Raw genomic sequence first — 70,782 nt, 5'->3', positions numbered from 1 at the left:
GGCCCATTGTGACATCCTGGGGATCCCTCCTTGTCCCCAGGGCCCATTGTGACGTCCCAGGACCCCCTATTGTCCCCACGACCTATTGTGACATTCAGGGGAGCCCCTTTGTCACTGGGGCCCATTGTGACACCATGGAGACCCCCGCTTGTCCTCAGGGTCCATTGTGACATCCTGGGCACCCCCCATTTTCCCCAGGACCCATTGTGACATCCTGGCCATCCCCTTCCTCCCAGGGCCCGTTGTGGCACCATGGGGACACCCCCTTTGTCCCCAGGGCTCATTGTGACATCCCAGGACCCCCCTTTGTCCCCAGGGCCCATTGTAGCACCATGGGGACCCCCTTTGACCCCAGGGCCCATTGTGGCACTATGGCAACCCCTTTTGTTCCCATGGCCCATTGTGACATTCTTGGACCCCACTTTGTCCCCAGGGCCTATTGTGACACCATGGGGACCCCTCCTTGTCACTGGGGACCCATTGTGACACCATGGGGACCCCCCCTTGTCCTCATGACTCATTCTGACATCCTGGACGCCCCCCATTGTCCCCAGGGCCCATTGTGACATCCACTGCACCCCCCTGTCCCCAGGGCCCATTGTGACATTCAGGGGACCCCTGTTTGTCCCCAGGGCCCATTGTGACATCCTGGGGAACCCCCCTTCTCCCCAGGGCCCATTGTGACGTCCCAGGACCCCCCGTTGTCCCCAGGACCCATTGTGACATTCAGGGGACCCCCTTTGTCACTGGGGCCCATTGTGAAATCCCAGGACCCCACATTGTCCCCGGGGCCCATTGTGACATCCTGGGGACCCCCCCTTTGTCCCCAGTGCCCATTGTGACATCCTGCGGAACCCCCTTTGTCCCCAGGGCCCATTTTGACATTCAGGGGACCCACCATTGTCCTCAGGGCCCATTGTGCGGTCCCAGGACCCCCCATTGTCCCCAGGGCCCATTGTGACATCCTCGGCACCCCCTTGTCCCCAGGGTCCATTGTGACACTATGGGGACCCCCCCTTGTGCCCAGGGCCCATTGTGACACTGTGGGTACCACCCTTGTCTGCAGGGCTCATTGTGACATCCCAGGACCCCCCATTGTCCCCAGGGCCCATTGTGACATTCAGGGGACCCCCCTTGTCCCCAGGGCCCATTCTGATACCGTGGGGACCCCCTTTGTCCCCAGGGCCCATTGTGACATCCTGGGGACCCTCCTTGTCCCCAGAGCCCATTGTGACATCCAGGGGACCCCCTTTGTCCCCAGGGCCCATTGTGGCACCATAGGGACCCCCTTTGTCACTGGGGCCCATTGTGAGATTCCAGGACCCCCGCTTTGTCCCCAGGGCCCATTGTGACATCCTGGGGACCCCCTTTGTCCCAAGACTTCATTGTGACATCCTGGGGACCCCCCTTGTCCTCAGGGTCCATTGTGACAGCCCAGGACCTTACATTGTCCCCAGGGCCCATTGTGATATCTGGGGGACCCCCTTGTTCCCAAGGCCCATTGTGACACCCTGGGGACTCCCATTGTCCCCAGGGCCCATTGTGACATCCCAGGACCCCCCATTGTCCCCAGGGCCCATTGTGACATCCTCTGCACCCCCTTGTCCCCAGGGCCCATTGTGACATTCAGGGGACCCCTCTTTTTCCCCAGGGCCCATTGTGACATCCTGGGGACCCCCCCTTGTCCCCAGGGCCCATTGTGACGTCCCAGGACCCCCCATTTTCCCCAGGACCCATTGTGACACTATGGGGACCCCCCGTTGTGCCCAGGGCCCATTGTGACACCGTGGGTACCACCCTTGTCCGCAGGGCTCATTGAGACATCCCAGGACCCCCCATTGTCCCCAGGGCCCATTGTGACATTCAGGGGACCCCCCTTTGTCCCCAGGGCCCATTCTGATACCGTGGGGACCCCCTTTGTCCCCAGGGCCCATTGTGACATGCTGGGGACGCTCTTTGTCCCCAGGGCCCATTGTGACATCCTGGGGACCCCCCCTTGTCCCCAGGGCCCATTGTGACGTCGCAGGACCCCCCATTGTCCCCAGGGCCCATTGTGATATGCTGGGGAGCCCTCTTTGTCCCCAGGGCCCATTGTGAAATTCAGGGGACCCCAACTTGTCCCCAGGGCCCATTGTGACATCCTGGGGACCCCATTGTCACCAGAGCCCATTGTGATATCCTGGCGACCGCCCTTTGTCCCCAGGGCCCATTGTGACATCCTGGGTCCCCCTTTGTCCCTGTCGAGGGTTAGGATTGCGGGGTGACAATCAAACCCTGGCAGATGTGTTGTCAACCTCCTCTGCCCCCCACTCCCCCTTTTGCCCCTCCCTCTCCCCCTTCCCACTCAGCACAGGCGATCGGGAGGGGAAGAAGCACAGAGGGGAGAGAGCTGGAAAAGTTCAAGATGTGTTACTGATGCTACTGATGAGAACAGAGAAAATGATACAAATATACAAAACCCATCTTGTAAGTCTGAGCAACTGCAGAGCCAGCACCCAAAGTCCTGGATCAGACTCTGCAGCCAACCGGAGCTGGATTCAGTCTCTCACTGGCCTCCGTTCGCAGGGACGACCAGCAAGGTCCTCTCCTGATGTCGGCCATGAGGAGAAAAGGGAGAAAGGGAAAAGGGGCGAGATCCTCGTGATCTCCCACTTTTATATGAAGTATTCACGTGAACGGAATGTTATTCACTGTTGGTCAGTCTCTCGATCACCAGTTTCTCGTTGCCCCTCTCGCGAGATGTCCATCTGTGCTTATCAATAAGTTTGCATTCCCTTGCTGGGTTTAACCAAAACATGTGTCTGGTTCTCCAGGAAAATGCAGCTGACATGAAGGCTTTGGCTGACAGGCAAATTCACTAAAAGAGAAACTTGTTTTTAACAAAACCAGGACATTCCACCCCTTATCATATGACATTCACTGAATACTTAAACCTTATCAATACAATCTATCAATACAATCTAATTAATCACTACTACTATATATATATACATATGTACATATATACACAGGAGTAATTAATCAGTGGACCATCCTTTGAAAAGTTCATTAAGTTCATTTTGTCACCACAGTCTCCCAGGGCAGGGAAAATGGTCCAAGTGCATCTCATGGCCCCTGTTGGTGGGTTAAGGACACCAACTTCCAAGAAGGTGTCGGGCGCCACTCGAAGAAGCCAGCGCTGGTTTCATCACCATTGTCTTGATCTGAAAGACACTTATTAAACATTGTTAGTGCGGCAATTCACATCGTACAGTTTAGCATTGCAGATTTTCACCTAAAATCAAATCCCCTTGAGGTGCACACCGAACTTCTCCATCCTTAAGCATCACCCACCAGGTGCTGCCAGGTCCCTGGGCAAAAACAATCCCACGAATAGGTTTGCCTGTGCCTGAGGCAGGAGGAACCCAGACTGCCTTTCCTAAGATATTTTCCATGTGTACTACAGGGACTTTATCTCCTTCCACAGTCCATAGAATTTCTGATTGGGCAGGCCCGGCTCGATTGGTTGATCCCCTGGTGTTGACCAACCAAGTGGCTTTTGCTAAATGTGAATCCCAGTTTTTAAAGGCTCCACCACCCAGTGCCTTTAGTGTAGTTTTTAACAAACCATTGTACCTTTCAATTTTCCCAGAGGCTGGTGCATGATATGGAATATGATACACACACTCAATACCATGTTCTTTGGCCCAATTGTCTATAATACTGGTTTTGAAATGAGTACCATAGTCTGATTCAATTCTTTCTGGCGTACCGTGCCTCCAAAGGACTTGCTTCTCAAGGCCCAAGATGGTATTTCGGGCTGTAGCAGGAGGTACGGCAGATGTTTCCAACCATCCAGTGGTTGCTTCCACCATTGTAAGTACATAACGCTTACCTTGACGTGTTTGTGGAAGTGTAATATAATCAATCTGCCAAGCTTCTCCATACTTGTACTTTAACCATCGCCCCCCATACCATACAGGCTTTAACCGTTTTGCTTGTTTGATTTCGGCGCAAGTTTCACATTCATGAATAACGTGTGAAACAGTGTCCATAGTTAAATGCACCCCTCGATCACGAGCCCATTTTCATGTTGCATCTCTACCTTGATGCCCTGAAGCACCATGGGCCCACCGAGCTAGGAAAAGTTCACCTTTATGTTGCCAGCCCAAGTCCACCTCAGCTACTTTAATCTTAGCAGCTTGATCCGCTTGTTGGTTGTTTCGATGTTCCTCGGTGGCTCGACTTTTAGGCACATGAGCATCTACATGACCAACTTCCCCAGGCAGGCTCTCCAGCCGAGCAGCAATGTCTTCCCACAGCGTGGTTCCCAATGGTTTCACCTCTGCGCTGCCAGTTGCTTTTCTTCCATTGCCGTAGCCACCCCCACAAGGCATTTGCTCCCATCCATGAGTCAGTATAGAGACAAAGCATTGGCCACTTCTCTCGTTCGGCAATGTCCAAAGCCAGCTGGATGGCTTTCACTGCTGCAAACTGACTGGATTCACCTTGTCCTTCAGTGGCTTCTGTAACTTGTCGTGTGGGACTCCACACAGCAGCTTTCACCTTCGATGTTTTCCTACAGACGACAGGATCCACCTGTGAACAGTGCACACTGCTTATCAGTCTCTGAAAGCGGATTATATGGTGGTGCTTCTTCAGCACGTTTTACTTCCTCCTCATCTGCAGACATCCCAAAGTCTTTGCTTTCTGGCCAGTCTGTAATCACTTCTAATATCCCTGGACGGTTGGGACTCCCAATCCGAGCTCATTGCGTGATCAGTGCAATCCATTTACTCCATGTAACTTCGGCTGCATGATGTGGAGAGGGAACCGTCCCTTTGCACACCCAGCTCAGCACCGGCAGTCGAGGTGCAGGAGGAGCTGTGCTTCAGTGCCCATCACTTCTGAAGCAGCTCCAACTCCTTCATATGCTGCCAGTATCTCCTTTTCAGTTGCAGTACAGTTGGCCTCATATCCTTTGTATCCTCGACTCCAAAAACCTAAGGGTCGACCTCGGGTTTCTCCTGGTGCTTTCTGCCAGAGGCTCCAGGTAAGTCCATTATCTCCGGCTGCGGTGTAGAGCACATTTTTAACATCTAGTCCAGTTCGGACTGGTCCCAGGGCCACCGCATGAGTTATCTCACGCTTCATTTGTTCAAAGGCTTGGCGTTCAGGGCCCCAGTCAAATTGGTTCTTTTTACGAGTCACTCGATAGAGAGGCTCACAATGTGGCTGTGGTCAGGAATGTGCATTCTCCAAAAACCTACAACGCCCAAGAAAGTCTGTGTCTCCTTTTTATTAGTAGGTGGAGACATTGCTGCAGTTTTGTTGATCACCTCCATTGGGATCTGACGACGGCCATCTTGCCATTTTACTCCTAAAAACTGGATCTCCCGTGCAGGTCCCTTGACCTTGCTCCGTTTTATGGCAAAACCAGCATCCAAAAGAATAGGAATTATTCTCTCACCTTTCTCGAAGACTTCTTTCGCTGTGTCGCCCCATACGATGATGTCATCAATATATTGCAAGTGTTCTGGAGCTTCACCTTGCTCCAGCGTGGTCTGGATCAGCCCATGGCAGATGGTAGCACTGTGTTTCCACCCCTGGGGCAAGCGATTCCATGTGTACTGGATGCCCCTCCAGGTGAAAGCAAACTGCGGCCTGCACTCTGCTGCTGCAGGAATAGAGAAAAATGCATGAGCAATGTCAATTGTAGCATCGCACTTCACTGCCTTTGACTGCAGTTCAAATTGCAGTTCTAGCATGTCAGGCACAGCAGCATTCAGTGTGCTGTAACTTCATTCAGGCCACGATAGCCTACAGTTGGTCTCCACTCGTCACCAGACTAACGCACTGGCCAGATTGGGCTGTTAAAAGGTGAGCGGGTCTTACTGATCACACCCTGGCTTTCCAATTGACAGATCGGCTTCTGTATAGGAATCAAAGAGTCTCGACTGGTGCGATATTGCCGGCGATGCACCGTCGTGGTAGCAATTGGCACCTGCTGATCGTCAACCCTCAGCAGTCCTACAACAGAAGGGTCATCTGAAAGACCCGGCAAATCAGACAGCTGTTCAATTTTCTCAGTGTCCACAGCTGCTGTACCAAATGCCCACCTATACCCTTTTGGGTCCTTAAAATACCCTCTCCTGAGGTGGTCTATGCCAAGGATGCACGGAGCATCTGGACCAGTCACAATGGGATGCTTTTGCCAGTTCTTTCCAGTTAGGCTCATTTCAGCCTCTACAACAGTCAGCTCCTGGGATCCCCCAGTCACTCCAACAATATTGATGGATTGCGTTCCTTTATAGTTAGAAGGAATTATTGTGCACTGAGCACCAGTGTCCACTAAAGCTTTGTACTCCTGGGGTTGTGTTGTACCAGGCCATAGTATTTGTACAGTCCAATAGACTCTGTTATCCCTTTCCTCCACCTGGTTGGAGGCAGGGCACCTCTAATTCCTGTTTTGCACAGTCTCTGGGTGTGAATTAGAGGTTCCTTCAAGAGCATCACAATCTCTTCTGCTCCTTTTGTAAACTGGAGCAGCCACCTTCCTAGGAGTTTTTCCTTTTATCTCACGTACTCGTTCCTGAAGTTCTGAGGTCGGCCTTCCATGCCACTTGTTCATGTTTTCTCCCTGCTCATGTAGGAAGAACCACAGTGAACCTCTTTTTGTGGGCTGTCTCTGCCCTCTCTTTCGAGATTGGAAACGCCTTCTCCTAACAGCTGAAACATAGGTTTGTGCAGGTCGTGAACGGTACGAGTCTGCTCTGAGCTCTTGGATTTCTTGCAACAGCTTTTCAAACCGGTCATCAGATTTTTCACACAGTTTCTCCACAGCGGAGACACAAGCCCGTAGAGAACCAGCAAGGCTGTCCTCAAAGTTCCGGAGCTGCTCAATCACTTCATTAATTTCTTGTGCACCTCTAGCCGACCAGACCATTCCTGCCAATGACTTAGCATATGCAGGTGGTGCACTTTGTACAAATCTGCGCCACATAGATCGTGTACAATTGATTCTGTCTGGGTCTGTCCCCTCTTGGCTGTTTGGTCCTAGATAGATGATCTCTCGCACAGCTCATTCTCTCAGGAACTGGATACCTCTCTCCATAGTATTCCATTTCCCTAACGTGGATATACAATCTTCCTTGTAGGAAATCTGGCTTTCATAGCTGCAGGAGTCGGGTCCAGAGAGTAGCGGCATTAGACTCTCTTGAAATTGCCCTATCAATGGTGGAATCTTTTGACAGAGATCCCAGCTGCCTGGCTTCACCACCTTCCAATTCAATTGTTTCTGCCCCGTTGTCCCAGCATCGCAGCAGCCAGGTTAAAATATTCTCGCCTTCACGACGACCGAAGTCTTTTCGCAGATCTCTCAGCTCACCTGGAGAAAAGGACCGAGTGGTGGTCACTTCATCTCCTCCCTGCCCTGATGATGATGCCCCTTGGGTTGATGTTGGCCCTGTGCCATCACCTGCTGCACGGGTGGTCTTTCTAGTGACTTTCTTACAACCAGCAACTGATGCTGATATGGGTTCACCATCATCTGATTCATTTCCAGAGTCTGAATGACTGTCACAGTGATTGCTGTGGTTACAGCAGCAACAGTGCCCAGTGTGTGAAGGCGGGGGGGCTGCCTTGTCAGCCTTTGAGGCTGGAGAAGTAACGTTATCTGCAGCGCCCTTGGCAGAGGAGCAATGCGGAGGAGCTGGAGCTTCAGCCTGCGAAGCCGCGGTTGGGGGGCAGTGGCTGCAGCAGCAGCTTTGGCTGTTTTGCCTTTTCTCGAGCGGCCAGGAGTGCTTTTTGCTAAAGCTTCCGAAGGCGCACCGCAAATCTCAGGACTAAAAAGAGACGCAAACCTCCTATTGAACCTCATTTCTCTTAACAGTAACACAAACTGACACACATTCAGCAAACCAGATAACACCATCACAGTTCTATCAAAGCTCCAAGGGTATTCAGAGTTCTCTAAAACATTTGCAAACTGTCCCAGCGAAATCACAAAAGTATTGTTAGTCAGCCTTTCTAAAGATTCGCTTGACCAATTAGCAAATATAGAGCCATTCTGCTCTTTAATCTCTCCTGGAGGTTTTTCAAGGTAAAGCAAAAACGAGTAAAAATACATTAGCGGCTGCAGTATAATGAAATAAACCAGTGCCAAACCACACAGGATCATCATCACGACTAAATAATATCCGAATCAAACAGACGCGCGAGTATCACAACTCTATGAGCTAGCACCCTGCCAAGAAAATTGAAAGGTACGTCAGAGCAGTGGAAAAGCCAAAAATCTCCAAATTTACCCCGTTCTCTGGCCCCACGTTGGGCGCCAATTATCTGTCGAGGGTTAGGATTGCGGGGTGACAATCAAACCCTGGCAGATGTGTTGTCAACCTCCTCTGCCCCCCACTTCCCCCTTTGCCCCTCCCTCTCCCCCCTTCCCACTCAGCACAGGCGATCGGGAGGGGAAGAAGCACAGAGGGGAGAGAGTTGGAAAAGTTCAAGATGTTTTACTGATGCTACTGATGAGAACAGAGAAAATGATACAAATATACAAAACCCATCTTGTAAGTCTGAGCAACTGCAGAGCCAGCACCCAAAGTCCTGGATCAGACTCTGCAGCCAACCGGAGCTGGATTCAGTCTCTCACTGGCCTCCGTTCGCAGGGACGACCAGCAAGGTCCTCTCCTGATGTCGGCCATGAGGAAAAAAGGGAGAAAGGGAAAAGGGGCGCGATCCTCGTGATCTCCCACTTTTATATGAAGTATTCACGTGAATGGAATGTTATTCACCGTTGGTCAGTCTCTCGATCACCAGTTTCTCGTTGCCTCTCTCGCGAGATGTCCATCTGTGCTTGTCAATAAGTTTCCATTCCATTGCTGGGTTTGCCAAAACATGTGTCTGGTTCTCCAGGAAAATGCAGCTGACATGAAGGCTTTGGCTGACAGGCAAATTCACTAAAAGAGAAACTTGTTTTTAACAAAACCAGGACACACCCCCACACACTGCACCCCAAATCCTGCACCCCCAAATCCTCCAGCCCCATGTCCCAAACCCCCAAACCCTGCACCCTCAAGTCTTGCACCCTAATTCTGCCTCCCCAAGACCTGCACCCCCAAACCCTGCACCACTAAACCCTGCACCCCCAAACCCTGTACCCCAAATCCTGACCCCCACAAGTTGCACCCTAAAAACCTGCACCCCAAATCCTGTCCTACCCAACCCTTCACACCAAACCCCTTCACCCCAAGATCCTGCTGCCCTAAACCCTGCACCCCAAAATCATCCCTCCCAACCCTGCCCCCCAAACCCTGTCCCCCTAAAGCCTGACCCCTAAACCCTGCTCCCCAAAACCCTGCTACCCCCAATCTTGCACCCCCCAACTCTGCACCCTCAGATCCTGCTGCTCCAAACCCTGCACCCCCAAATCCTCCAGCCCCACGTACTGATCTCCCAAACCCTGCACCCCACAACCCTGCACCCCACAACCCTGCACCCCACAACCCCTTCACCCCCAAATCCTGCACCCCCAGCCCTACCCAATAAACTTTCCACCCCCAAATCCTGCCCTACCAAGCCCTCCACCCCAAACCCCTGCACCCCAAGATCCTGCACCCTAAACCCTGCACCTCCATATCCTCCTTCCCCAAACCCTGCACCCCAAAACACTGCACTCCAAACCACTGCACCCCTAAATCCTGCAACCCCAAATCCTGGCCCCCAAACCCGGCACCCCAAACTCCTGCACGCAAAGATCCTACTGCCCTAAACCCTGAACCCCCAAATCCTGCACCCCTGGAACCTGCAACCCCAGACTCTGCAGCCACAAATCAGGCCCCGCAAAATCCTTGCACCCCCAAATCCTGCACCACCTAATCCTCCAACCCCCTAACACAACCCCCTAACCCCTTCTCCCCAGGGTCCATTGTGACACCCTGGGGATCCCCCTTGTCCCCAGGGCCCATTGTGACACCATGGGGGACCCCCTTCTCACTGAGGACGCATTGTGACACCATGGGGACCTCCCCTTGTCCTCAGGGCCCATTGTGACATCCTGGGGACCCCCTTGTCCCCAGGGCCCATAGTGAAGTCCCAGGACCCCCTTTGTCCCCAGGGCCCATTGTGACATCCTGGGGACCCCCCTTGTCCCCAGAGCCCATTGTGACATCCTGGGGACCGCCTTTTTCCCCAGGACCCATTGTGGCACCATTGGGACCCCCTTTGTCACTGGGGCCCATTGTGACGTCCTGGGGACCCCCTTTGTCCCCAGGGACCATTGTGACGTCCCCGGATCCCCCATTGTCCCCAGAGCCCATTGTGACATCCTGGGGACCCCCATTGTCCACAGGGCCCATTGTGACATTCAGGGGACAGCCTTTGTCCCTAGGGCCCATTGTGACACTGTCGGGACCCCCGTTGTCCCCAGGGCCCATTGTGACATCCCAGGACCCCCCATTGTCTCCAGGGCCCATTGTGACATACTGGGGACTCCCCTTTGTCCCCAGAGCCCATTGTGACACCGTGGGGACCCCCTTTGTCCACAGGGCCCATTGTGGCATCTAAGGACCCCCCAATTGTGCCCAGGGTTCATTGTAACATATCAGGACGTCCTATTGTCCCCAGGGCCCATTGTGACGTCCCAGGACCCCCCGTCATCCCCAGGGCCCATTGTGTCATCCTGGGGAACCCTTTGTCCCCAGAGCCCATTGTGACATCCTGGGGAACCCTTTGTCCCCAGGGTCCATTGTGAAATCCTGGGGACCCCTCTTTGTCCCCACGGCCCAATGTGAGATCCTGGGGACCCCCTTGTCCCCAGGGCCCATTTTGAAACCGTGGGTATCCCCCTTGTCCCCAGGGCCCATTGTGACATCCTGAGGACCCCCTTTGTCCCCAGGGCCTATTGTGACACCGTGGGGACCCCCTTTGTCCCCAGGGCCCATTGTGACACCCTGGGGACCCCCTTTGTCCTCAGGGCCCATTGTGACAACCTGGGGACCCCCTTTATCCCCAGGGCCCATTGTGACATCCCAGGACCCCCTTTGTCCCCAGCCCCATTGTGACATCCAAGGGACCCCCCTTTGTCCCCAGGGCCCATTGTGATATCCAGGGCACCATCTTTGATCCGCAGGGCCCATTGTGACATCCCAGGACCCCACTTTATACTGAAGGCCCATTGTGACATCCTGGGGACCCCCTTTGTCCCCAGGGCCCATTGTGACGTCCCCGGACCCCCCATTGTCCCCAGGGTCCATTGTGACATCCTGGGGACCCCCATTGTCCCCAGGGCCCATTGTGACATTCAGGGGACAGCCTTTGTCCCAAGGGCCCATTGTGACACCGTCGGGACCCCTGTTGTCCCCAGAGCCCATTGTGACATCCTGGAAACCCTCTTTGTGCCCAGGGCACATTGTGACCTCCCAGGACCCCACTTTGTCCCCAGGGCCCATTGTGACATCCTCGGGACGCCCCTGGTCCCCAGAGCCCGTTGTGACATCCTGGGGACTCCCCTCTGTCCCCAGGGCCCATTGTAACACCGTGGGGACCCCCTTTGTCCCCAGGGCCCATTGTGACAACCTGGGGACCCCCTTTGTCCCCAGGGCCCATTGTGACAACCTGGGGACCCCCTTTGTTCCCAGGGCCCGTTGTGACATTCCAGGACCCCCCATTGTCCCCAGAGCCCATTGTGATATCCAGGGCACCATCCTTGATCCGCAGGGCCCATTGTGACGTCCCAGGACCCCCCTTTGTCCCCAGGGCCCATTGTGACAGGGTGGGGACTCCCTTTGTCCCCAGGGGCCATTGTGATGTCCCAGGATCCCCCTTTGTCCCCAGGGCCCATTGTGACATCTCAGGACACCCCAATTGTTTCCAGGGCCCATTGTGACATCCTGGGGACCGCCCAGTTGTCCCCAGGGCCCATTGTGGCATCCTGGGTACCCCTTTTATCCCCGGGGCCCATTGTGACATCCTGGGGACTCCCCTTGTCACTGGGGACCCATTGTGACACCATGGGGACCACCCCTTTCTCCCCAGTGCCCATTGTGACATCCTGGGGACCCCTTTGTCCCCAGAGCCCATTGTGACATCCCAGGACCCCCCTTTGTCACCAGGGCCCATTGTGACGTCCCAGGACCCCTCTTTGTCCCCAGGGCCCATTGTGACATCCCCGGACCCCCCATTGTCCCCAGAGCCCATTGTGACATCCTTGGGACCCCCATTGTCCCCAGGGCCCATTGTGACATTCAGGGGACAGCCTTTTTCCCAAGGGCCCATTGTGACACCATCGGGACACCCGTTGTCCCCAGGGCCAATTGTGACACCATGGGGACCCTCCTCGTCACTGCGGACCCATTGTGACACCATGGGGACCTGCCCTTGTCCTCAGGGCCAACTGTGACATCCTGGGGACCCTCTTGTCCCCAGGGCCCATAGTTGCACCCTGGGGACCCCCTCTTTATTCCCAGTGCCCATTGTGACATCCCAGGACCCCCCTATGTCCCCAGGGCCCATTGTGACACCATGGGGACACCCCTTTGACTCCAGGGCCCATTGTCACATCCCGGGACCTCCCAATTGTCCCCAGGGCCCATTGTGACATCCTGGGGACCCCCCTTGTCACTGGGGACCCATTGTATACACCATGGGGACCCCCATTGTCCCCAGGGCCCATTGTGACATCCTAGGGACCCCCCCTTGTCACTGGTGACCCATTGTGACACCATGGGGACCCCCATTTGTCCCCAGGGCTCATTGTGACATCCCAGGACCCCCCATTGTCCCAAGGACCCATTGTGACATCTCAGGACCCCACTTGTCACTGGGGACCCATTGTGACACCATAGGGACCCCCGTTTGTCCCCAGGGCTCATTGTGACATCCCAGGACCTCCTATTGTCCCCAGGGCCCATTGTGACATCATGGGGACCCCTTTTGTCACTGTGGTCCAATGTGACATCCCAGGACCCCACTTTGTTCCCAAGGCCCATTGTGACATCCTGGGGACCCCCCTTGTCTCCAGGGCCCACCGTGGCACCGTGGGGACCACCCTTGTCACTGGGACCCATTGTAACACTATGGGGATCCCCCCTTGTCCCCAGAGCCCATTGTGACATCCTGGGGACCCCCTTGTTCCCCAGGGCCCACTGTGATGTCCCAGGACCCCCCCTTGTCCCCAGAGCCCATTGTGACATCCTGGGGACGCCCTTTTTCCCCAGGACCCATTGTGGCACCATTGGGACCCCCTTTGTCACTGGGGCCCATTGTGACTTCCCAGGACCTCACTTTGTCCCCAGGGCCCATTGTGACTTCCAGGGGACCCCCTTTGTCACCAGGGCCCATTATGACATTTCTGGACCCCCCACTGTCTCCAGGGCCCATTGTGAACATCCTGGGGACCCCTCTTTGTCCCCAGGGCCCATTGTGACATCCTGGGCTGCCCCGTATGTCACCAGGGCCCATTTTGACACCGTGGGGACCCCCTGTTGTCCTCAGGGCCCATTGTGACATCCCAGGACCCCCAATTGTCCCCAGGGCCCATTGTGACACCATGGGGAACCCTCTTGTCACTGGGGATGCATTGTGACACAATGGGGACCCCACCTTTGTCTCAAGTGCCCATTGTGACATCCTGGGGACCCCCTTTATCCCCAGGACCCCATTTGTCCCCAGTGCCCATTGTGACATCCCAGGGCCCCACTTTGTCCCCAGGGCCCATTGTTACAGGGTGGGACCCCCCTTGTCCCCAGGGCCCATAGTGACATCCCAGGACACCCCATTGTCCCCAGGGCTCATTGTGACATCCTGGGGATCCCCCCTTTGTCTCCAGGGCCCATTGTGACATCCCAGGACCCCCAATTGTCCCCAGGGCCCATTGTGACACCATGGGGAACGCCCTTGTTACTGGGGACGCATTGTGACACAATGGGGACCCCCCCTTTGTCTCAGGTGCCCATTGTGACATCCTGGGGACCCCCCTTGTCCCCAGGGCCTATTGTGACATCCTGGGGACCCCCTTTATGCCCAGGACCCATTGTGATGTCCCAGGACCCCCCATAGTCCCCAGAGCCCATTGTGACATCCTGGGGACTCCCCTTTCCCCCAGGGCCTAATGTGACATCCTGGGGACTCCTCTTTGTCCCCTGGGCCCATTATGACATCCCAGAACCCCCCCTTGTCCCCAGGGCCCATTGTGACATCCTGGTGACTCCCTTTGTCCCCAGGGCCCATTGTGGCACCATGGGGACCCTCTTTGTCACTGGGGCCCATTGTGACATCCCAGGACCCCACTTTGCCTTAGAAGGTCACTGATCGGACTACTGGTGCATCCTGACTCTGCTTTCTCAATAAACATTGAAGAACACCTGGGGTTTGTTTGCTCCAAGGGAAAACTTCCCTGCCACGGTTCCTGGTTCCCGGTCCTGTTTCCCGGTCCGGTTTGGCTTCGCTATCAGAACAGCTGCTGCCTCCACAGCCGCGCTCGAAGTCCCCGTTGTGACACCGGGATGGCGGGAGAAGGGGGGTGGCGGGGGCGGCAGCGGCGGCGATTGGGGGGGGGCAGTCGGGGCTGGGCGGACAAGCGGCGGCTGCTGCGGCTCCTCAGGCAGCGACAGCAGCAGCGATCGGGGGGACGTGGGGGGCGGACAAGCGGCGGCTGCTGCGGCTCCTCAGGCAGCGACAGCAGCAGCGATCGGGGGGACGTGGAGGGGCGGACAAGCGGCGGCTGCTGCGGCTCCTCAGGCAGCGACAGCAGCAGCGATCGGGGGGACGTGGGGGGCGGACAAGCGGCGGCTGCTGCGGCTCCTCAGGCAGCGACAGCAGCAGCGATCGGGGGGACGTGGGGGGCGGACAAGCGGCGGCTGCTGCGGCTCCTCAGGCAGCGACAGCAGCAGCGATCGGGGGGACGTGGGGGGCGGACAAGCGGCGGCTGCTGCGGCTCCTCAGGCAGCGACAGCAGCAGCGATCGGGGGGACGTGGGGGGCGGACAAGCGGCGGCTCCTGCGGCTCCTCAGGCAGCGACAGCAGCAGCGATCGGGGGGACGTGGGGGGCGGACAAGCGGCGGCTGCTGCGGCTCCTCAGGCAGCGACAGCAGCAGCGATCGGGGGGACGTGGGGGGCGGACAAGCGGCGGCTCCTCCGGCCGCGGCCAGGACGTGGCTTCGCCGGCACCGGGGCCCGAGACCGCGCGCTGTGGGGCTGCGGGGCGGGTGTGGGGCCGGGGGTCTCCGGGGGTCCCGCAGCGGCCGCTGTGGGGCGGGATGGGGCGGCTGTGGAATTACCTGTGGGGCACTCATGGGGCTGCTGTAGGGGTCTTAAGAGGCATGTCTGGAGCACTTATGGGGCGACTATGGGGCAGGTGCTGGGCTGCTACAGCGGGACCTGTGGGGCAGCCATAGGGCTGCTATGGGGTTGGTTATGGGTCACAGATGGGAGGGGGCAGCTGGGTGTGGCCCCGCCTTCATGGGGTGGGGTCAGTGCCGAGGGGCGGGTACTGAGAGGGCACGCCCACGGGGAGCCCCTCGGGGGGGCGGAGCCTCTGTGTCACGCCCCATGGGAGGTGGTCTGGGGGCGGGCATTCTCTGGGGCACGCCCCCATGGGAGGAGCCTCTTGGGGTAGGGAGAGGGTGCGGTCAACATGGCACGGCCCCAAGGGGGCGTGGCTTAGCTCGGGAAGAGGTGGAGCCGAGAAGGGGCTGCCCGACCCGGCTCTCCAGGCGGCTCTGAGACGGAGCGGAGCGGGCCGGGCGGGGCCGGGCCGGGCACTCCCCGGGGCCTCGCAGAAACAGCGGCGCAGCGAGTCCGCTCCGGGCTCCAACGGTGCGCGCACGGGGCCGCCGAGAGCGCCCCGTGCACCTCGCAGCGCCCATTTCTGCGCATGCGCATTGGGAAGCCCTCGAGACAACCCTTCCCCCGCGGCCCGCCCCTTCTCTTCCCTCTCCGCAATCTGATTGGCCAGCTAAGCACGTCAATTTCCATTCTCTCCGCCTATCATCACCCGTCCCCGTTTGCCCCGCGCTGCGCTCTGATCCAGTGTCTATTTACACTTAAATACATTTAAACTTCCATTTTAACACTCAGGTATCTTTTCAAATTTACAGATTTTGACATATTTACAATTATATATATTTAGACTGGGATATCGATTTACATTTATTAATAAATTAAAGGTATGTATACGGGTGTGAGTGGATATATATAGATGATATTTATTACCTATTTAGACTATGTAACACGTAGTAATTATACAGAGCTCTGCCTACTCACACTTTTTTCTATTTTAAGTTCCTATCTAGATATTTTTTTCTTTTTCAAGTCCTTCACTTTTTAATCTACAAATAGATAAGATGTTTGTATTCTTAAAACCATCAACAGAAATTTTTTACATTCTAAAATCCTTTATATAACAGAGTAGAAAAGGGGTTTTATTTTAAAATCATTTTATATCTACATGAATACCATTCTGCAATATATAAATACAAACGACAGACTTCTCTCTGTTTGAAATTCTCACGCTCATATTTACAGGGTTTAATAAGTTTTATCCTCCCCCAGGAATTTTCAGGCATTTTTGGACTGTGACCCCCTCTTTTCAGGGGGACTCCCTTTTGAGCCCCACATTGTGGGGGATTTGAGGGATTTTCTTGCAGTCAGTGAACATTGTATGGAACTGAACTGAACTGAACAGGGCTCTGAGGCCTCTGTGTCCTGCAAGAGAGCAGGAGAGCAGGAGCGGAGCAGCCCCCGTGTCTACGTGACTGTACAGCCTTCTTCAGTGTTGGAACCGAGCTGCTTCGCCTTCTGTTTGTCCACGTGCACACACACCATTCCTCACTGGAAAACAGGCAGAAACCTTTCCACACGCACCCAGGTCTGTGCACCCAGGCCTTGTCTATTCCTGTCGGGTTTGCTGGGCTCTGTCAGGCTCCTCTGGCTCTGTCGTGCTGTGACAGCCTCTGTCAGGCCCGGCCAGACTCCACTGTTCGCTGTCAGGCGCTGTCGGGATTTGTCGGCCCCTGTTGAGTTCTATCAGGCTCTGTCAAGCCCTGTTGGGCTCTGTCGCGCTTTGTCAGGCTCTGCCTGGCTTTATCATGTTCCATAAGTGCTCCAAAAACTGGATGCTCTTGCGATGCTTGTATTCACACAATTATCGCATATTCATTACAATTTGGGGGAATTTTTAGCATCAAACGCATCTATAGTAAGAAAAAATGTCATAAACCTAGGGTTAGACTGAGGTTAATAATTTCATGGTCTTTGCTGCCATCTAGCGTCCCTTAAGAGAATGCACAGAACACACATTCGGAGGTGCCTGCAGGTATGTGCCTGTTCTTGGACGAACCTGTGCGCGAAAGCCTTAGTGCCTATAAACGTTGGTCTGTCCACATGCGAGTGCCTTGATGTCAGCTCCATTTATGCTAAAGCTGGAGCATCATCGTTCAGACGTGTGCGTGTGTGCAGTGTGCCAAACATCCACGCACGTGTTTACCCTCAAGCATGTCAGTACATTTCACGTACGTCTTTCTGTCAATAGATGGGACTGGGCACGCTTGTGGAAGTGTGCGTGTGTGTGGCCACGTGTTTGCTTACACATCAGTGTGTAGCTGCGTGTGCGTGCACGCGGTGCTGGGTGCACATACCTGGGTGCCCCACAGGTCCCGCTGTAGCAGCCCAGCACCTGCCCCATAGTCGCCCCATAAGTGCTCCAGACATGCCTCTTAAGACCCCTACAGCAGCCCCATGAGTGCCCCACAGGTAATTCCACAGCCGCCCCATCCCGCCCCACAGCGGCCGCTGCGGGACCCCCGGAGCCCCCCGGCCCCACACCCGCCCCGCAGCCCCACAGCGCGCGGTCTCGGGCCCCGGTGCCGGCGAAGCCACGTCCTGGCCGCGGCCGGAGGAGCCGCCGCTTGTCCGCCCCCCACGTCCCCCCGATCGCTGCTGCTGTCGCTGCCTGAGGAGCCGCAGCAGCCGCCGCTTGTCCGCCCCCCACGTCCCCCCGATCGCTGCTGCTGTCGCTGCCTGAGGAGCCGCAGCAGCCGCCGCTTGTCCGCCCCCCACGTCCCCCCGATCGCTGCTGCTGTCGCTGCCTGAGGAGCCGCAGGAGCCGCCGCTTGTCCGCCCCCCCACGTCCCCCCGATCGCTGCTGCTGTCGCTGCCTGAGGAGCCGCAGGAGCCGCCGCTTGTCCGCCCCCCACGTCCCCCCGATCGCTGCTGCTGTCGCTGCCTGAGGAGCCGCAGGAGCCGCCGCTTGTCCGCCCCCCCACGTCCCCCCGATCGCTGCTGCTGTCGCTGCCTGAGGAGCCGCAGCAGCCGCCGCTTGTCCGCCCAGCCCCGACTGCCCCCCCCAATCGCCGCCGCTGCCGCCCCCGCCACCCCCCTTCTCCCGCCATCCCGGTGTCACAACGGGGACTTTGAGCGCGGCTGTGGAGGCAGCAGCTGTTCTGATAGCGAAGCCAAACCGGACCGGGAAACAGGACCGGGAACCAGGAACCGTGGCAGGGAAGTTTTCCCTTGGAGCAAACAAACCCCAGGTGTTCTTCAATGTTTATTGAGAAAGCAGAGTCAGGATGTACCAGTAGTCCGATCAGTGACCTTCTAAGACAAAGTGGGGTCCTGGGATGTCACAATGGGCCCCAGTGACAAAGAGGGTCCCCATGGTGCCACAATGGGCCCTGGGGACAAATGGGGTCCTGGGACGTCACAATGGGTCCTGGGGATAAAGGGGGTCCCCAGGATGTCACAATGGGCACTTGAGACAAAGGTGGGGTCCCCATTGTGTCACAATGCATCCCCAGTGACAAGAGGGTTCCCCATGGTGTCACAATGGGCCCTGGGGACAATTGGGGGTCCTGGGATGTCACAGTGGTCCCTAGGGACAAAGGGGGTTCCCTTGGATGTCACAATGAGGCTGGGGACAAAGGGGGTCCTGGGATGTCACAATGGGCCCTGGGGACAAGGGGGTCCTCAGGATGTCACATTGGGCCGTGGGGACAAAGAGGGGTCCCCAGGATTTCACAATGGACCCTGGGGACAAAGGGGGGTCCTGGGACGTCACAATGGGCCCTGGGGACAAAGGGTTCCCCAGGATGTCACAATGGGCTCTGGGGACAAAGGAGGTCCCCAGGATGACACAATGGGCCCTGGGGATGACGGGGGGTCCTTAGATGCCACAATGGGCCCTGTGGACAAAGGGGGTCCCCATGGTGTCACAATGGGTCTGGGGACAAAGCGGAGTCCCCAGTATGTCACAATGGGCCCTGGAGACAATGGGGGGTCCTGGGATGTCACAATGGGCCCTGGGGACAACGGGGGTCCCGACGGTGTCACAATGGGCCCTAGGGACAAAGGCTGTCCCCTGAATGTCACAATGGGCCCTGTGGACAATGGGGGTGCCCAGGATGTCACAATGGGCTCTGGGGACAATGGGGGATCCGGGGACGTCACAATGGGCCCTGGGGACAAAGGGGGTCCCCAGGACGTCACAATGGGCCCCAGTGACAAAGGGGGTCCCAATGGTGCCACAATGGGTCCTGGGGAAAAAGGGGGTCCCCAGGATGTCACAATGGGCTCTGGGGACAAGGGGGGGACCCCATAGTGTTACAATGGGTCCCCAGTGACAAGGGGGATCCCCAGGATGTCACAATGGGCCCTGGGGACAAAGGGGGTCCTGGGACTTCACTATGAGCCCTGGGGACAAGGGGGTCCCCACGGTGTCACAATGGGCCCTTAGGACAAGCGGGGTCCCCAAGGTGTCACAATGGGCCCTGGGGACAATGGGGAGTCCTGGGACATCACAACAGGCCTGGGGACAAGGGGGATCTCCACCCTGTCACAATGGGCCCTGGGGACAAAGGGGGGTCCTGGGATGTCACAATTGGCCCTGCGGACAAAGGGGGTCCCCATGGTGCCACAATGGGCCCTGGGGACAAAGGGGAGTCCCCAGGATGTCACAATGGGCCCTGAGGACAAGGGGAGGTCCCCATGGTGTCACAATGGGTCCTCAGTGAGAAGGGGGTCCCCCATGGTGTCACAATGGGCCCTGGGGACAAGGGGGATCCCCAGGGTGTCACAATGGACCCTGGGGAGAAGGGGTTAGGGGGTTGTGTTAGGGGGTTGGAGGATTAGGTGGTGCAGGATTTGGGGGTGCAAGGATTTTGCGGGGCCTGATTTGTGGCTGCAGAGTCTGGGGTTGCAGGTTCCAGGGGTGCAGGATTTGGGGGTTCAGGGTTTAGGGCAGTAGGATATTTGGGTGCAGGAGTTTGGGGTGCCGGGTTTGGGGGCCAGGATTTGGGGTTGCAGGATTTAGGGGTGCAGTGGTTTGGAGTGCAGTGTTTTGGGGTGCAGGGTTTGGGGAAGGAGGATATGGGGGTGCAGGGTATAGGAGAGCAGGATCTTGGGGTGCAGGGGTTTGGGGTGGAGGGCTTGGTAGGGCAGGATTTGGGGGTGGAAATTTTATTGGGTAGGGCTGGGGGTGCAGGATTTGGGGGTGAAGGGGTTGTGGGGTGCAGGGTTGTGGGGTGCAGGGTTTGGGAGATCGGTACGTGGGGCTGGAGGATTTGGGGGTGCAGGGTTTGGAGCAGCAGAATCTGGGGGTGCAGAGTTGGGGGGTGCAAGATTGGGGGTAGCAGGGTTTTGGGGAGCAGGGTTTAGGGGTCAGGCTTTAGGGGGACAGGGTTTGGGGGGCAGGGTTGGGAGGGATGATTTTGGGGTGCAGGGTTTAGGGCAGCAGGATCTTGGGGTGAAGGGGTTTGGTGTGAAGGGTTGGGTAGGACAGGATTTGGGGTGCAGGTTTTTAGGGTGCAACTTGTGGGGGTCAGGATTTGGGGTACAGGGTTTGGGGGTGCAGGGTTTAGTGGTGCAGGGTTTGGGGGTGCAGGTCTTGGGGAGGCAGAATTAGGGTGCAAGACTTGAGGGTGCAGGGTTTGGGGGTTTGGGACATGGGGCTGGAGGATTTGGGGGTGCAGGATTTGGGGTGCAGTGTGTGGGGGTGTGTCCTGGTTTTGTTAAAAACAAGTTTCTCTTTTAGTGAATTTGCCTGTCAGCCAAAGCCTTCATGTCAGCTGCATTTTCCTGGAGAACCAGACACATGTTTTGGTAAACCCAGCAAGGGAATGCAAACTTATTGACAAGCACAGATGGACATCTCGCGAGAGGGGCAACGAGAAACTGGTGATCGAGAGACTGACCAACGGTGAATAACATTCCATTCACGTGAATACTTCATATAAAAGTGGGAGATCATGAGGATCTCGCCCCTTTTCCCTTTCTCCCTTTCTCCCTTTTCTCCTCATGGCCGACATCAGGAGAGGACCTTGCTGGTCGTCCCTGCGAACGGAGGCCAGTGAGAGACTGAATCCAGCTCCGGTTGGCTGCAGAGTCTGATCCAGGACTTTGGGTGCTGGCTCTGCAGTTGCTCAGACTTAGAAGATGGGTTTTGTATATTTGTATTATTTTCTCTGTTCTCATCAGTAGCATCAGTAAAACATCTTGAACTTTTCCAGCTCTCTCCCCTCTGTGCTTCTTCCCCTCCCGATCGCCTGTGCTGAGTGGGAAGGGGGGAGAGGGAGGGGCAGAAGGGGGAGTGGGGGGCAGAGGAGGTTGACAACACATCTGCCAGGGTTTGATTGTCACCCCGCAATCCTAACCCTCGACAGATAATTGGCGCCCAACGTGGGGCCAGAGAACGGGGTAAATTTGGAGATTTTTGGCTTTTCTACTGCTCTGACGTACCTTTCAATTTTCTTGGCACGGTGCCAGCTCATAGAGTTGTGATACTCGCGCGTCTGTTTGATTCGGATATTATTTAGTCGTGATGATGATCCTGTGTGGTTTGGCACTGGTTTATTTCATTATACTGCAGCCGCTAATGTATTTTTACTCGTTTTTGCTTTACCTTGAAAAACCTCCAGGAGAGATTAAAGAGCAGAATGGCTCTATATTTGCTAATTGGTCAAGCGAATCTTTAGAAAGGCTGACTAACAATACTTTTGTGATTTCGCTGGGACAGTTTGCAAATGTGTTAGAGAACTTTGAATACCCTTGGAGCTTTGATAGAACTGTGATGGTGTTATCTGGTTTGCTGAATGTGTGTCAGTTTGTGTTACTGTTAAGAGAAATGAGGTTCAATAGGAGGTTTGCGTCTCTTCTTAGTCCTGAGATTTGCGGTGCGCCTTCGGAAGCTTTAGCAAAAAGCACTCCTGGCCGCTCGAGAAAAGGCAAAACAGCCAAAGCTGCTGCTGCAGCCACGGCCCCCCAACCGCGGCTTCGCAGGCTGAAGCTCCAGCTCCTCCGCATTGCTCCTCTGCCAAGGGCGCTGCAGATAACGTTACTTCTCCAGCCTCAAAGGCTGACAAGGCAGCCCCCCCGCCTTCACACACTGGGCACTGTTGCTGCTGTAACCACAGCAATCACTGTGACAGTCATTCAGACTCTGGAAATGAATCAGATGATGGTGAACCCATATCAGCATCAGTTGCTGGTTGTAAGAAAGTCACTAGAAAGACCACCCGTGCAGCAGGTGATGGCACAGGGCCAACATCAACCCAAGGGGCATCATCATCAGGACAGGGTGGAGATGAAGTGACCACCACTCGGTCCTTTTCTCCAGGTGAGCTGAGAGACCTGCGAAAAGACTTCAGTCGTCGTGAAGGCAAGAATATTTTAACCTGGCTGCTGCGATGCTGGGACAATGGGGCAGACACAATTGAATTAGAAGGTGGTGAAGCCAGGCAGCTGGGATCTCTGTCAAAAGATTCCACCATTGATAGGGCAATTTCAAGAGAGTCTAATGCCGCTACTCTCTGGACCCGACTCCTGCAGCTATGAAAGTCAGATTTCCCTACAAGGAAGATTGTATATCCACGTTAGGGAAATGGAATACAATGGAGAGAGGTATCCAGTTCCTGAGAGAATGAGCTGTGCGAGAGATCATCTACCTAGGACCAAACAGCCAAGAGGGGACAGACCCAGACAGAATCAATTGTACACGATCTATGTGGCGCAGATTTGTACAAAGTGCACCACCTGCATATGCTAAGTCATTGGCAGGAATGGTCTGGTCGGCTAGAGGTGCACAAGAAATTAATGAAGTGATTGAGCAGCTCCGGAACTTTGAGGACAGCCTTGCTGGTTCTCTACGGGCTTGTGTCTCCGCTGTGGAGAAACTGTGTGAAAAATCTGATGACCGGTTTGAAAAGCTGTTGCAAGAAATCCAAGAGCTCAGAGCAGACTCGTACCGTTCACGACCTGCACAAACCTATGTTTCAGCTGTTAGGAGAAGGCGTTTCCAATCTCGAGAGAGGGCAGAGGCAGCCCACAAAAAGAGGTTCACTGTGGTTCTTCCTACATGAGCAGGGAGAAAACATGAACAAGTGGCATGGAAGGCCGACCTCAGAACTTCAGGAACGAGTACGTGAGATAAAAGGAAAAACTCCTAGGAAGGTGGCTGCTCCAGTTTACAAAAGGAGCAGAAGAGATTGTGATGCTCTTGAAGGAACCTCTAATTCACACCCAGAGACTGTGCAAAACAGGAATTAGAGGTGCCCTGCCTCCAACCAGGTGGAGGAAAGGGATAACAGAGTCTATTGGACTGTACAAATACAATGGCCTGGTACAACACAACCCCAGGAGTACAAAGCTTTAGTGGACACTGGTGCTCAGTGCACAATAATTCCTTCTAATTATAAAGGAACGCAATCCATCAATATTGTTGGAGTGACTGGGGGATCCCAGGAACTGACTGTTGTAGAGGCTGAAATGAGCCTAACTGGAAAGAACTGGCAAAAGCATCCCATTGTGACTGGTCCAGATGCTCCGTGCATCCTTGGCATAGACTACCTCAGGAGAGGGTATTTTAAGGACCCAAAAGGGTATAGGTGGGCATTTGGTATAGCAGCTGTGGACACTGAGAAAATTGAACAGCTGTCTGATTTGCCTGGTCTTTCAGATGACCCTTCTGTTGTAGGACTGCTGATGGTTGACGATCAGCAGGTGCCAATTGCTACCACGACGGTGCATCGCCGGCAATATCGCACCAATCGAGACTCTTTGATTCCTATACAGAAGCCGATCCGTCAATTGGAAAGCCAGGGTGTGATCAGTAAGACTCGCTCACCTTTTAACAGCCCAATCTGGCCAGTGCGTTAGTCTGGTGACGAGTGGAGACCAACTGTAGGCTATCGTGGCCTGAATGAAGTTACAGCACACTGAATGCTGCTGTGCCTGACATGCTAGAACTGCAATTTGAACTGGAGTCAAAGGCAGTGAAGTGCGATGCTACAATTGACATTGCTCATGCATTTTTCTCTATTCCTGTAGCAGCAGAGTGCAGGCCGCAGTTTGCTTTCACCTGGAGGGGCATCCAGTATACATGGAATCGCTTGCCCCAGGGGTGGAAACACAGTGCTACCATCTGCCATGGGCTGATCCAGACCACGCTGGAGCAAGGTGAAGCTCCAGAACACTTGCAATATATTGATGACATCATCGTATGGGGCGACACAGCGAAAGAAGTCTTCGAGAAAGGTGAGAGAATAATTCCTATTCTTTTGGATGCTGGTTTTGCCATAAAACGAAGCAAGGTCAAGGGACCTGCACGAGAGATCCAGTTTTTAGGAATAAAATGGCAAGATGGCCGTCGTCAGATCCCAATGGAGGTGATCAACAAAACTGCAGCAATGTCTCCACCTACTAATAAAAAGGAGACACAGACTTTCTTGGGCGTTGTAGGTTTTTGGAGAATGCACATTCCTGACTACAGCCACATTGTGAGCCTCTCTATCGAGTGACTCGTAAAAAGAACCAATTTGAGTGGGGCCCTGAACAACGCCAAGCCTTTGAACAAATGAAGCGTGAGATAACTCATGCGGTGGCCCTGGGACCAGTCCGAACTGGACCAGATGTTAAAAATGTGCTCTACACCGCAGCCGGAGATAATGGACTTACCTGGAGCCTCTGGCAGAAAGCACCAGGAGAAACCCGAGGTCGACCCTTAGGTTTTTGGAGTCGAGGATACAAAGGATCTGAGACCAACTGTACTGCAACTGAAAAGGAGATACTGGCAGCATATGAAGGAGTTCGAGCTGCTTCAGAAGTGATCGGCACTGAAGTACAGCTCCTCCTGCACCTCGACTGCCGGTGCTGAGCTGGGTGTTCAAAGGGACGGTTCCCTCTCCACATCATGCAACCGAAGTTACGTGGAGTAAATGGATTGCACTGATCATGCAACGAGCTCGAATTGGGAGTCCCAACCGTCCAGGGATATTACAAGTTATTACAGACTGGCCAGAAAGCAAAGACTTTGGGATGTCTCCAGATGAGGAGGAAGTAAAACGTGCTGAAGAAGCACCACCATATAATCCGCTTTCAGAGACTGATAAGCAGTGTGCACTGTTCACAGGTGGATCCTGTCGTCTGTAGGAAAACATCGAAGGTGAAAGCTGCTGTGTGGAGTCCCACACGACAAGTTACAGAAGCCACTGAAGGACAAGGTGAATCCAGTCAGTTTGCAGCAGTGAAAGCCATCCAGCTGGCTTTGGACATTGCCGAACGAGAGAAGTGGCCAATGCTTTGTCTCTATACTGACTCATGGATGGGAGCAAATGCCTTGTGGGGGTGGCTACGGCAATGGAAGAAAAGCAACTGGCAGCGCAGAGGTGAAACCATTGGGAACCACGCTGTGGCAAGACATTGCTGCTCGGCTGGAGAGCCTGCCTGGGGAAGTTGGTCATGTAGATGCTCATGTGCCTAAAAGTCGAGCCACCGAGGAACATCGAAACAACCAACAAGCGGATCAAGCTGCTAAGATTAAAGTAGCTGAGGTGGACTTGGGCTGGCAACATAAAGGTGAACTTTTCCTAGCTCGGTGGGCCCATGGTGCTTCAGGGCATCAAGGCAGAGATGCAACATGAAAATGGGCCCGTGATCGAGGGGTGCATTTAACTATGGACACTGTTTCACACGTTATTCATGAATGTGAAACTTGCGCCGAAATCAAACAAGCAAAACGGTTAAAACCTGTATGGTATGGGGGGCGATGGTTAAAGTGTAAGTATGGAGAAGCTTGGCAAATTGATTATATTACACTTCCACAAACACGTCAAGGTAAGCGTTATGTACTTACAATGGTGGAAGCAACCACTGGATGGTTGGAAACATCTGCCGTACCTCCTGCTACAGCCCGAAATACCATCTTGGGCCTTGAGAAGCAAGTCCTTTGGTGGCCGGGTACGCCAGAAAGAATTGAATCAGACTATGGTACTCATTTCAAAACCAGTGTTATAGACAATTGGGCCAAAGAACATGGTATTGAGTGGGTATATCATATTCCATATCATGCACCAGCCTCTGGGAAAATTGAAAGGTACAATGGTCCAGTCCAGAGCTTCTTTCACACTCAATTTCAGGAAGAAAATTGTGTTCCCGTAGGGACAAACAGGATATCAGGAGATCTCAAAAACTCAAGAATATTTAATGTGAAGGAATAATCAAGAATGAATCCAAAAGGTAAGGAAGGATTTCAAGAAAAATTGGACCACTATTTCAATAAACATTATGAAGCCCAGGAGCCAGACTCCCCCACTCCTGAAGCCACGTGATGAACAAAACAACACCTGAGCTCAGTCGCTGCTCCTGCCCCAGCATCCAGACCTGGCAGGACATTTCCTAATATCCCACAACCTGAGCACCTTTCAAGCAGGTTACAGTTAAAATTAAAGCTTCCCATGGAAATGCTGCTTTTCTCTCTCTGCCTTTCAAAGCACAGATTAACTAGAAGTCAGGAGTTAACACGACCCACATCTAACATCAAAAGCTGCTGATGTTTAGCTGAGCATAAGTGACAGGTCTGATTCTTTCTTGGCACAAAAGAGTTATTAACTTTTTCAAGGCCCTGTTTTTGCATTTCCCACTACGTCATTACTTCAGTTCTTGTGTGATGGACCAGACCACAAGGCACCAAACTTTCAGTACGTACTTAGGAGAACAGGTGTTAAGAAGGACAGCAACAAGTTACAAACCGGGGTTCTACAAGAGTTTATGGTGTTCCAAACCTCTCGATTCGGCTGCTGAGAACCTTCTCAAATTTTACTAATCAGCCTTAAACTCTGAAAGGCTCTTTGAGCAGTAATATCTACTGCTTCAAAGTATGAGATTTCAGGGGAAAAAAAAGTCTCTCCGTTGTTGGAAGAAAATATTTCTAAATCTGAACAACTTCCCCTTGGTACAGAACTGGCTCTGGTGGAAATTCAGTTTTAGCAATTAAGTCAAAGCTGGGTTTGATTCAATTATCACCTTTTTAAATGCCACCCTTCATGCACATACTGAGCATCTGACCATCAAGAAGCTAAGAGGACATGCCAGTACAGGCCAACAAGCTAAGCTGGATCTAACTTCAGGGCCAGTAACCCACTAACTATCCACCACCTGCTTCAGTACAATCAAATAATTTGCCTGTGTGGTGGAACAGTGCCATTAATCCCCACATTTACACGTGTGGAACTGAGGCTCCCAAAGATGAGCGCAGCTCCATCGCACTCACCATCAGTCATTTAAGTGCTGAAGTCGGAAGCCCAAAGCTCCCTTCAGCTGGTCCCTTCTACAGCCAGAGGGCGTTTCAACCCACCCCAAACCTGCACATCCATCTGGAACTACTCATCCCTCCCCGCTGACCACAAGAGGCTGGAAAGTAACTAAGCTTCTCAAAGCCATGGGCAATGGTTCTGGAATCCATCCAAAACTAACAAGGAATTAAGGAATGGCCTAAGGTCACCCACTTTACTCAGGGCACACATGTGCTGTGTCATTTTTAGGTAGGAGACTGCATTCTGCCCACCAGAGCTAGAGGAACACAGCTCCGCAGCCTCTTGTAGCATCGGGACAAGCTTCAAGTCCCACAGGACAGCAACTGCACTTACTTGGAAGATATTGGAGAAGTCTCTCAAGTTGAAAATGTAGTGGAACTTGATGGCTGTTGGAAGGAATGTAGCGGCTACTTTCTGGTGCAGTCCCAGGGCAAGGGCAATCAGCTGCTGAGCTGATTTTTGCACAGCCCCCGAGAAATTTCCACTTGTCAGGTGCTGCGTTAAAATGGTGCTATAGATCCTGGACAAGGCATCCTGCCCAGGGATGGACAGCGCGAAGACACAGAAGTGACGCTGAGGGAGAGAAAGGAAGGCATGGAAAGGTCAGAGAGGTAGAAAAACACCTTTCAAGCAAAATGCCCTTGGGGATTTGCTGTGATAATCTCATCTAGGCTCCCTTTCCCATGAAATGCTGGACCAGATGATCTTTTGAGGTCCCTTCCAACCTGGGTTGTTCTATGATTCTCTGATTTGCAGTCCACCTGAACAAGGTTATTTCCCTCTCCCAGTTTGCCAGCAGAGCTCAGGTGGGAAGTGACATCACTCTGCTCACTAAACCAGGGATTTTCAACTGCATCTCACCAATGCTACACTGGAAGTGCAGTCCATTGAAGAGCCAAAGGGCTCTGAAGGTCCCACCGACCTCTGACAAAGCCCAGTCACTGTCTCTATTAAGAGCAGCCCCTGGAAGGTGCCATCTCCCAGAGGACCTCTTTACTAATTTGGAACTTGCAAAGTTGCCCATGGGACACTTCATTTTAACTCCACACCTTGCTGAAGAGGAGCCAGGGTCCAAGCTGACTCTGGTCATTAGGTTTCTCCATGATGAAATGAATTTTGCTCACTGCTACCCAGTCCCTCCATCGGTTGGCAGCTCCCAAAAATCAAAGTCTAATGTTTAAGATCTCTTCCCAAATCTTCTGTTATCAGCAGCGCTTGAACTGCTTTTTGTTTGGCTTGGGGCTTTTTGTTCGGTTAGGTTTTTGGGGGGATTTGGTTGGTTGGTTGGTTTTGGTGTTCTTTGTTTTGTTGGTTTTGTTTGGTTGCTTGGTTTGGGGTTTGTTGGGGTTTTTGTTGTTGTTGTGTTTTGGTGTGGCTTGGGTTTTTTTTTAGTTTTGTCTGTTTTCTTCGTTTGGGTTTCTCCCCCACACCTCTTTTTACTGACAGCTGCATCAGACAATTCTGGAAAGCAGGCGGCGTTAATGCACCATGCTTCAGAGCTAAATACGAGCTAAATGAAGGCAAAATCTGCCTGTATGGACCAGAAGGTTGTCCTGAAAGTAGGTGTTAAGCTGGCTGGCAACTTTTGACTTCCTCCTCTGACGGAGCTGCAGAATGCGAGGAAAAACAAACAAGGGAATAAGGGACCCAGTTCGGTGCTTCACTATTAGGAATCACAGTCACTCGACAGATTCGTGCCATTTGTACTGATAAAACAACAGCAGGATCTGCCAGTGGTTGTCCTCTAACCTCACGTTTAAATGATCCACCCCAAACTAAACCCAGCGATGCACCTGCCGTTGTGCAGGGCTTTACCTGCAGCCGAGGGTTGATGGCGAAGCTCCCCGCCGTCGGGTTCATGCACGACACATACTGCACGTTCGTGATCTCCTTCAGCGACAGCTTGGTCCGGTCGTACCTTCGGGCAAAACACAAGCAGCAGCACAGTGACCACGGCCACTGCCTCTCTCAGTACGTGTCCCTGGGCTGCCAGAGGCCGCTTGTCTTCAGGGGGTCAAATTCTGCGTCTTGCCAAGATGAGGCCCAGGCCCAGGTTGCCGGCCTATCTGTACACGGCCTGGCACACGCGAGTCCTGCTCCTGGTGGAAATCCTTCAGCTTCAACAACCTGTAGCTAATATTTCTATCAGTAATAAGCACTGAGCAAAGCCCCTGGGCCATACTCTTCACTTGCATGGAAATGGCAGAAAACAGCAGGAGTGTCTCTGGTTTGATCCCAACCCGGGACAGGGTGTGAGAGACTACAAGGGTGACTCTCAAACACTGTGGCAAACCCAGCCCTGCAACACCCAGTCATGGGAGAGGGGCCATCGTGAGCAGGTGAATGGTGATTTACATGTCAAGGCCGAGGTGACAGCCACAGACAAAGGCTGGGTGACACAGGCAGTGCTGTGTTGAAGGACACGCAGCCTGTGCGCTGACAGGCCCGACATGGTGTCAAGGCCCAGGCTGAGAGACCCTCCGGGCCTCCCCCATCTTCCACAATCACCCCCAGTGACGCCTGCACAAAAGCCCAGGTGATCCCGAGGGCTATAAACCCTATAGAACCTGTGCCAGCACGGGCAGGGTGCCACCCTGGGGACCCTTCCACCCACCGGGCTGACCACGGGAACCGAACCACACACCACAGGGTGCTGAACCCTGACTACAGACCCAAGCATTCCTGCATAGGAACTGGACCTGAGACTACAAACCCCTCAAACACACCACGGAGCCCTAAGGGTGGTGAGACCTTTCCTTTCCCTTTCCTTTTCCTTCCCTTCCCATTTCCTTCCCCCTTCCTTTCCCCTTCTTTTCTTCCTCTCTCTTTCCTTCCTATATTCCTATTTCTTTGCCTTCCTTTTTGTGAGTAATACAGTAACATAAGGTTTAGAGCCCCACTTGTGCCACAAAACTCTTTCATGTGAATCTTTTCGCTGCTAAACTGTTTATCGATTGAGCTTAAGTAACATAAATCCTTCTGCCACTGAGTCATTTGCCAACTGGACCAAGCTACAAAAAATAAAGGTCTTTTGTTTGTGGACCTTCAGGATTGTATGTACTTTTTTCCAACCCAGGGGACTGACAAATCTCAGTCACACTTCCCCCAACCATAGCGCCAGGTGGGACATGACAAGGGTCAGCAGGCTGCTGCTGCCGGGGGAGGACAGGGAGTCCTGGGCTCCCTGGTTTAAGAAGGACAAGGAATTACTGGAGAGAGTCCAGCGGTGGCTACAAAGATGCTAAGGGATCTGGAGCACCTTTCTTGTGACAAGAAACTGAGAGAGCTGGGGCTGTTGAGCTGGAGAAGAGAAGCTGAGAGGGATCTGATCAATGGGATCAATATCTCAGGGTGGGTGTCAGAGGATGGACCAGACTCTGCTCATGTTCAGATGGAGCCTCCTGTGTTTCAGTCTGTGCCCGCTGCCCCTCACCCTGGCGTTGGGCACCACTGAACAGAGTCTGCTCCATCCTCTGACACCCACCCTGACATATTGATCCCATTGATCAGATCCCTCTCAGCTTCTCTTCTCCAGCTCAACAGCCCCAGAGCTCTCAGTCTCTCCCCATAAGAAAGAATCTCTAGGTCCCTCAGCATCTTTGTCCCCCACCCAGGCAGCTGGACAGAGAGACAGACAGACAGACAGACAGACAGACAGACTGCCAGACAGCTCAGCCCATTTAGCAGCTCAAGGGCATTTTGCAGAGACCCCAACACAGGGAAAAAAGCAAAGGGGCACCTGGGAGGGAGGAGGGAGACTGCAGCCATCACACACTAGCAAGACCCAAAACCCTTCAGACCTGCCCCAGAAAGCTGCCGTGACTCCACGACACAGCCCCAGGTGACACAGCGTGGGCTGAGCCTGTGCTGTCACCTCTGCGAGTGGATCAGTCCCACAGGGCAACTTTAAACTCTGACACCTTCCTTAAAACATCTGCAGTGTCGGGAGCCCAGCAGAGCACAGACAGGGGCTGTGATGCTCATGGCCGTGAGCGTGTTCGCCCCAGGGCCACCTGGCCAGGAAAAACCCACATGGTGAAGGTTAAAACCTTGGTCTCACTGGTGCTGGTCCTGTAGAGGGAGTAAAGGGATTTCAGGACACTTGGGTCAGACCAAACTCCATAAAGGAAGTTATTTTGGTTTACAGTGACCCACAGCTGTTGTTCAACTCAAAACAAGCAAGGTTGTTTCATTCCTGATTAATAAATACATGTAGAAAATTATCCTCTCTCTTTAGGTCAACTGAAAGTGAAAATACCATTCCAAAATGAGTCACTTTTCAACAATTCCCTCTTTCTCTTCATCTGTGAAAAGACTACACAGCAGAACTGACCTTATCCTGGTCTCAAACTTCATCTTTCACTGATGTGCCAAAATCCTCATCAAAGATATTCTCATGGGCTTCCCCAGGTCAGAGCCTCCCAGGGTCAGCAGCCGTGTCCCCTGGGGCGGTGGGATGTGGCACCCGCTCCGTGGGAGCACACGGGGCTGCATCAGGATGCGGGGGACAGCCCAGGAACCAGCAGCACCTGCACATCCCCATTAGCACTGTCCTCACTGACAACTGGGATGCAATTCCCATCATTGCACTCTGAGGACAGCTTAGATCCCAGCCAAGCAACCCATTCTATTCAGCACGGGCTTAAATTCAAGCGTATTAAAGACACACCTCAAGTCAAGTACGAGCTGTGTGCTGTAGAGAACAGCAGCAGATTTAAGTGTGTGCTTTGCACAGCCCTGAACCAGAGTCGTGGTGTTCAGAATTCAATCCCTCATGTTGGGAAATGCCATTTTCCATAAAACCAGGAGTCTGCGGACCAGTGAGTTTCACAGTGGGATTTAAGAGTCAGTGGGTGCCAGTGCAGTGCCCACAGTGCACACCCAGCTCCAAACCCCGACGGACACCCCAGGAATTTGGTGACCTGCCAGGCAGAAGTCCCACATCTCAGCCATTGTCTTACCTTGCAGCATGGCAGAGGTGGCGTAGTAGTTAAACGGGACCTTCTTCACCACATAGGCGTCTGTATCCAGTGAGCAGAGCTTGTCCCCCACCAGCACAGACTTCCCCGTGCCGGCGTTGCCCACCAGCATCACGGGGCGCCGGCGCTCCAGGAGCCTGTCCATGAAGTACCGCACACGGACCGTCTCGGTGGTGGGCACCAGGCAAGCCTGAGAGGGGCAAAACGAGCAGGTGAGTGTACCCATCTGTGGCACCACCCCACTGCCATGTTCTGAGGAGACATCAAACTGGGAGAGCCAGGAATGAGTGCGGTGACCTGAGTTTCTAGATGGCGCTAGGAAGGGAACAATACACTGCTACCAACCATTCAAGTCAAACTATCTGTACAGACGAAACAATGACAGCGGGATGCTGAGAGCAACATCTGGATCTCCCCGCAAACACACATTTTGCTAAAATGGTAACAATTTTTACAAGTCATCTGCTCACTGTGGCACCTCTAAAAGGAAAGAAAGGCATAGCTGGCAAACGCAATTCACTACCTGCAGCAACTCTCATTTTTCGTCCAAATCATATAAACAACCCTATTTTCAGCCACGCAGAATGACGAGATGGTGTCTCAGGGACTTTGTCACTACGTTGTCCCACATCCTGCTTCTCTCTGCAGGCCAAACGCACCTCCATCCCGCACCCTGGGCACACCAGCCCTGGCTCATAGGTGTCTCTGAGCCTGCGCCTCATGTACATCACTCAGCTCTGGAAGATGGATGGAGGATAAGTCTTCACAGTCAAAGTACAGTAAAGAAAGATGGGTAATTGAGTTGTACTTCATAAAGAATGTGTCAAGGGTTTTGATTGTGGGGTGACAATACAACCATGGCAGATGTGTTGTTAGCCCCCTCTCCCCCACCTTCAGCCCCTCTCTCTCCCCCACTCCCACTCAGGACAGGTGATTGGGAGGGAAAGAAGGATAGATAGAAGAGAATTGGAAAAATTAAAGATGTTTTACTAATGCTACTAATAAGAATAGAGAAAATAATACAAAATATACAAAACCAATCTTGAAAGCCCCAGCAACTGCAGAGCTGGCACCTGAAGTCCTGGACTGGACTGTGCAGTCAACCGGAGCTGGATTCAGTCTGTCATGAGGCCTCCGTTCGCAGGGACGACCAGCAAGGTCCTCTCCTAATCTCGGCCATAAGCAAAATGGACGAGATCCTCGTGATCTCCCACTTTTATATGAAGTATTCACGTGAATGGGATGTTATACTCTGTTTGTCAGTTTCTTGGTCACCTGTTTCTCATTGCCCCTCTCGCGAGATGCGAATCTGTCCTTATCAATAACCTCACATTCCATTGCTATGTTTACCAAAACATGGATCTGGTTCTCCAGGAAAACGCAGCTGATATGAAGGTTTTACCTGACAGGCAAATTCACTAAAAGAGAAACTTGTTTTTAACAAAACCAGGACGGAATGCCATTCTTATTATGAAGTGCTTGACCTCGAATGAGACTTCAATTGAAATGCCTGCATACAGTCACTAAAATGCATGTGCTCTTCCCAGACAAAACACGTGCAAGGTTCACATACCTGTAAGGGCATTTCTGGATCAAATTCAAACTGAGGAATAAGTTTAGACCAAGGTTCAAACTTCTTCGTTTCTGGATCAATGTAGAAGTCAAAGACTGTGCCCTGAGAGGGAAACTTGATAGTCTTGAATTCTGCCACCCACCACCTGCTGAACTCCACTCTGTAGTCCACAAGCTATAAGACAAAAAGTGGAGAAAATACACTAATCTGGATCAATTAATTAGTAATGGAGAATGTTATCTATCCCAGTCCACCAGAGCGGGATTAGTCCTTAAAATATATTCCACAGCATAAAGTTCTTATCATTTTTCCTGCTATTAAGCCTAATTTTTCATTTTCTTCATTTCTGCTCATCAGTCCTATTTATTCATCTAAATAATTCATCCTCTGTGTTGATCACTCTTGGTATGTCTGAGACTAGATAGATGGATCAATTTGAAAAAGAGAAATACGTGCCTATGACTAAACAGACCACTTGATTGATTCTTGGTGCCTACTTCTTCCAACAGACAAGGACACAACATCCGTCTACATCTGTGCTCATGGTCAGTCACAGCATGCATACCAAAGCCTTTCCTCATCAATCACACCACTCTATTCAGAGTGAGTTGTTGTCTTCTGGCTTCTTTTCAAGCCACAACGTTTCAGACAAGCAGGACTGCAGACACCAGCGTACCAAAGCAGCAGCGAGGGTCTGCCCCTCTGACCCCGCCGTGATTCTGCGCTGCCACATTCCCCTCAAAGCACCCGTTTCCTTGCTTTTCCCCATTGTATCTTTCTACACATGGAGATTTTGGAGCATCTGAATTTTTTCAACTGGGGTGACAGTTTTGCTTTAGATGCTGGGTCAGGACTCACAAAATGTGCTTAGTCCCCTCCTCTGCCCTAGGTCTCCTGTATGACATTGGGCCAGCCATTCTGCCCAAACACCTTCCCATGTGGACAATGGGAACTGGAGAGAGGTGGAGGGGAGGAGGAGAGGAAAATTGCTGTGAGAAAGATGTTTGTGAAATACCGGACGCATCATTTAGCCCGTTTTAACAGCACAGTTTGTTCCTGGGGTGTCTGCGGGTCTCTCCTCCCCATAGCCATACAATGGGGGGTCACCAACACATTGTCCATAGGCTGCTCGGCCTCCATAAGGAAACCTGGGTTTGTTGCTGAACTGAACCAAGTGTCCTCCATAAAGCCTCCTGAGCCACAGTCCCTCAAAAGACCAGTGGATTTGAAAAACACATTAATAGTATCCACGATTTTGCAGACTCGTGCTATTCAGAGAGGCAGAATCCCTGTAATTCTCCGTTCTCCTGTTGTTATAACTCCTCAGCAGCGGCAGCAGAGTCGCCCGCAGTGGAGCGGGACGTGCGTGGCTGCTAAAAGCTTTCCCACAAGGGTGCCCTTACCCCGCACAGCCAAACCGCCTGCAAGCGCGCTGTGCCGCGCTGCCCGCCCTCCCTGACCCCGCGGTTAAATGGAGCCACTCCAGCCCCAGCTCTATTGCCAGAACGGTGTGGAATTCAAACCACTTCCTTAATAAAAACCCCATATGGATTACCGCTAATTTCAGAGCCAGGAAATGGCAAATCTATCATCTGTTTTTATACAGGGGCCCCGCTACCCACCAACAAGCACCGAGTAGTGGGAAGCCTCCCAGACTGTTTCTCCTGACATTTCGGCCGCGAAAGGTCAGCGCGAAGGGCACCTTCGGTGGAAAGCAATAAACAGATTTTATAGTGGATCATTTTTCATCAGGCTCCCCATTGCTCGGACTGCTGTATCCTCGCACTCTCAGCTCTGACATTTACAGAGCATTGCGGGCAGTAACGCACGGCCAGGCTCCCGGCGGAGCCTCCCGGAGGGTCGCTGTGCCTGCAGCTGCTCCTGCAGCCCACCCAGAGCCACTACCGCAGGCAGGAGCCCGGCCTGATGCACCCGAGACTGACTGTGCGGCATGGGGAACACAGCGGCCAGCTGCCACAGCACCGCACACCAGCATACTTGCGCTTGTACTGCTGAAGCAAAGACAAGTAGTGCTTCCCAGGCTTTATTGTGTTTTGTTTTGTTTCTTTAAGTCATCCTAGACTGGCAACACTAAGGCTGAGTATTTCCCAGCTGGCACATGGGAAATGGAGGCTCCACAAGGACCAAGGAAGCTGGTCTCGCACAGGTCATTCAATGGTCACAAGGTGTGATGGCACCAAGTGAGCACCCAGCTGAGCTTGAGCTGTGTTGTTCAGCACTTCCTGAAGCATCTGATCCTTGGCATGGAGCAAATCTGAAGAGACCAGCAGACACTCTAGGTCTGGCGTTAAGGTACATGAAAACACACAAAGAGACCCCTGGGAGCACTTGAGCAGCCATCAAGAACGGCAGTGCCTCCACCCGAGCTGGGGAGGGGTGTCTGGTGTTACATTCGTGGAGAGACCTCCCGCATAGTGCAGACAACACAGAGTTTGACACAAGCCCAGCGGAGATCAGACGTGGATCTCCAAGCCCTTGACAGCAGTGCAGTGTGGGCAGACCCAGACATCAGGACTACACACTTTAGATCTGAGGATAAGGCGTCCTCTGACTAGGGGATGCAACCACCCAAGAGTAGGTGTGCCCCTGTGGCCACGAAAGTCAATGGCACCTGGGGTGCCTTAGGAAAAGTATGACCAGCAGGTCAAGGGAGGTTGTTCCTCCGGCTCTGCTCTGCCCTGGTGACAAAACACCGGCTGGTTTGTGTTATGTAGCACGTCTACCTGTGCAGTCAGAAGGCTGAAAGACTGCTCCACTGATACATCCATCTGATAAATCAGTCTTAATTTGATCACATTATGCACATCCACAGGCTTCTATAAGTTAACCTTATGTTTCTCCCCAGTGAAATGCATCTGCATAAGCAAACATCCCTCCACCTTTACCACTGACCCCTCAGCTGTTCTCCGGTGGTGTTACACCCTGGATAACGAGGCCTTTCGTAAAAGGAATTGTTGTGTTTCTAGTTTATTATCACCTATATGAGAGCCCCAGGAAAACAGCATTACTGGCATAGCACTATGTTTCAGAAAGTATGAAGAAATCAAAACAACACAAAACCACACAAACAAACTGTGTGAAAGATGCTGAAGAGGCATCTTCCGTCTTACCTGATCTCGAAACATTGATCCACCAAAGGCCCAGACGGCAGCAAAGACAAAGTAAAGTTCATAAAGCTCCTTGGCACAGTCAGGAGGTGTGTTCTCCTCTGCCAGGAGACATTCAAGGAGGTAGCACAACATCTGAACCATACTCTGTTCAGGAATGGGAATAATCTTCTTAAATCTAAGGGATGGAAATTAGAAAGCAATACGTCCATCACAACCCAGGAAGACTAGAAATGCTCTTTCAGAATACTGGCATTCTGCTTGTCAGCGGTACGTGTCCTATTCCCAGGTACAATAAAGAGAACACCCATTCTCACACTCAGACCCGCTGGCACCGGCACATATACAAGTAATAACAATAATCAGAAGTTTCAAGCATTTTAAAACTTTGATCTTCTTGAAAGAAGCAGAATGGAAGACTTGCTAAAGGCAATGATTTCCTGCGAGCACGATGAGTTCAAAAGCGGTCAAATAGAGGAGTAATAAAATAAACCCTTTCATCTTGCCATTTTACATTCATTTAAGCTACACTTACAGAATTCCAAACTAACATTGTAGCTGCACTGAAGTCCTCCATAAAGTAATTATAGCTATTTGAAAGGTTGGTTCTACGATTTCTGAATTAAGCAAGCTACCAAAACACTCAGCTCAGGGTTGCCTGCAGCTAATCCCGTGGATTTCACGCTCTGAGACAATGTTCAGCAAACAGAATGGGAAACGTCCGATTGACTTTGCTACCAACAGTCAAAACCAACTTGGTCCCACAGAGAGAAGTTCCCTAGCACAATGTTTAAGTCCTGATTCCAGACCCTTCTGACACATCCCCCTTTTGGCTGACATCTCCCATGCTCACGGATTTTTCTTTTGTTTTTAAAGGAAAGTGCAACTATAGGAAGCAAGTAGAGGATGGGAGATGCTCCCTTAAGTTTTCTGGGACTCTACTTTGGCCAGTCCTCACCACAGTATGAGAAAGAGAATGGTTTCACATGATGATAAGCAAGAACCACATGACTTCCCTGTGGACACTGCTTTAAAGCCAAATCAAGCCAAGAAGCACTAGGACCCTTCCAAATACCCAAGTTCTTAATGAAAAATAACTTGTGGAGTGGGCTCAGGTCTAGCCTGACACATCAGGAGGCTGAAAAGCTTTCTCTTTGGGATCTGCCGGAATTATTTTCCAAGAGATAGAGAGTTGATACAGGAAATACAATAAAAATCAAATCAAAATCAGATGAAAACCAGATCTGACCAACACGATACAGGCAGGAGCGTCACTTTGCCCACCTCGCCCTGCTGGTTCTCTGAGCTTAAGCCAATGATGCTCAGGGCTTCCAGGGGCAAGGAGGATCATGTGCAGCACAACCCAGCGCAGCACAGCTGGGCTGGACAGTGGCAGGTGTCCCCATGCCCTCACCACGGGTGACACAATCACTCATCAGATGGCACCTTGTTCTGAGGGTGTCCAGGCAAATGGGCAGGTACTTATCAAACAAAATGGTCAGGTTGGCTCTTTCGGACTGGATCTCTCGCCTGTCGATCCAGCTGCTCACTGGAGGATTCCAGCCCAGATCCGACGGGTTGATGTACAGGATCCCTTTAGGCCCAGGGTAAGAGAGAACATATAGTGAAGACATAGCAGAAACTGTTCCTTTCTTCCAGCAGAGTTTACCAGGTACTTTCACACAACTAAAACCCTATCAAATATGACGGGACGTCCCATTACCTGCCCCCTTTTCCTGCCCCACTGCAGAGTAGAAACATGAACAGTGAAGAAACTTCACCCTTGAAACCACGGCGCTTTTCATGACCTTGCCCTAAATTCAGAACATTGTCTTGTCTGAGCAGTTTCATTGCTCTGGGCCACATTTCCCCATGTGTAAAACTAGGGGACACCTCCATTCCCTTCTCCCATACTTCATGCACTTCTTCAGAAGATCAAGAACTCTTTGAGACAGATACTGTCCTTCTCCTCATAAAGTCCATCCAAAGGGCTTTGCACAACAGGAGCACTCAGCAACGCTGAAGCCATGATCACCCACCAACAGTCAGAGTGCTCTGGGTAAATCTCCAGGATGATGACAGCTCCACATGTGCATTTGGGGTCAGGATCCTCAGTTTGTCTGTCAGAAACCTGCCCTGTCCACCCACGGTCGCTGTGATCTCAGGTTGGGTACTTGCAACAGGAGTCAAGTTGGCCAACAGCAGACTGGTTAATGGCACTAGATCCTCCTGGGTTCACGGCAAATCCCAGTGCGGAGCTCAGGCCAGGACTCACCCGCTCGGGACACGGTTGCTGGGGTGGCTGTGCGCAGGTGGCTGATCTCAAACACCAACCGCATCGTTGGGTTCAGAGGGATTCTCTCATTGCTCGCCAGGGTCAGCACCTGCATTGGGCAGACAGACAGACAGAATGACATCTTCCCCAGGAACGGGAATGAAAAGCATTCAGCACTTTGCACTAAAAAGCTTGGTTGCTGCCAGCACAGTTCCTTGAGGGAATGCAGCTGATTTCCAGCAGGTAGTAGAACTGTCTTCCATGACTCAAAGGAACAGCGCTCCCTTCGAGCGGCGGAAAAAGGTGTGGAATTATGACCCCACCCTATTTTTGAAGGGCCTGGAGTTACAATCAGGACATCTGTGATTATCCATGAGCCCAGTTCCAGGAAGGGAAATTACAATGAAACCATGATTTGAGCTATTTCCCCTCATGCACCATTTTCTATATGTGATATTGTTTGGTGTATCTGAAGAAACACAACCGCATTATTCTAGGAGGTGTTATTTCAGCATCTGCATTTTTAGGCTGAACCATGCCATGCAGTCAAAGAATATCTCCTTCTTTAACTTATATTCATTACCTTATTATCATCCATCACAGTATTAAGAGACTCAATCCACATTGGATCAATATCTCCATCTAGTACCATCCACTTGGGACCGTCATGCGTGATGTTGGCCAGCTCTCGCATGATTGATGAAAACAGGCCTGGGAGGGTGACAGGAAGATGGTGATGAACACTGAACTTGACACCTGCTCTAACGGTTTTCTCCAGCAACACAGTAAAAATTACTCTAATTAATGCTTTCCTCTCAAACATGCAAAACTCTATGTGCCTATACGTAAATATTACTATATCACAATACGGTTCTAGTTTGCTTTAAAGTGAAAAAAGGGTTCTCAGTTATCACTACTGAAAATGATTGCAGACCTACGCACGAGCTTCATTCCCACCGAGAATCATAAGGGATAAGAAAAATGTAGAGTAGCTACTCAAAGGCAAAAGGCGGCATGAGTTATACAATGCAGAGAAAACCACCTGAATATGCCTAGGAAATCCTTATAAATATTTTTTTGTGGCTCAAAGTATATCAGGGCAATCAAGATGCATTAAACGCTGGGTCATGGCTTTAGTGAGACTGAGGGGAGAACAAGCACAGAATGACATTGAATGACAGAACAAAATGTTGGTAAAATCAAGGAGAGAGAGGATACAGAGTCTCAAGGGGAGTAAATAATGAATGTTAAGAAGACCACGAAGGCTGGGAATAGAGCAGCAGCACTGCAGAGCAAATGAAAACTCCACAAAACTATTGCTCTCCTCTACATGTGAAAATACCTCGGGAGATGCTGGTCTTCATGAGAAAACATCAGGCAAACATTAAAAAAAAGCCTCTCTTCCAGTGAATTGTGACAAGAACTCTTTTTTTTTCTCTTTTTTTCTCCAGGACAAGCTATTTCTTTGTGATCCAGATCAGGAACAGCTGGTGGCACCATCTGACTGAAGACAAAGCTTGTGCTCAGCAAATGCAGAACGGCTCACCTGGAACAGGTGTGTGATCCCGAGACTGGGTCAACAAAAATAACGCTTCAGCGCCTCTGCCTCCAGCCAGTTCCTTACGTGTTGGACACACGCCTTGGGAACCACTCCGACATTATCAGCATCAGAAACAGTTGCTGTCTCAGGGCACCAGGGCTTCCCTCGGATACACCGCGGCAGCGGGGAGAGGAAAGCGCCTCTGTCCTGACCTTGTGCATCCACAGCACACGGCTCTCTTGGGGTTTAAAAGAAGAGTTTTGTTCTGCAAAGAACACTTTTGGGATTCCCATATGGGACCTTTTACCACCTAACATGTAGGACCTTTTCAACTTCTGATAATGTGACAGGATAAAACTGGGGAGCGGAAAAGCAGGGGCTGATCTGTAAGGGAACAGGTCACCTCTTGCTAGGCTGTGGTGAAGATTGCCTTGCTGGTCTTTGACAACATGAAACAACATTTTCAGGAATGGTTACTGCAGAAAATATCTGCCTTGAAAGCTCAGGGAGGAGTGCCACTATTTCATTTAAACCATCGCAGGCCAGAAACCACTGGACAGTCACCTGTAAAATGTCCCTCCTGCTGTTCGGTGTCACCGCTGCCCTCGATCTGCAGCCACTGCTGCAGCCAGTCTGCACAGTTCAGGCTGTACCCTGCACGTCCCTCTGCCACTTTGATTTAGGCTCCCTAATTACAATTAGAAAGAAATTAACCTGGCATTGGAGCAAAGCAGGGGGTCGGGAAGGGTCCATGGCGGGGCCAGGGGAGGTGGGTGGCAGCTCATCTGCTGCTGTGGATGATTCATGGTAATGTCTTCCCTCACCTCCTCCACACCTCCCAAACCCGCCGCACACGTAAATCGAAGCTGCCTTTATGTATCAGTCACAACCCAACATTTCCACTCCAGATTTTCTGTAATCTTCCAGCAAGTTTGAAATGTTCCTCAGGAGTAAGCAGGATCAACAGCTTGGCAAACGCTGGTGTGCTACAGAGATCGGGCAGCCATACTGAGTGGAAAAACTGACGTTAAGGCTGCTGTGCGTGCTATCAGCAATGAAAACCTGGGGATGGGACATTTTTTGGGGTCCCAGTGCACACCACAGTGCAGGAGGGACATCTCTTCCATCACTGGTCCAGCCAACTCCCAAAACCTGCCTGCCCCACTTAGGAACTGGTAAGTGTTGGTATTAATGGGCATTAAAATTATTCTTAGGGCAATAGGATCAAGTAGGCTTATGCTATATTTCCCATTTGAAGATCAAAGAGCTAAAACATCCTGTGTATCCTTTCAACAACAAACTGTCATGTGGCTGTAGGCAGCAGACAAGCACCTGGGCTCTCAGACCTGCACATGAAGAACCAGTCACCCTGCTGCTGCTCGGGAAAGTCATTAAAAATACCCGTCTTTATCTACATATTTCAGACATGAAATGACATTTACCGTCTTTCCATTCTCTTGTTGCTGGGTTAATGATGCCAAAGAGCTCATCATTGGTGACTGCCTTGGGGTTGAGGTCTGTCCAGACAGGACGTCGCTTCATTATCTGGTAAGTCCTGTTCAGGGATCTCATCACCTGAGACTTGCCCGTGCCCGCGTTACCCACCACGCAGACAGAGTGCCGGACCGTCAGCAACTCCTCCAGCTGCACCACCTGAGAAAAACACTCCCAAATTTTAGACAAAGATGCCAAACTGAAGTTCAGGTCTATAAAATAGGTCCCACTGGGCCACCTCTTTAGAAAGACGTGACCCTGAGACACAAGCAGATTTGACAATTGAGTTTGGTCCAGCCACTCTAATCACAATGGGTGAAATCCTCAGCCTGCAGATAAACTTTCAGCGCTGTTTATACTTGACAACCACCACCTGATGAGGCCCTGCTCTCCAGGGGCTACACTTTCATGAGCCTACAAAAGTTGGCCCCTTTGGAAGCCCAGAGACTGATCCAGTGCTGACTTCAGGAGCAGGTGCAACTGCCTCAGACCCAGCACAGCTGACTGCCCTCCAGCGAGATCTGCCTGCAAGGACAATGCTGTGCAGAGCTCTCTTTGTAGAAGCAAAGCTGTTTGAGAAAACCCAAATGATTTGATGGCGATGTGGGTGTAGCAGAAGATCTCTTGGTCTTACTTTGAGCACAAAGTTGTCCTCAGCCTGCAGCCGGAGGTCCAGCACAGCCTGCCTCACAAACGACTCAAAATTCAGGTCACGCTTCCGAGGCACATCCAGTGCAGGGAATAGATCCCCAATCAGCCCCATAAACACCGGCACATCATCCGTCACAATCTTGGGGATGTTGAAGTCACGAAGAGAGCGCATCAGAACCTGGTCTTCGGGTCGCTCTGGGTCATCTCGCTTGAGGGAGCCAGCAACAACCAGCACTGACTTAATGGCACGCAAGCCCCAGTCGTAGTGATCCTACACCAGAGGAAGAAAAAAAAAGAGGCATGAGTTTATGCTTAGACAGTACCATGTAGGGTGAAGAACCACCATTCCCAAACTGCCAGACTAGTAAGCAATGAAAATACATCTAAATCTGTTATTTGCATTGTGGCCAGAGACCTTCTCCAGCCTGAGTGACCTGGTTTCCATCTCAGTAGGTGAGATTCCCGTCAGGGACAGTATTAAAGAGTCAAATAATTCAGCTGTTCAGACCATCACATGGGCTCACAGTTGGCAGTAAGACAGCAGCAGGATTTGCACTCCAGAGACCAAAGCAATTTGTTTCACCTAAATCATAAAGCACCTATAGCAAGGCCAGCCAGCCCCCTGCCTCTGCAGGAGCCACCAAGGTGAAAGGCTTGTGAGTCCATTATGAGGCCCCAAAGACCCAAGTTTCTCCACCCTGCCCATCACAAGATGACAAGCCTGTTTGGTCTCAGAGGAGGTCCAGGAATAAGGGGTCAGTAAAGACATTGCTGAAAAAGTACCACAAAACGGCATGAGAAGAACTCTCAAGCCAACAAACAACTGTTCATATTTCTGTCCTGTTAACACCCTCCAGAGCACAGCTCGACAGCTGACTGCTCTGTGTGGGAGGCCATGGCTTCCACCAGGCCCCTCAAGGCACAGCACCAAGTTTCTGCGACAGAGCATATCCCACCCAGCCTCATGCTGGCACAGCCAAGATCAGGTTTGTATCATCAGGAATCCTGATTCAGGTCTCCTCTGGACCCAGCTTCGATCTACACAAATAATGACAAGGAAAAATCTGATTTGCTTTGCACTGACAGTAACTCTAACAAGACCTGGAACCAGCCTAAGGCTGAACTCAGAGAGGGACACCATAAACCCTTTGCAGGCAGGAGAATCAATAGGAAGAGACTGGAAAGCAAAAGGTCACTGAATACTACCCCAAACATGGTGTCATTTAAACTCACTGAAAGGTCTCCCATTAATGCAGCTGGTCAAATGCTTTTGTCCCTGCAGATGCTCCAGTAAAGCAGTCTGAAAATTTTATTGCTCCGATGATCACCAACCCTCTCCTCCCCCAGCAGCCAGTGCAAATGCAGCCATTAAATAAAAGCTGTGAAACGTTAGCCATGGAGCTGAGCAGCACAGTGCCATGTTTCTGCTGATTTTGGAGATTCATCATACCACTCAGCCACAGAATCAGGCTCACCTGCTTGGACAGGAGCTCTTTGCAGAGTTGGTAGAGAGTAATGAACTTCCTGGCTAACACCCGGGCCTCGATGAATCCCTCAGCCACCAACATAATTTCACAGATCAGCTCAAAGTCTGGCACAACCATCGCACACGGCCTAAAATGACAGGTGAGGAGGCATTGCAGAACAAGTATTTCTTGACTACAGGTCTTACAGGCAGCGCATTTGCAGCTTCATCTTCTAGGCCTTCTTTTACGAGCCAGGTCACCCTCTGCCTTCCCCACGACAAGGGACAGAGCTCCTTTGCCCTGCCTGTGCGTGCCCAGACCCAGGCCTGTTGTGCAAGGCTTAAACTACCTGCGAATGCCCTATGCAAGTGAATTCCCCAAGGACATGAGGTCGAGCCTGGATGTTCCAAAAGACAGTTTCTGCCAGGTCACAAACCCTGACCTGGACTCACCTGAAGAGAGCTTTTAAATTCTCAGGTAGCTCTGTTCGCCCTGCGTAACCAGGGTTCATGGTGATGAAAATGCCTACTGATGGTACTAAGTTGATGTCTTCTCCAAGAAAACTGAAGGATTTCTTCTTCTCCCGTATTGCATCCTGCACGCTCTTCACCTAGAAATCAAGACAGTACTATAGTATCAGCGTTCACTGATGAAAAACACATCAGACAATGGTGCTTCCTTCGTTACTCTTGGCCTCGTGACAAATGGGGCTAATCACTGTTTTATTTTTTACCGGCAGCATAAAGCTTTATACACTGTTTGGAGTACATCAGCATGGCAATATCAATTTCCCATCTCAGTCAAACTCTGGCAAAGCAGAAAAAAGAGCTGAAGAGAGTGGAAAGTCAAAATGCAAAGGAGTTGCAAGACTTCACACCTTTGCTCCATGAGACAATGATGAACGTGGGTCAGGAAGAGCAACTCAGGAGCGGGAAATGTCCCCAGCACTGCCTGCATTCACCTTGGCTTTTGACATCACCTGTGGGACACTGCTCAGCACATCTCACAGCAAAAACACCACCAAAGGCTCCACCATCTCTGAACCAGCCAGCCCAGCAGAGGTCTGATGTGTGAGAGAGACACAGGGCAGTACAGGTATCCACAACACAGCCAACACCCAAACGCACTCCCCAAAGTCTATCACAATATGGGCCCATTATTCCCTTTACCCATCTCACCTCTCCCCACACAGCGTTGCTCTTCAGGACATCCCAAAACCCTCCTGTGCCTGCTCCGTTCCCTGACCAGGCCCAGAGAAGGGGTAGCACCTCCCAATAAGCTTGGCCTCAGCTCAGTTGTAAACTGACCACTTGATATCACTTTTAAAGATTTTGGGACATCAGATGTTTGATTTAAAACCAAAACCAGAAGGCAGAAGCTGTAAAACCTCTCCTAACACCTTCACTCACTAATATTATATTGTTTTTTATATTTGCCTGATTGCAGCTTTGTTCTGCTCATTCCTCTCCTTCCGAAGAGTTCACCTCTCTGCAAACAGCACCTCAGCGAGGGGCAAATCTCTCTCTATTCACCGCTCTAACCTCACTACTGTTTGCCATCTCAAAGTAAAGCAATTAATGGAATTTTTCCCTGTAAGGAACCATATCGACATCAGCTGCATGAGTAAGACAGCCAATTAAACATCGCCATGGTAACACTCCTAATAGCAGCCAGGAGACACCACGATGGAATGACGGCCGTGCCGCTTTCTTCAGCTGCCACGCTCCAGCCAGGAGCGAGGGAACCATCAGCAGTTGAGTCATTCCTGGGCTTCTTTTGTTCAGCTTCCCTTTTTATTTCAAGATCCTCAAAGACTTTTTTTCAATGACAACTTTAAAATAGGACCTGACGGAAGAGAAATTGAGAGGGAATGATACATAAACTCTTGTACCTGCCTGGGGCTTCTCTGGGATGCCACATAAGGTACCAATTATGAGTGAAACAGATGAGAAGAATGAGGAGTTCATGGAGGGGTTAAGAACAATGTCTTTGACCGAAACATTTACAGAAGTGTAGAAACTTCTGAGCTTTATATCTTTCTATAACACTGAGCCCAAAAGGGAGTCCAGGAACAATTCAGCACCTCAATCAGATATTAGGATCCTAAAACACGCACTCAGCTGACAGTTGGATCCTGAAGAACTTGGGCACTTTGGCACCTCAGTTTTCTGCACTGAAGCCCCCCAAGGCTTCCCCTGTATAAAATAATGCCAGGTTTCCTCATGGGCTGGTAAGAGGAGGGGAAGGAGGACGCGAAGTGACAGATTATATATATAAGCACGAGAGCACAGGACTTTCTGGCACGATGGGGAGGCCAGTCTCCCTTCCAGCCCTTCTCCAGGGATGCTGCTGCGCTTCACACGAGACTCACCAACACAATGCACTGAGCAGCTGAACTACAGAGGAGATGAGAAACCATTCGCCAGGGGAAACACCCATGCCCAGCTGGGCACCGCTCCAATAGCTCTGTCCCAGGTTTAATCCCACGGTGTCAGGGTACCCTGGGCAAGCGCGTCAGCAAGGGCCGCAGATCTGCCCCAGATTCCGGCTCCCGAGTGTCACCAGCTGACACTGGCTTTTGGGAGCACCACGGGGCTGCGCACATTCCTCCAAGGAATGGTGCCAGTTGGCCAGGAATACCTTCCAAAGCCACCTGGCAGAGCTGTCGTTACAGACACCAGAACTAAATCCACAGCCATATAGTTTTGGAGACAGGTTAAGAAAATTAATCCTGAATGTATTCCCATTTCCTGAGTATGACACACAACCTGTGCCTGACCAGGGGTGATAAGGAACCCCCAGAAGTCCAGCGGATCTGCCCCAAACACCCCTCTTCCCCTCTGTGAAAATTATTCCCTACATTGCAGACTGAGCAGCCGCAAGTCAAGGCAGCTTCTCTGTCTTGAAACGATGTGCTGCAATTATCTCACAGCAGATTAATGACACGAGTGCTTTCCTGAGGAGGAACAGGTACAGAGCCATGGTGCGTAGTGCTCTGGGAAAAGATGCTACAAAGAATTGTCTTGGCACAAATGCTGTAACTGGGGCAAGAAAAGTGACAAATATCTTTGCAGCACGTAACTGCGACATCTTGGCAGTGCTGTGATATTCATGTGATTAATCTTGAGATCTAATCCCACACCTGCCTATACACAGAACTGAAACCGGCAATATGCAATTGCCATTTTTACCCTTGCTCCAAAGACTGCAGAATGGCTCTGCTCTGTTTGTATTTATTTATGAGTGTTTCTCCACTCACCTGTACAGCAACCACAGAAAGGACCTCAACTGAGATCCTGTTAAATTCATCAAAACAGCCCCAGGCTCCCGTCTGGGAAAGGCCTTTGTAAATATTCCCACAAGACTGGAAAAACAAAACAAAAACAAAGATTACAAGAGTGAAATCATAAATGGAATCAACTCCAGCAAAAAATTGATTTTATTTCCCAGCCTGTTTATTTATAGCAATTTACAGTCTATTGTGGGTATTTAGAAAAGTGCATGGAAACAGCAGGGACAACTCAATTATAATATTTACAGCTCTGCGCAGCTTGCCACTTTATCTGCTAATTGCACTTTCTCGATATATCTGTGCACCAGTTTCATTTAAAGGTCACTTGTGCTGAATTACTGATGGTCCCGTTTCCTGGGAGAGCCCATAAGCTAAATGAAATATGATCCGAGGCTACCAAAATCACTGTACCGTGCCAGACTGGCAGAGAGCAAGACTCAGCCTAATGATTCAGTGCTCTGTAGCGGCTGAAGCTTCACTATGTTTTGGGTTTATTCTGGGAGAGGATCCTGAGAAAACCAGGACAGGTCCCTCCCCGTGCCAGGGGCTGCCAGGTCGCGAGCACGCCGAGAAGAAACGACCAGGGTCCAACTATCAGCACAGCCTTGGTCTCAACTGAACAGACCAACATTTTTGAAGAATTACACATGAAATCTAACTCCAGAAAGGAAGGGAAATGCATAATGAGGCAGAGAAGATAGTTCGGGTCTCTGCCTCCTGAAGAACCTTGTGCAAATCTTAGAGAAGGAACGGGAGGAGAAGGAAAAGGCATTCAGCTTAAAGGAGTGTAGCAGGGATTTGGAGAGAGGTGATCACAGAATCCCAGCCTGGTGGGGCTGAAGGGATCTCTGCAGATCCCCCAGTCCAAGCCCTGCTCACGCAGGGTCACAGAGCAGATCACACAGGTGGGTCCAGGCGGGTTTCAATGTCTCACAGAAGGAGACTCCACACCCGCTCTGGGCAGCCTGGGCCAGGCTCTGGCACCTCCCAGCAAACAAGTTTCTGCTCATGTTCAGATGGAGCCTCCTGTGTTTCAGTCTGTGCCCGTTGTCCCTCACCCTGGCGTTGGGCACCACTGAACAGAGTCTGGTCCATCCTCTGACACCCACCCTGAGATATTGATCCCATTGATCAGATCCCTCTCAGCTTCTCTTCTCCAGCTCAACAGCTCCAGCTCTCTCAGTCTCTCCTCACAAGAAAGAAGCTCCAGACCCCTCAGCATCTTTGTAGCCCACTGCTGGACTCTGTGCAGTTATTCCTTCTTAAACTGGGGAGCCCAGAACTGGACACAACTCCAGATGTGGCATCACCAGGGCAGAGCAGAGCGGAAGGAACAACCTCCCTTGACCTGCTGGTCATACCTCTCCTAATGCACCCCAGGTACCATTGGATTACTCTCATCCTTCAGGTTTGCTCGGGCCCTGAGCATCCCCAGCCCCATGTGACCGCACTGCAGCCGAGGTGGGAGCCATACCTTGTAGTCCATCTGCTCGGAGCAGTTAAACACGTACACCATGATGCCCAGGGCTCGCCCCAAATCTTTCGTAGTCTCCGTCTTGCCAGTGCCCGCAGGGCCTGCAGGTGCTCCGCTCATGGTCAGGTGCAGTGACTGGGTCAGGGTGATGTAACATCTTTCACAGTGAATGATGAATGAAAAAAGGAAATATGTCCAATAGGTCAACTGTGGGCTGCAGGGCAATAGCACTAGAGCATTGCACTCAGCAGAGCCTCTCCTCTGAAAAGCTGTACGTGAGCAGGGGTCATGTCTGAGCTGAAAGCCTTCTTGGCATTAATTACCACCTCTGCTCAGCTCTGTTTTCTCCAAGAGATACTCATCTTCCACCAAGGTCTGCCCAAACCTCTTCATGTCCAGCTTGTGTTCTCTCTGGATCCTCATACAACTCATGGATATTGGGCACATCTCAGGCAGTATGAGAAAAGGACAGCTTTTCTGGAAGACCTGTCACTGACAGAAACCTGCTCAGGTGGCCTATGAGTGAACCCAACTCAAAGCTGCAGCAAGTCCCAAAGTTTCTCCATCATGTTGATGATGGACACTGGGGTGGTGTCCACATGTGAGTATCTATACTACCTGTATAAGCCACAGAGGTGTAGTCAATATAGCCAACAAAACCTGATGATACCTGGGGGCTTGACGCAGCTGACTAACACAGGTGGCTAGAGCCACCTGAGATGCTCTTGGTTGCTGAAATGTCACATAGGGTGGAGAGATATGACAAGGGGTCCATAGGAGACTTTTACACTTCTGGATTGGCAGCTGGAAGCCAGGTGGGACAACACAGAGTATCTCAAGTAACCCTAGGTGTCCCCACTGAGGCAACCAGGTAGATGTCTGCTTCAAGATGGGATGAAAGCTCTCTAGACTCACCAGCTTTATGGACTGTGGACATCTTGTGCACAGGAAGACACCCACAAGTGTTTTAATGTGTGAGCTGAATCCCACCCAGGGATCTGATGTACAAATTCCCCAGAGGGTACCACCAAAAACCAGATAAGAGTTAGAGCTCGACCACTGGAGTGCTGGGACATGGAGACAGAACAAGAGGGATACAGGTGTCTGAACTAAATCCATCTTTGGTTGGCATCTCTCTCTCTACCTGTGTGGCAAAGCCCAGCTATGACATTGTGTCCCAGGGACTTACCTGTCGGTCAGCGGAGTGATCACAAGCCGAGGGGTATTGCCAAGGTATTCACAGGAGTACAGGAACTGGGCGTCACAGATGTTGGCAAAGCAGTGCCGTTCCTCATCTGACCATCTGTGCCGGAGCTGTGACAGCCAAATGAAGGCCTGGGCATTGTCCACCTGCAACACACCCACAAACACCATCACAGGAAGGCCGGGGATGCCAGACACATGCAGCTCGGGGGCCAAAATAGCGACTGCTATAAAATTTTCATGGGGGATGACTGGTCCTCACTGCAAGGCAGGTGTGGTGAGGAAGGCCGCCTCCTTGCAATGCGGTGAGAAATGTCACCTCCCCATCTCCCATCAGTAAAGGGGAGGAACCAAATTAGTGACCACATTGGTGGGAGAGGAAAAAATTAATGGCCAAGAGAAAGAGCCTTACAAAAAGACTCCTGAATAGATTTAAGAAGCAGCAAGTCATGAAGAAGGTCTCATAACGCAACCAGAGTGAGAGAAGGAGCAGAGGCCATCTAGACAAGGAAGAGGTTGCAGACAGCACCAAGGAAACAGACTGGGGACAGGTGGACAAAGACAGGCATGGCCAGCGCTCTCTGCACAACCAGCAGGCAGGTCCAGATGCATCACTTCACCCCAGGCTGGACCGAGGCACCACTGAGCCCAGCTGAGCCTTGAAGACAGAAACCCTGTGAGCAGCCTGGCTGCCTCTGAGATGACACAGATGAGGGAAGAGCCACAACCCAATACATTCAGGGCATCTTCCCACCCACCTGCAAGGCTGAACACTTGGCATGGTGTCAGGGACAGGGGAGTAGTGTGGGAGAGGTGTTGCAGGAGAAGGGAGTCCCACATAAGTCCCTGTGGCCCCACACCAGACAAAGGACGCTACAAAGAACAAAGCTTGAATGCTTTTTCTTACTTTCTAAAGTCAAAACTGAGACTGAGTCCAGCAGCCTCCCAACACACCACCATCATCCACCAGCACATGTCTTGGCACCAGGACGCAGTGCCGCGCTCTCACTCCTGGTGTGAATCTGCAGCAACTACAAGTTGGTGTTGCAGGGCCATGACACAGCACAGCTCTGCAGGCTTACAGGGGCTTTCTGCACACTTACTACAAACATTGTAGAAATAAATTTAGTCATACGTCTCCCACTGAGACCGGCAGTGATCTGAATGGCCAGTGGTTGGGCCCCCTGAAGCCCCCTCTCCAGCACCCACAGAACTGTGCTGAACTGCCAACACCAACCTTCTGTGCTATCATCTTTGCCACCACATCCCGAGCATGCACGTCGATGGTGCAAATGGTCATGATTTTCTGTCTGTCGCCCTTGGAGAGCTGCCCGATCAGCATGGTAACGAGGGTGTTCAGCTGGGTCACTTGCTTCTTGTGATATTCCTTCATCGCATTCTCGTAGCCTTCCTCCACCCTGGCAAAGGCAATCCCAACCTCGGTTGTCCACCAGATCTGGGTGCAGCAAAGCGCCACCTAGGGAAATAGGCTGGTTCAGTATCAGGGAAAATACCAAAGCTTCCTTATGTTCAAGAGTGTCGGATCCACAGGGAGATCAAGGATGAAACACCCGTGACATGAAATTAAGTATTTTTTCATACAGTAGTCACAGCAGACAGTACAACAAGGATCTGCTCCATGACATTCATTTAAAACACCATATCAGTGATAGACACATTTAGCAGCTAGTTATAAGTAAATCAGCACCTTTCACATGCCTGACACAGCAGAGGAGGAAGAGTTGGAGACCACGAGGTTGTCAGAGGTGCATCTGAGGGGCTCTTCACTCTTATCAGGCCTCACCACTTTGCCTTCCTGCTGCACCTCTCACTGCTCTGGCTGTACAGACTGCACTGCCCAAGCCCCTGGGCTCTGTCACCCAACCAAGAGCCCCAACCAGAGCATGGAGCTCAGCCTGAAAACTCCATCAGGAGACCGCCAGGATAAAGGACAACTCATCCTCCCTCTCTCCTGGATAGCAAGGTGGAGGCCAGAAACATGCCTGTCCACAGCTGCTGAAAGAAGGGAAGGGCAGGACTGATGGGGAACCCAAGAGCTACCTTTCCACGAGCCAGCCTGAGTGGTGATAAGAAGCAGTGGCAGATACCTGGGCAGGATAGTCAAAGAGCCATTGTTCCCTTGGTTTTTCCTCATAAGCCATGACGGCTTCTGTCATCTCATCTCTCACAGTAGCCCTCATGCTGTCTAGTACATGACTGAGCCAGACTTCAACCTGGAAAAGAGATTAAATCCCAGTAACACATTTGCTCTTCTTAAGTGCCTTTGGTAATTAGTGAAGATAGGAAATGAGGCAAGCATCTCAGTTCTCTTTAGACTGGACATGAGGGAAAGGTTCTTCACCCAGAGGTGCTGGACACTGAACAGGCTCCCAGGGAGGTGTCACAGCCCCAACCTGACAGTGTTCAAGGAGAGACTGGACAACGTCCTCAGACACACGGGGTGACCTGTGGGGTTGTCACTGCAGGGACAGGACTTGGACTCCATGATCCTGGTGGGTCCCTTCCAGCTCAGGACATTCTATGAGTTAACCAAACCTCACAGCCTCCTTCAGACTGGGTAGATTTGGCTAATTCTGGTACTGTAGGATTAGCATCTACTTCCAGACACCAAGAACAGAAGACAGATTTTTTTCTTGAACTCTAGCTACAGGAGGAACCAAAATGAACTCCGTCAATGAATAATTTGGTCAGGTGTGTTCCACCTCCAGGCCATGACAGAATCCCTGGTGGGATGTGGGCAGTCTGCCAGCAGCAGAAGAAAGATGCTGCCAAACTTGGGAACACAATTCCTGCTGAATTTCATATTTCACAGGCAAAGCCCTCAACAAGAAGACAGACTGAACGCAGCAAGCTCCATTGCTGGGGAGCTCAGTAGCCGGTATTACGTACTTTAGCTTCCTGTAATAGACCATGCAGAAAGGTGAAACTACCAGGATAGATAAGCTGAGCAGTAGCTTGATTCTTACATTTCATACTTTCACTCGTGGTATGAAATAATGAAGACTTGAGAAACAGGTAAAAGGCCTTCTCCTGCCAAACACACCCGTGCAGAGGTACTATGGAATAGCTCAGTCTCTTTTCAGTCTGCATCCCCTCCCTCACCGAGGATATTTGTAGCAAGCTTTAAGACCAACCTTCAAAAGGTCTTCGAAAAAATCAAATTAAAAACCTAGTCAGAAAAATGGCACAGCTCTTTCTCTCACAGTGGACTGCGACATCCACGTCCCCCCTTAGTGAGGACCTATCCAGAGTGACACGAAAGGTTGTGGTGTAAGGAGGTACTAAATCACCACCTCTTCCGGCTTTTCTCATGCACCAAGGGAGAGCAGTGAAGCTCTATGACGTCTTGGCAAGGGATCTCACACGAGGGGCAGGGGAGCAGACTCCACCGGACAGTTTTGATAGACAAGGACTTCCCTCTCACCTGCCCACTGCAGTCGCAGGGCTCGCTGGAGCTGACGTACTCCTCCTCTCTACTGTACATTCCCAGGCCAACCTTGGTTGGCTTTTGCTCAGAGTCCAGCTGGAATTTCATCCTGGCCAAGCTGTCAAAGAGTTTGGAAAGATGACGTTGCACCTGCAAAACGGGTTGTGTAAATAAAGCAACCGAGATAGGACGAGCGGAATGAAGATCACTATACATGTCACAAGCAAAATCATGTTAACAAAATATCTTGGATATTCAGGTAGCACCACATCTTCTCAAATGTGGCCAACATACTGCCAACAAAAGCCTCTTGCTGTCTCTTGTAATACTTCCACCTATTTCTACGGAATTTAGAAAACAGACATGCCTTAATAAATCATGTTTCTCCATTGGGAAATCTTCCATACAGAGCAAAAGCATAGAAAACATTGAAACACCTCATGACTCCTACCCCAAATTTCCCTACATGTAGTGATGAGAAGTCTGTAGCCATTTCTCCACCTCATCCTATTCTCAGCACAACGTGGAGTTTTCTTCACTATGAACTTTCCTGTTTTTCCACTACTAGAAACTGATTTTGTGCTAGTGAAATATCCTAAATTCTCTTTCATGGAGAAGAAAGATCTTTATTTCTGCCTAAGACCTATGATAAACAGCCCAGACCTCCTCTAGAACAACCATGTTCACCAAAAGCACTCTTCCAGAAGGAAAAGAATAATTCAGTTCTTTCCTGTTCACCTCCATCTGAGTCTGCAAAGCCAACAGGGAGATGCTGTGGGCTCTCAACATCAGCATCTGCCTGCTGGGAGCTGAGCAGGTCACCAGCACTTCTTCCAGACCACTGCGTAACACACAACTGCATCACTGCGCGCCCCACGCCAACGAAGGTGAGATTCTCCTAGGATTGACGTCCCCACAGAAAGGGGAAGCTCCCAAAGCAGTCCCAGACAGGAGCTGCCTCTCTCAATTACAGCAGAGAGGTAGAAAAACTCCCATAGGGGAGATGAGAAATGAGGGAAAGGGACCTGGGGGTCCTGGGGACAGCAGGGTGACCATGAGCCAGCACTGGGCCCTTGTGGCCAGGAAGGCCAATGGTACCTGGGGTGGGTTAGAAGGGGGTGGTCAGTAGGTCAGAGAGGTTCTCCTGCCCCTCTGCTCTGCCCTGGGGAGACCACACCTGGAATATTGTGTCCAGTTGTGGCCCCTCAGTTCCAGAAGGACAGGGAACTGCTGGAGAGAGTCCAGCGCAGCCACCAAGATGCTGAAGGGAGTGGAGCATCTCCCGTGTGAGGAAAGGCTGAGGGAGCTGGGGCTCTGGAGCTGGAGGAGAGGAGACTGAGGGGGGACTCATTCATGTTTACAGATATATAAAGGGGCAGTGTCAGGAGGATGGAGCCAGGCTCTCCTCGGTGACAACCAGTGATAGGACAAGGGGGAATGGGTTCAAACTGGAACACAGGAGGTTCCACTTAAATTTGAGAAGAAACTTCTTCTCAGTGAGGGTGTCAGAGCCTGGCCCAGGCTGCCCAGGGAGGTTGTGGAGTCTCCTTCTCTGCAGACATTCAAACCCGCCTGGACACCTTCCTGTGGAACCTCAGCTGGGTGTTCCTGCTCCATGGGGGATTGCACTGGATGAGCTTTCCAGGGCCCTTCAACCCCTGACATTCTGGGATTCTGCGTGAGATGCCCAATGCTCTGATGCTTTCAGAGAAGGAAGGGTGGAGGTGGATTTGTCCATCTAATTCTGACTCACTGACTCACAAAGAACTACAACCCTCCCTCTCATGAGCTGTGCTGCAAGTGGACGCAGCTTCTCACACACATACAAGCAGGGCCAAACCCTGGGAGGTGCTAAGTGACTCTGAGAAGCACAGGGCACTCAGCATCCCCCCAGATCACAGAATCATTTTGGGTGGAAGAAACCCTCAGGACCAAGTCCAGCCATACCCTAGCTCTGGCACTAATCCATGTCCCTAAGAACCTCGTCTAAATGTCTTTTAAACCCCTCCAGGGACGGTGACTCCAGCACTGCCCTGGGCAGCCTGTTCCCATGCCCCACAGCCCTTTCTGGGAAGAATTTTTTTACAATATCCAATCTGAACCTCCCCTGGCACAACTTGAGGCCATTAAGCGTATCTTGAGGCCATAAGCTTATCTCTTTTCAAACCGTAAGTAAACCGTAGAAACTTTTTCTTACATGTAGAAGCTTCTGGTCACAAATCCCCAGCTGCCCCTTCCCAGACCCTGTCCAGTCTGGAGGGTTCGGACACAACCCCAGCACTTGCTGCGATCCTGCTGCCAGAGCCCGAACGCACCTGAATCTGCACAAGTTCAGCACCCAGTTCACGAGGATAATGTCATTGTGTATTTAATCCTCCTTTAGGAATCATCAGACTTTGAAACTACATTGGGAAGGCTGAGAGTGTATCTATGTATGATACTGCTTGACATTTACTTTGATTTTACTGCAAATACTTTTGAATAACAGAAAACACCAGGAATTTCTTCTTACTCAACAGAGCATTTCAACACAGTATCTTTGCTTCCTGTGTTTTTTTTTTCCTCTTCATTTTAAATATCAATCAACTATGTATTTATGATACTCTGTGGGCTGAAATCACCCAGCAGCAGACACAGATAGAAGCAGCGTTAAAGGTTAGAGGTAAACAACAGCATTTCCAAATACACATGCAAACCTGCTCCATTCCTGTGCTCACATCAATACTGAAAATGGTGGAAAGCCTGAAGAAAGTGAAAATACTCGCTACCAAAAGACAGAATTAGGACTTTGTTCATCATCCAACACTCGCCTTTTGCTGTGAACGTTTTGACTGGTTTTATGCACCAACCTCTGAATAAAAGATGCGTCCCAAACAAGGCCAAGCAGAGCTGTGCAGGGGTGGGTGGCAACCCAAGGAAGTCCTGCCTTGGCCACAGCCACTGTCTGACCACCAGCTGTCTTACCTCTTCCAGGCTGTGTTCTGCTCTTCCCCTGTACACAGGCCATCCCAAAGACCTTTGCATGGGGGAAGGAAGAAGTGGCTGACCAGCAGATGTCTCCTCTGCCTAAAAACAGAGACGTCTCCAAGCCCTCGGTTGTCAACACTGTCACATTTGAATGACCGGTCTGTGGCTCTTTCAACAACAGATGCTGTTTGCTGGCATCCCAGCTTGGGGAACCAAGCTCAGCAACAAGTTTTGGCTGAGATCCTCAAGAAATGGTTTCCCCCAACCTCACTGTATCCCAGCAGAAACAAACCCACTGTTTTTATGGTATCAAGAACATAGCTCTGCTCTGTGCAGTGCTTTCAGAACCATCTGCAAGCATCACCAGGGACAGATGGGACAACATACAGTGTGCGCATTGCCTTTCAGAGACGACAGATGAAGGCCAGCAGTGAAAGAGTTATTGTTAATCCAAGTGAGGGTGGGAGAAAAGGCACTCAAGAAAGGATAAGCTACAGCTGAGTCCCTAGACAGCATCTTCCACCCTGACATTACTGACAGCTGGAAAATGTGAAGGTGACATAGTGCAAGGCTTACCAGCTGTGGGTTGGTGCCATTGGAAAGAATAGCCAATAAATCTGCTGAAGAAACAAAGTAAAATCTGGGAAAGGCCAATCTTTTCATGTCCAAATATTCAGCCAAAGCCTTCTCACACAGGGACAACCTGGGGAGAAGAGCAGAAAAATAGAGCCCAGGACAGGCGGGTGAATATCCTTTAATGTGTCGTGCTACAGTTTGGGTTATCGAGCAGATTCTCCCCTCCCATGGGGAAATGCCAGACATGAGCTGAGCCTGCAGGCTGGTCCTTTACAGCATTTTCCAAATAGATAACAAAGCACATAGTAACTCATAGATCTCTCTCCACTCCCAAGGGTCAAACAGACAAAGAGTCAGAGAATCCTCACCAAAAAGCAGAAACACAGGTGGAAGAAGAGGCTAGAAAGGCTTTGCAGTCTGACTTACTGTTTTAGACAAGCTCTCAACTGCCACAGGTGATTTCACACTAGGATGAAAGTTTCCAAAGCTGCTTTTATTCTAATGAGCACATTTTAAAGTCTGATTCAAACCTACTCAGCTTTTTGTGCTTGTGAAGCCTGAAAAGAAACTTGTTTGCTCCGTTCTAAAATGAATCTCTCAGTGTTTACATGTTAAACTGCTGCTGAGCTTTCAAAGTTCATAAATAACATGCAGTTAGTCCTCTGTGGGGAACACGGGCCTTATCTGTTTAGGAAGTAAAATTAGATCTCTATTTTAAATGGATAGTTATTACTGACACAACAGCTATCACGTTAACTTGTTAGGTGTGTTCCAGGTAGAGTAGCTCATATGTTAGGTGAGAACTGTATCCATCTCTGGACATTAAGGTCTTTCTCAGGGAGTTTAGTTATACCATCTGTGAAGGGTACACACACAAAGATAATTTTGTTAATTAAAGCACATGGGATCAGCTCTGCTGCAGATATCCCTGCTTGGACTGCTAAATAGATATTTAAGACACCAAATTTGGGGTGGCAGTGAGGCCACATGTTATTAAAACCAACTGAGTGCCTAGCTTTGTATGTGTGCAAATCAATATTCAAGATAAGAGTTTGCACATACGCAAAGCCAGAATCCACCTTGGGGGCTTCAGGGTGATGGATCATGAATAAAAAGACTCAATGTGTGAATGCAAAGAACGCACAGTCCAGAAGGAAAGCCTTGGAGCACAGGTTAAACCAACTTATTAGAGCTGATCCCAGTCTCTGACAAAATCCTGGGACTGAAGTTGTACCTACCTACTCTGAATGTCCTCCAGTTGTTGGGACAGACCTGGTTTATTGGTGGCCTCAACCACATTTGGGGTTTTCTGAGTTTCATAGGCCAGTTCTTTAAAGTCCACATCAATCCCTTCAAAGCGTTTGGAGTCCTAAAAAGCAACACAAACATGTTCATGGTAAAACATGGATTTTGTGCTAAAGGTCTCCATCCTCTGGGTGCTGTCTTTGGGTTGAGGGGAAAACCTTCTGTCCAGTGCAGACAGGGACCCCTCCACCATTCCAGAATGGCTCTTCCACTGACTTGCCTGAAACTAGTCTGCAAACAGGCACTTGCCTTCTTGTCACTGTATCCCAAAGGGGTTGTGGATAAAGTGCTCCATGCAGGAGGCAATGTCTAGGACCAACCATTTTCATGGGATTTAATTCCCCTTGGAAAACCTCATAAATCTCTCTCTCCCATGTCCAGGTGAAGTACCAAGTTTCCCTGGCTGCAGCAGCAGGAGATGCTCCCACACCGTGGAAAGGCTCCCAGCCTCATGTGAGTGCACTCCTCCCCTCCTGCTACAGCACAGGAATCCCAACACCCATCCACAAAACGGGTATGATGACTCTTGTAGAGGAGAGCCCTTCCTTGCCTTCAATGAGGGTATGGAAACCCCATGTCAGCACCGGAGGCCCACATCAACAATTATGCTCCATATCTAACAGGGACTCTGAATTTCTGGAGCTAAACACTGAAGAATAAAGCAAGCTATGTTCAAAACATCTCTGCTCCTCCCTTCTTCCCAGGTCAGGCCTCCTAAGTGAGGCGGGACACTGAACAAGTGTTCCAAGCAGTCCAGGTAACACTTCCACGCTACCCTGTGTTCAGCCCCAGGAGCAAGGCTCCATCTGGAAGGTTGAGCCCTCCCTACACTCACGCCACAGATCCAGCTCCAGGTGAGCATCCCACAGCCTGTCAGCACATCCCCCCAGCCCTGGATGCATCCTGAGGGTGCTCAGCTACAGAGACTTTGAGCTTCAGTCTTTCTTTTACGGAAGAGAAGCTGCTGACTGAGCCACCTGTGTCCCTGGAGCCAAGAGGGCCCCGTGTCCTGGTGCATCCAGCACAGCACGGCCAGCCGGGCAGGGAGGGGATTGTCCCGCTCTGCTCTGTGCTGGGGCGGCCTCACCTGGAGCATTCACTGTGTGCAGGGCTGGGGACACAGGAGAAAAGGAGATAAAGCTACTGGAGGGTGTCCAGAGGAGGGACATGAACTTGGTGAAGGGTTCGGAGGGGAAACCGTATGAGGAGCGGCTGAAGTCCCTGGGTTTGCTCAGCTGGAGCAGAGCAGACTGGGGGCAGAGCTCATGGGCTGCAGGTTCCTCAGCAGGAGCAGGAGGGGCAGGGCTGAGCTCTTCTCTGTGACAGTGACAGAACCCCAGGGAATGGCAGCAGATGTGCCAGGGAGGGTCAGTGGGACATGAGGAAAAGGTTCTTCACCCAGAGGTGCTGGACACTGAACAGGCTCCCAGGGAGGGGTCACAGCCCCAACCTGACAGTGTTCAAGGAGAGACTGGGCAACGTCCTCAGACACATGGGGTGAATTGTGGGGTGTCCTGTGCAGGGACAGGAGTTGGACTTGACAATCCTGATGGGTCCTTCCAAGTCAGGACATCCTATGGTTCTATGGTTCATACCACTGCCAGACAGCTACTGAGATGCAGACAGCTGCCCAGCAGGATGCAAATGTAAATCATGATGCAATTTCATACATGACATTAGATAGCTCCTGGATATTAAGAGCTTGCTGGCACATGGTACAGCCTCAGGGCACTGGTTATCAGCACCTGTATATATTGCCCAGTGAGCGAGGTGTGCCCAGAATCATAGAATCATTTAGCTGGAGGAGACCATTGAGATCACTGAGTCCAACCATAACCTAAATCTAGTACTAAACCATGTTCCTCATCTATACATCTTCCAGGGATGGTGACTCCAGCACTGCCCTGGGCAGCCTGTTCCAATGCCCCACAGCCCTTTGGGGAAGAAATTGTTCCTAAATCCAACCTCAACCTCCCCTGGCACAACTTGAGGCCGTTTCCTCTGCTCCTGGCGCTTGTTCCTGGGGAGCAGAGCCCGACCCCCCTGGCTCCAAGCTCCCTTCAGGCAGTTCAGAGATCAGAAGGTCTCCCCTCAGCTCCTGTTCTCCAGCTGAATCCCCCAGGTCCCTCAGCCGCTCCCATCACACTTGTGCTCCAGCCCCTCACCAGCTCCATGCCCTTCTCTCAACTTGCTCCAGCACCACAAGGGCTTTCTTGGTGTGAGGGGCCAAAAACTGCCCCCAGGACACTCAGCACAGCGTGCTCTCTGAAGCAGATGGAGGAACAGTCCAAGCAGAGCAGAGTGCAGGGTTGGAGACAGAACAGTGTGTTGTCCAGGGGTCAATGGGCTGCGCACATCCCCTCGTGGGTGCTCGTCCCACAGTGGTGCTGTCAGCGATGCTGCTCGTGAACAGGGACGGGGGTCACACAGCCAACTGTGGGTCACTCGTGAGTGAAAGGCAGGTTCCTCCACAGGGCTGCGAGTGGTCCAGCGGGGCCAGGAACAAGCTTGGAAGATTTTCTAAATAATCAAGAGAATAGGGAATAAGACTGGAAGCTGGACTCAAAGACAGCCCTGAGGAGGTCACAACCCTGAGGAGGGCATCAATGACAACTCTGCTCAATTTTCTGAAGCTGAAGTGGGAGAAGAGCTGCTCTCCTGCTGCACCAGCACTGGAGGCAGGGAAGCGGATACTGCAAAGCTGCCTGGTCCAGCTCTGATTTGACAATTTGCACCATCTGAGTAATTATCTCTGTCTTCTCCCCTCCAAGGAAAGAGGGAACATGCCTGTATCACTGAAGGAAGCCAGCAGCCTCCTGCTCAGCCTCCAGGAACTCTGCATCTGCTGTGCAATGGTGGAGGGGAGGAAAAACAGTTTCTCAGCAGGGTTCAGGCACAACCAACAGTACAAAAACATCCTGGGGCAACACTGGGGAAACTGCTGTAGCATTAAGGGAGCCTCCAAGAAAGCAATGCAGCAAGAGAACAGTCCTGCTTGGGGGAACACGGCAATATAGACAACCTTCTTCTGTGTAATGGAGGCTCTTCTTCAACGCTTTCCACACAGGAAAAATAGGATTTGGGATTTCATACCTTAGGAAGCTGTGCCCGTATATCTTCTGAGCCTATGAATATGCTCTCCAAGTGAGACCACGTATGCTGCACTTCGAACCAGAGAGAAATGACGGAATCTGTTGTGGACAGCTTCCTCTGCCATATGGACACTTCCTCCAAGAAGAAAGCGATACATTTGGATGTCATTAAATTCTGCAGCTGCACCTGGTTGTCTTCTAAAGTTTCTATGAGTTCCTCGTCTGACTTCAGCAACGGGATGTTCGTCCGGGGGTGAGGCTCATACTGAAACTCCATGGTGCTCCAAGTCATTTTTAGCTCCTTCAGGACTTTCTCCATACTCATTTCTCGTACCGCTTTGTCCACAATGCCACGAACCTCATCCTCAAAGTTATGGAGGTTGAGCTTCAGGAGGTCAGCCAGCGTGGTGTCCGAGTCCATCACAAACCTCACACCCGTCACCTGCATCAGCTGATTCCAGTGCCTTTCCCTAATGGCGGGATTTTGAAGTTCTGCCACAGCTTTCAGGGCCGTCAGCATGTTCTTCACCTTGCTGTCCAGCCCAGTGAAAGCATCCCACGCCCTCACCTCCTTATCCAAATTCCGAATCTCTCTTGCAAACTTTTTACACTCCAGATCCATGTTTTCCACGTTAATATCCGCCCATTTGGTGGTCTGCCAGTCATCAAGGCAAGTGCCCACAAGGGAGATCATATCCCAGAGCTCTTTGAGAAGACACAGCTCCTTTCGGCACTGCTTCAGTTGTTTATAGTCTGGCACTATGACTTCAAACAGACCAGCTGATTCATAAATCGAGGTCATGGCTGACTCCATTTGTTTAATCTCAATGTGCTTTGTATCCAGCAGTTGATAAGGCTTTTTGGTGTCAAACCTAGAAAGAAATGTTTATTCTTCATAAGTGATATTGTAACAACTTCTAAAGAAAACATAAAACAAATGGTGCCTCTGAGACACAAAGCAGACATGATACATCTATAGTACCCATTGATGGTGCAGCCACATGGCACTGCTGACAACCCCTTTAAGCAATATTGTGCACTCAGCATCCAGATTGAATCTCTTGCTAACACCTTACAGTGTTTGCAGGGACAAAACACCCAGGGCATAACAGATACAACACCGTGAGCAGGTAGGAAATGTATGCAAGGGTTCAAGAACACATCCTCAGGACACTCCGAGATGATCCCATGAAGCTTTTCTTCCTCAGAGCTTCTCTGATGTTATAATTTCACTGTACCTGAATGGTGCTTCTTTCCGAAATCGCTCTCTGAATCTGTGTTGCTCAACATCAAACGCCGCACAGCTCTTGCGCACAACTGTCATTTCGTTCGCCTGCAGAGGAGCCACACGCTGCTTCACAGCTATCGCCAGCTTCTTTATATTGTTCCATTTTTCTGGCAGCTCCTGCAAGCAAAATTTAAATGACGGTAGGCAGTATTTGCTATTTGATATAAGATGTGACTGATCTGTTTATGGACAATCACAGAACAGGAAAAGCAACAGATTCCATGCCTAAAACTGCAAGGAAGTTTTGTTGTGATGCAAAAGCTAAACACAATTTGGGATAAAACTTATCAGTTATCCACAATTTTGAAGACGAATGAAGACTGAGACTTTAAAACTGACTGCTCTGATTGCAAAAACATGTTAAATAACTTCAGAAGAAGGGTCCCAGACCAGATCCTGGGCTCCCAGGATGGCTCGGTGGTTGAGAGAGCACAGTTCTCCTGACACCGAGCCCAGCGGGACCCAGAGCTGGCTGGAGGCAGGAGGGTGGGCTGAGGATGCAAGTTCATCAGATCGTCCGGCTTCCCAGAGCTAATTAAGAAACAGAGCCTGGGAAATTTCCAGCCAGCTCTTAGAGCAGAAGATATTATGCCAGAAGGACTTCTACAGAGCTTTCTGGGGCAAATCCCTCCAGCCTGCCTGTATAATATTAGTACTAAATAAGACAGTTTCTTTCTCAGGACTGCATCCAAGCTGCTGGTGCACAGCACTGCTAACAATCCACCCTTTGCACCTGGGATTTTATTTAGAAAGAGATTTGATTTCTTCTCTTCTCACTAGACTTCTCGAGCCAAATCCTCACCCCAGACAGTGACACCAGCCAGGGCTCTGCTGTCCTCAAGTCCCACAGCTTTGCTCTCCCACTTCCCCAGGTACTGTGCCAGCCTACAGGAAAGACTTTGGGCTTCTTTTCATCCCAGTGCACATAGTTGAGAAGACTAATGGAGATGCACCAACACTATGCAAAGAAGCGAAATAACCTGGAGGCAGCAGAGGCGGCCAGAGCAGGGCCAGTCCCTCCTGAGGGGTCTCTTTCTGGCACTTCATGTTCCAGTCTCTGTAGAAATCACTATCCATGACCATAGCAGGGCACACATGGAGCTGCTTCCTTGTCCTTCTCATACAAACTATCAGCTCCAGCCCATCCATCTTCATGGCCATGGAGGGAGCGGTACCTGGAGGAACTTACTTTGGTTTTCCTACTGTGTACAGCAGTGAATGAATTATTCAACTATGTGTTGCTGTCACTTGCCAGAAAGAACGAAACTGTTTTGTTATCTCCTACATCTGAACGGCTGCCCTGCATACCTCATTTCTTCTGTCAGAAAAATAAATCAGTTGTTCAAATCTACACGCACAAACAGGCACCAAGCAAGCAGCTCTTGGGCAGAGGAATCAGCAGAGCTGGGTTCCCCATAGCACCATTTTTTATGCTGAACTGAAGCTGCTGTAGCAGCCAAAACATTCATTTAATGCAGCTCTTCTGTTTTTCAGGGTGTCTGTAGGAATCCAGTTATCTTTAGGACCCTTACCCGTGTCAGATTTGGTGATACAACCATCCGTGGATCACGGCTGCACCAGCAGAAAACTGGGGGATTGCTGAACCCCGCTCAGGTCCCATCCAAGCCTGCAGCAGAGGGAGGAACTTCTCCCCAAAAAGCTCTGCCTTAAACCTGGTGTCCTACACAGAGCCCTCTGCACACAACGCCCCGTGACTAAGGGGTATCCATCAGTACGCAGCCACACGCTCCTCCACCGTAACATGGTGACTGCTGCCAGTTCCCCAAGGCTGGCTGGGCATCCCACAGGCTTTTCCAACCTTCACCTCATGGTCCCCTGTCCAGAAATGAGAAGAATTCCCCAAAGAAAAATTGATTCATCAGGGCCAGATGTGGAAAGGTGCTGAAATACTTTCATAACGTGCTCCCAGTGATGTCCTTTGGGTCAAGCAGATTGGGTGTTATAGACCTAGTGGAGGACTGAAGTCCTATGAGAAGGCGACTCCTCTGCCAACATTATCCTTCCCATCTCCACAGTTGCCAAGAACTGGCTTATTTAAAAATAATTATAATTCAAACTAATTAACAGATGTATTTGAAAATGCATTAATTTTTTTCAAGAGTAATCGCTGAGAGTTGGAGCAGGCAATTCTATGTTTTTCATACATAACAAAAGGCTTAATCTCTGCTTTAAAAGAAAAACCTCAATATAACTCCAAAATTTAGAGCTATTAAGGCACATCCCACAATAGTAAAATACTATCCACTGAGGCCCTCTAATGACAGGGAGTGGGGCTTTAAATATTCCTGCAATGCTCTTAAGCTCATACTCTTTGACGCTGGCTACTTGGCAAACCGCCGTGTCCACCGCAGCTTTTCACCCACCTCCAGTTGCTTATAGACTTCCTCCGGCAGCTCTTGCTCATACGTCTTCAGCAGTTCGACGGTTTGCTTCAGGGGCTCGAACATGGCATCGGTGACACTGTGCCTTTCCTTAACGGCCAGGAGATGCCCCATGATCTCCACCAAACCATCATAATCGCCTTTTTCAACCTTTTTGCTCAAACCTTTGTCAGCAGTTTTTATGAACTCGTCCAGGTCAGACAAGCTGTAGAACACAAAACAGGAAAGCACCAAATGAGAGCAGTTCCTACCGGAATCATCCAGGCAGCTGGACTGGCACGGAGAGGGAAAGGCCTGGCTAACTCTGCCCATCACATGGCAACATGCTGAGGGCATCAGAACCACAGTTCATGCTCACAGGGATCCATAGATGTGGTACAGCTTCCTGTGAGGAACGGATAAATGGGTTGGGACTTCACAGGTTGGAGAAAAGGCATTTGAGGAGCACAAGTCCTACGAGGAGCAGCTGAGGGAGCTGGGGCTGTTCAGCCTGGAGAACAGGAGATGAGGGGAGACCTGATCTCTGCAACTGTCTGAAAGGAGGTTGGAGCATGGAGGGGGTTGGTCTCTTCTCTCAGGTAGCAAGTGATAAGATAAAATGGCCTCAAATTTCTCCAGGGGAGGTTCAGATTGGGTATTAGGAAAAAAATTATTCACAGAAATGGCTGTCGGGCCTTGGAACAGGCTGCCCTGGGCAGTGGTGGAGTCACCATCCCTGGAGGGGTTGGATAGACATATAGATGAGGTTCTCAGGGACATGGGGTAGTGCCAGAGTTAGGTTATGGTTGGACTCTGTGATCTTGATGGTCTCTTCCAACCAAACAGATTCTATGACTCCATCCTATGATTCTATAAGGGAGACCTGTGAGCTCGGGTCTGTGGTCTGAAGAGAGTGAATTTGAAAGGACAGTTTTCATGTCATCTCTTCCAATACAAGAATTCAACAAATGAACCCAGTAGGTTGTAAAGCTACAACAAACAGGGATTCTTCTTCGCACGCTGCCTTATTTCAGAGGGTAAGTCTCTGCTGCAGAAGGATGCAGATGTTAAAAATTCACAGCGGTTCAGAAAAGCAACCGAACATTTGTGGGAGAAAAAAAAATCCATCCAGGTCTTTAGATACAAAGGTACAACCCATGACTCTCAAAGTCCTCAGGTATGAATGGTTAGAGACAAGGAGACTATTTGGGGGAAGTTTCCCTACCTGCTTCTTGATCTCACCAGCTGCTGGACACTGCTAGCAGAGCTTGATGGGCTCCTGGATCTTTGGTCCTTTCCATTCTTCCCTTCTCAAAACGCTTACTTTTGAAGTGCCCGCTTAAATTCTGTGGATGCTGCTGGACCAAAACATAGCCCTAAACACTTCACCTATTAAAGACTAAACTGCTGAGTCAGGAGCTCTTAATAAGAACTCCTAAATGCCTGTTCTAACCTATGCAAAAACCTCTTTGCACAGGAATTATCGTGCTGAAAAGAACACAAGAGATCACAGCAGCCACCACACGCAGCAGCCTTCACTAGTACATATGTCTGTAAATATTTCTTCGTAAGCATCCAAGCCCTGTGGCATCCTTCAGCTGCTACTACTCAAATAAATCACCTAACACATCATCCTGCAGAGACCAGGCGGCTGAGCAGCTATTCAGAGCAGGGAACACATGTTAATTCAAAACTTACATCCAAAGCTCCTCCTTTCTGTAACCTTGAAACTGCCTCCCCATGACTGCTCATGCCAGGCAACCCAAATTACTTTTTTTACAAAGAGTGCACTCAAAAGAGCACTGCATTTAGAAACGGAGCAAGTATCTCATGGCATTAATGCAGCTTTACTGATGGCAAATTCAACAAAATAAGCATAGAGCCCTAGAAGAGATTAGATTAGTTGGACCAGGATGAACAGACAAACAGACACCCTGTCCAACACCACACAGTAGGTCGTAGGAGCATCAGCTCGCAGGATGTCGATGGTACCGAGTTCGTGAACTGTTTGCACTTTACACACTCAGCTGGACCAGCTGCTCCCAGCAGAGACGAGGGGATGAAAGTTAGCAGAGATGCGATGGAGCTGGCAGGGGGTGTGTGCCCCCTCCTCTTGCTCCTGTATTAGCCTTTTGCTTATCAGTGTGAAATGATAAAGCCCAGCCAACACAAGAGAAACCCACTTTGGTTCTGGGAAGAAGAGGTAGAACGGTTCCTACCTGTGCATGACGTGGTCCATGAGATGCTGCTTGAACACCAAGCTCCACCGTTTAATCACATTCAGCAGAGACGCTTTGAAAGGCCGAGCATCAACTTTCATCCAACTCTGGAAAACGCTGATGGGCTCGATGCGATTCACCTCCTCATAGATCTTCTCGTAGGAGTCAATCTGCTCTCGGAACTGCTGCAGCGTGGGAGGTGACTCAGGGACCCCGTTCTCTGCATGGGCCTCGATTTCTGCCGCGTGAGAATGTGCCCGTAGAGGAGGAACTGGCGGAAGAACTCCTTTCTGTCCTCCCCGTACAGGTAGGAGTAGTGGTCGAAGGCACTGCGGTAATCACAGCAGGCCGCCATCACGGCCTGCACACGCCCCATCAGCTCATGGCGCACGTCGGCCAGGTCAGCCATGTCCTCCATGTCAGCCTGGAGAGAAGAGGAGAGGAGCTCGCAGTGATGCGGGGGCAGCGTGGCACCTCCTCACTGCCACACAGCGTGAGGGAGCTCCACAGCCACGGACCTGGTAGTGGAGGAAGCCGCTGTGCTCAGCCAGCCTGGGCACCAGCGATGAGATCCGGTAGATGTCGTTGAGAAGACCTTCCACCACGTCGTAGAAGCCATCGTTTGTGCCAGGGTCCAAGGAGGGTTGAAATATCAAATCTGGGATCACCAAATCCAGCTGCACCTCAAACAGGGGAGGAAGCCCTGCCTTGGGATCTGGTAGGGAAGAACAGAGGTGCCAGGTTATTTTTGAAGGGGAGAAAAGTGATCTAGAGCCACCACTAACATCCCACCACAAGACACACACATGCCCCACAGGGACACCAGGCAGGTGGGACACCCACTCGCTGGGTCCAGTGACATTGTGTCTGCATACAACGCAGAGGGGAGGCTGCCAAACCAGCTGGTGTTCTGGTACCCACAGGAGATACTGGAGAACAGATGAGACACAAGTGATTTAAGGACCGGAAAAATGCTGTGGAGGGAAGCCTTAAAGAGACCAGGCTCTTCAGCTGATCAAAAGGGAGTCTGAGAGCTGAACAATTACAGCGCATAAGTACTTAAAGAGGAGAAAAACAACAGGAACCAAGAGGCTCTTTAATTTAGTGGAGAAAGGCATGAAAAAATAAAACACCAACTGGTTTCACAAATGTGAAATTCTGTGCTTGTTTTTAACAAGATGGTGAGGAACTGGATGCAATTCTCCAGCTCAGTGTGCCTCCACATCCAGGAGGGAAGCGTTCTGAAGATGTGCTTTAGCTGGACACAGCTGCTCTCAGCAGAGTGACCCTCCGTGGCAGCCTTAGGCAGGAGCTCTGCTTTGGTGACCCCTCTCCTCACTCCTCAGCGATGGAGGTTTTTCTTTCATGTCTTTCATCCACAGAACCAACTCTTGAGACTCTCCACAAACGAAAGGTTGTGTCACCTTGATGCTTTGTGCATGGGAGGTCAGGAGATGGCTGATGCCCAAGAACAGACTTGGAATGATGCCTCAATTTTGTCTGTTCACAAATCCCAGCAAATGGTGCACAGTCATCTCTGTCCCTTCCCTTGAGCAAGGCTTTGCTCCAGTGACCAGGGGACAGAGTTACCCTCTGAGTCTGGAGGCTCCTCCAGCACTTGCTGTAGACAATGCAAGAGGCAGAGTAGAAAGACCACCACAAGTCAAAGCACAAAACAGAAACTTCCTTTTGGTGAGACTGAAGATGGCATCACGGCCAGAGCTGAGGAACCAGCAGTTACCTGTGTTTTCGAGGAGGTACTTGAGTGAGCACTCAATGGCAGTGAAGAATCCATCCAGAACTATCTCATCCACGTAATCCACATAGGCCTTCCAGATGTCAGATGCTGGGTCTGCAAGTAAGAGGCTCTGGTTTTCCTGGAAGAAAAAGACGACACTTTGAAATACAGCGGGGCTGAGTCTGTCCTACAAGAGCTGCCCACAGCTGAGGACTCATGGCAATGAGCACACAGGTACCAGCCCTGCGGGGGGTGAGAAACCAGACAGACGGATGTTGCTGCTGGTAGCATGGCCACAATTTTCTCCTTCTGTCAAGGGCTGCTTTGTCATCTGAAGCAACTCAAAATAATCACAAGGTAAAAATGGAGTGCGTGAGAGACTTAGCAGCCCTGCAACCTTCTCCTCCCTCTTCTCTGAGGCCAAAGGGCTCAAGGGTGCTTTGCAGACCTGGGCCAAAGGCTCATCCCAATGCATGAAGCCTCAGTCCTTGTGGCCTGTATAATGTTACCTTGGGTGGATGAGTCCTTCCAAGTGGACTGCTTACACCTCTGCCCTACAAATGGTCATCTCAAAACAAGAGAACTTTAAAATTCAGAAAAGGGTTTTTAAATAAACCAAGTGAAAATAGTTAAAGATTGGGATCAGAAGACAAAGGGTTGGCTTACAGCCTCCCTTCTCAGCTTATTGCGTTCCTTACCTCCAGGCAAGTTCACAGTCAGGAAATTCACGGTTTTCTAGGCCACAGAATGGCCCCATCCTTCTTGCGTCTCCTCTTCCACACCCACAAGACCAGCCTGGGTATCCATCCCCTGCACCTCCCAGGCTCTGCCGTGATCCTGTTCCGGCCTTGCTATGCCCTCTGAGGGCTCTTTCTCCTAAGCCTGCCAGGGGCTCTCAACACAGGCACGGGCTCAAAAAAAACGTAAGGTCCAGCTTGCAGTCTGCTGCCAGGGGTTCAAAGCTGGCTGTATTTCATCTCTGGGGACACAGGAGAGGGTGCCATTCCCAGTGGCATGGCAGCTTGGCACACATGAGATCATAGAATCATTCTGGTTGGAAGAGACCCTCAAGATCATCGAATCCAACCATAACCTAACTCCACCACTAACCCATGTCCCTAAGAACCCCATCTGTA

The 70,782-nt window shown here is 51.1% G+C and overlaps 2 protein-coding genes across 6 annotated transcripts; both read right to left on the bottom strand.

The window, feature by feature from the left end:
- Nucleotides 1-26,427: 26,427 nt before the first annotated feature.
- On the bottom strand, nt 26,428-42,765 carry LOC136115660 (dynein axonemal heavy chain 9-like). 5 transcript variants are annotated; one of them, XM_071801340.1, is made up of 9 exons: nt 42,495-42,765; nt 40,096-40,223; nt 39,513-39,621; nt 38,684-38,831; nt 37,241-37,415; nt 34,110-34,283; nt 32,519-32,726; nt 29,373-29,475; nt 26,428-28,130 (listed from the first exon to the last, which is right to left on the bottom strand). In XM_071801340.1, the coding sequence occupies exons 1-8, from the start codon at nt 42,622-42,624 to the stop codon at nt 29,450-29,452; spliced, it is 1,098 nt and encodes a 365-aa protein (XP_071657441.1). In that variant the 5' UTR covers nt 42,625-42,765; the 3' UTR covers nt 26,428-28,130; nt 29,373-29,449. The 5 variants fall into 5 exon arrangements, with proteins under 5 accessions (XP_071657441.1, XP_071657443.1, XP_065717938.2 ...); XM_071801341.1 differs by lacking the exons at nt 26,428-28,130; nt 29,373-29,475 and adding exons at nt 29,510-29,656; nt 41,617-41,740 and having other exon boundaries at nt 42,495-42,512; XM_071801342.1 differs by lacking the exon at nt 32,519-32,726.
- An 80-nt stretch (nt 42,766-42,845) lies between these two features.
- LOC136115661 (dynein axonemal heavy chain 9-like) lies at nt 42,846-68,134 on the bottom strand. The gene is made up of 15 exons (XM_071801338.1): nt 67,909-68,134; nt 65,693-65,915; nt 63,259-63,425; nt 62,022-62,892; nt 58,862-58,992; nt 57,624-57,750; nt 54,078-54,230; nt 52,741-52,866; nt 51,870-52,109; nt 50,619-50,779; nt 49,430-49,586; nt 47,923-48,027; nt 45,116-45,273; nt 44,673-44,811; nt 42,846-43,468 (listed from the first exon to the last, which is right to left on the bottom strand). Exons 1-15 carry the CDS (start codon nt 68,007-68,009, stop codon nt 42,953-42,955), a joined length of 3,375 nt encoding a protein of 1,124 aa, XP_071657439.1. The 5' UTR covers nt 68,010-68,134; the 3' UTR covers nt 42,846-42,952.
- Between the last annotated feature and the right edge of the window lie 2,648 nt (nt 68,135-70,782).

Source organism: Patagioenas fasciata, chromosome 37 (genome assembly GCF_037038585.1).
Source record: "Patagioenas fasciata isolate bPatFas1 chromosome 37, bPatFas1.hap1, whole genome shotgun sequence".
Taxonomy (NCBI): Eukaryota; Metazoa; Chordata; class Aves; order Columbiformes; family Columbidae; genus Patagioenas; species Patagioenas fasciata.
The sequence above is the reverse complement of the archived record's forward strand: the minus strand, read 5'-3'. Positions and strand labels throughout refer to the sequence as shown.

Bases quoted from the DNA above. Each gene is read 5' to 3' on its own strand.
- LOC136115660 (XM_071801340.1), bottom strand. From the start codon at position 42,624: ATGAGATCCCTGAACAGGACTTACCAGATAATGAAGCGACGTCCTGTC. The intron at 37,416-38,683 runs GTGCCATCTGAT...TCCATCCCTTAG, and splicing joins CTGGACACCCTCAGAACAAG to ATTTAAGAAGATTATTCCCA. The intron at 32,727-34,109 runs GTATGTGAACCT...TGCCCCTCTCAG, and splicing joins ATCCAGAAATGCCCTTACAG to GCTTGCCTGGTGCCCACCAC.
- LOC136115661 (XM_071801338.1), bottom strand. From the start codon at position 68,009: ATGAAAGTTGATGCTCGGCCTTTCAAAGCGTCTCTGCTGAATGTGATT. The intron at 62,893-63,258 runs GTACAGTGAAAT...ATTTCTTTCTAG, and splicing joins CGGAAAGAAGCACCATTCAG to GTTTGACACCAAAAAGCCTT. The intron at 48,028-49,429 runs GTATGGCTCCCA...TTGTTTTTCCAG, and splicing joins CCGAGCAGATGGACTACAAG to TCTTGTGGGAATATTTACAA.